Source organism: Carcharhinus amblyrhynchos, chromosome 27, assembly GCF_965287045.1.
Source record: "Carcharhinus amblyrhynchos chromosome 27, sCarAmb.v2.hapA, whole genome shotgun sequence".
NCBI lineage: Eukaryota > Metazoa > Chordata > Chondrichthyes > Carcharhiniformes > Carcharhinidae > Carcharhinus > Carcharhinus amblyrhynchos.
The window spans coordinates 25,034,365-25,106,453 of NC_137350.1; the positions used below are offsets into that span (position 1 = coordinate 25,034,365).

Genomic DNA, 72,089 nt, shown 5'->3' on the forward strand with positions numbered 1-72,089 from the left:
CATGCTAAATTGTCCCTGAGTGTCAGGGGACTAGCTAAGGTAAAGATATGGGGTTATGAGGATAGGGCCTTTGTGGGATTGTCACTGGTCCAGACTTGTTGGGCTGAATGACCTCCTTCTGCACTGTATGATTCCATGATCTATGATATGGAGGGGGCAACGCCATGGAGGGATTTGAAAACAAGAATGAGAGAGTTTTAAAATGCACTTCACCCAATAAATAACAACTCCCATGAGTTGGTACATATTTGAACCTTACCAATAGATTACTGCTTTACCATGCTCAGGCAACCAACACTCTTTTCATAACATGCACAAACATTTTCAGCTTCCAAAGGTCTTTCTTATTTTCACAATGTAGCAGCTGCCAAAGCATTTGCTTCCTTGTTTCCAGTGGTGAATATTACAAATGATACATTCAATCATGTACCAAAACAATAAGGACATTTTTAAATGAATGGCACTCGGTGAATTGACAGGAAATAAAAAAGTTGACTTGTTTTCAGTTTTAATGTCTGTGCTGCGAGTGTTCCTGCAAGTTTGTCAAAGGTTTATGCTCCCCAGGAGCTGGCTAACAGGAGGAGGCCCTGCAAAAACTTAAAATTAAGCTATGAATCGTAGAATCCCGACAGTGCAGAAGGAGGCCATTCAGCCCATCGAATCTGCACCAACCGCAATGCCACCCAGGCCCTATCCACCTAACCCCATTTATTTACCCTAACTAGTCTCCCTGACACGAAGGGGCAATTTAGCATGGCCAATCCACCTAGCCCCCACATCTTTGCACTGTGGGCAGAAACCTGAGCACCCCAGAGGAAACCCGTACAGACACAGGGAGAATGTGCAAACTCCACGCAGCTAATGACCCAAGCCAAGAATCAAACCCAGGTCCCTGGTGCTGTGAGGCAGCAATGCTAACCACTGTGCCACTGCAGAATCCTGAATGATACAGGCCTCTGTTTTAACTAAATCATGGGACAGACAGGGCCGGGGCTTCAGGAGTTGGGATTCATGCATGGGGGCTACAAAAAAAATCATATCCCACCACAGCTGGGACCACCACCATTTTAAAGCTGGTGTTAACTGGTGCTGGAGAGTCTGTGGTTGTGGAGGGGATGGGAGTATCAGTGATATTAAGCCTGGCTTCTCAGTGTAGCGACTTAACTCGAGATGAATGTTAACCTGGGATGTTAATCATAGTCGTGGCACTGTTTATGTAGGAAATAAGTCAACCAATTCTTGTGTGCAATTCTTCACAACACTTATGGAAACTGCTGATATCCACGCGACACTGTCATGAGGTACTTATTTATCAGTATTCACTTAATGAGTTTTCAACATCAAAAAAGGCTTGGGGGAGATTAAATGCAAATAGAAATGTGGCCAAATTAAATGGTCCTGTGTATTATCATCCAGAAAGTTTTAGTTTTCTATTTATAGTGTTAATGCCCAACAGAATGGGACAACATGCAAGCTGTATATGTAACAGTTTCAGCTGTCTTTCGTCAATGCTTCTCATTTCCCTCGAGGTAGCCTACATACCAAATGCACTGGAAATGTTCCCCTTTCTATTGCCATTCAGTTTTTAAAAAAATTACTAATTTAACAAAGAGCTGGATCGTGGGGTGTCGGCATACAGTGACATGCAAGCAATCAAACTTTGCATCCACTATTTGATTGCATTTTGTTTCGGTTTCTGTTGTAAGAAATCCTTGATCATTTATTGCGCAGAAAGGGTTATCAAATCAGGATACCTTTGCAGAATTAATCATACCATTCTACAGATTCCCGTACCTGGGTCCTTGATCAATTATAGTGCACTAAGGGTTATGAAATCAGATCTTTGCAGAATTAATCATACCATTCTATAGATCCCTGTACTTTGGACTTTTAGTATTGCAAATCTGAAAATATTACACACAGTCTGCTGTTTTAAAATTTCTACATTATGTTTTTCCTATAATTAACTTGATATTTAGATTCAAAAGATTGTTAATAAAACTTTAAAAGGAAAATGCCATATTTTAAATTCACAGGGAAATTATGGGGTTTATTCAACCGTTTAAGCCCTTTTTGTAATGTACTTTCCATATGGCTTCTCTAAGTGTATTTATATACTGTAGGAAATGGACCTTGCGTTAGAATATACTTACATTCACTTTTTAGCCCCATAAATACTGAACTTCCTCTACAGCTTTGAAAATATGCACCCTCTCCATCATAATAACACTCGAGAAGATGAAAAGAAGTCTTCTTTACTTGGATATTATAAAACCGAACTAGAGAAATGGTGAAGAAAGCTGCAGAAATCCTGCTCCGCACAACCTCTGAGAAATGGATCACAATTTAATGAGCAGCGCCGTGTCAGTCAAAGCAAGGCCCGCTTATTAAAGAACTACCACAACATTTTTTAAACTTGCTTCAGGTCTTAATAAGTGAATCTGATACTTGAGGGCGTTTTGTCGCAGGTGTCTGAAAAGCACAAATTTCACTACATCAACTAAAAACAAAATTCGGATAAATGTCCCATCAAGTAGCCGGCGGGAATAAATGCCTTTAGCAATCACTACAGTAAAATATTTGAACAAGGGTAGTTTTTGTAATGTACTTTCATAGTTACACGTAGCTACTACAAGCTACACTGCCTTCATACATGTGCAACATTGAGGCGAAGCAAGAAAGTTAGATTATAAACCTGCGAACCTTTCATTTATCTGCAGGGTATTCAGTTAGTGGAAGGCAAAACGGCGCTTGGAATAATTCTTTCTTCGCTTAGTCAAAATCTCCGTGAGCCAATTCCAGAAACCTGCACTCCTACACCGCAATCATTTACAGTCAGAGACAGCTGAGATCAGTTCGAATTCTGTAATCTGATCTCTCCATAGGAGAAATGCCACATTATCAGCCTCAAGACTTCAATACAATTCATTTTTCTCTTTTCCCTTTGCTACATACTCCATATGTAGCAATTGGCTTTAAAAAAAGCCTCGTGAAAGATTTGGGGAAAGTTCCTTTCTAGATTTATTGTCGTTTACGGTGCTGCATTGCAACCAACCAGTTAGGATTCTTGCCCTGTTAAAAGTAAAAAAAAACGAGGGAGGATGTTGGAAAATTACAGCAGATCTGTCAGCATCTGAAAGGTGAGATGATGAGTTAACTTCGAAGGTGCAACTTTTCTCCAGAGTTGGTCGAAAGGGGAGGTAGGAGGAGGGCATCGAAGAAGGATTAACTAAAATAGCCCCTTTGTCCTTGTCTTTATTGTTCAGACTCTCTTCTGTCTTCCTTTTTAAAAGAGTATTCTGACAAACGAGTCTCCAGGTGAATTTATTTTGCGGGGGGAGGGGGGCTAAAAGCATTGTTGCTTGCAGGCTGGACGTACATCTTTGGAACTTGGTGATTTTATTTCAGATTTTGTGCATTTTTCTTTCCTTTCGATCCCGACGTAAATAAATGGTGATCCGCTTCCAAAATATGCATGTCTGTTTCACTCTTGCTAATCGTACCCAGTGGTTGTAAGGAGTCCCACTTAAAGGGCTATCGTTAGCATGCAGAAGAATTAGAGACCGAAGTATTACAGGCAACACAAACAGGATAACCTGCTTTGCATTCTATTAACTCAATCTGATGCAAGATCCTGTCGCAAGCACTTTTCCTCATGTTTGAGTAGTTTAAAATCTGCTCGGTTTAATATAAATCTTCCGTGCAACCACAGCCACCTTTCTGAGATGCGGTAGTAGGTTAGATGTGCTAACTGTACATGGTAAGTGAGTACACTATGTAAAACGGTGTTTAGTTTACTATAATATGCCAAGAGGAATTAATCTGATTTTTGGTGGCTTCAATGTAAGAAGATAGGAGCGATTTGGCTTAACTGAGTCTACATTTTTTCTGGTAACAGAATAGAAATTTACTGTGTTTCCGCTGCTAACAGTATCCTCAGAAATTTATTGTTAATTTGAATAGGTTTAAAGGGCAGTGTCATTATAATTCAAGGCAGGGCTCTAATCTGGAAGTACTCACTCTAAAAATGCACTGTACTATCATTGTGATGGACACCTGGAAATGTTTGCATGCCAACTTTGATATCTCTGTTGCCTTACAGCAGCCTACAAAAATCTTTTTGATATTTACACAGAATCCCTACAGTGCAGAAGGAGGCCATTCAGTCTATCGAGTCTGCACCAACAACAATCCCACCTAGGCCCGAGCCCCAACTCCACGTATTTACCTTGCTAGTTCCCCAGGCACTAAAGGGCAATTTAGCATGGCCAATCAACCTAACCCGTACGTCTTCGGTCTGTGGGAGGAAACCAGAGCGCTCAGAGGAAACCCACGCAGACACGGGGAGAACATGCAAACTCCACACATACTGTCACCCAAGTCGGAATTGAACTCGGGTCCCTGGCGCTGGGAAGCAGCAGTGCTAACCACTGTGCCAACATGCCACCCTATGTAACCTATGATTATACGGAATCAGCTGTTTTTCATAATGCAATGATGTAGTCAGATTTCATTCTGCATTTATCCGTCCTTTCAGTTCAAACATGGCAAAACGTCTTCTTATAAAGGCAAAGTCCCTCCACATATTTTACTCAACAGACAATCCAGTGAATCTCTATACCCATCAGTGGTATAGCACAGAGACAGGCTTGACAATGAGCCCATTGGATCTTCTCTCTAACACTAGGAGAATGAAGTGAAGTATTTCGAGAGGAAATTGTCACGGTATAGTTCAGGCATAGTTTCTTAGATTTACTCAGTTCCAAGAGCCTCGGAATGCCTGAAATAACCAGTGACTCTTAATTTTCAACAATTTTGTTTTACGAGTTTTCAGTGGATATTTCTGAAAATCACATTCTATTTTCTGCTGTTAGCATTCTTTGCACTACTACCATTTCTATCTAGGGCAGCACGGTGACACAGTGGTTAACATTGCTGTCTCACAGTGGCAGGGATCTGGGTTCAATTCTGGCCTTGGGTGACTGTGTGCAGTTTGCACGTTCTCCCCATGTCTGCGTGGGTTTCTTTCAGATGTTCTGGTTTTCTCGCACACTTCAAAGATGTGCAGGTTAGTTGGATTTGGCATATTAAATTGCCTCTTAATATCCCAAGATGTGTAGTTTAGGGCGATTAGTGGGGTAAATTTGTGGGGTTCCTAAAATAGGACCAGGGTGGGATGCTGTATCAGAGAATTGGTGAGACTCAATGGGCTGAATAGCTTCTTTACGCTCTGCAGGGATTTCATTTAAGGCAAGGATAGATAAATTTTTAAACAGTAAAGGAATTAAGGGTTATGGTGAGCAGTGGGGTAAATGGAGCTGAGTCCACAAAAAGAGCAGCCATGATCTTATTGAATGGCGAGGCAGGTTTGAGGACTCCTGCTCCTAATTCTTATGTTTTTATGATTCTACAATCTAAGCTGAACAACTTCATTAGAGGGGTATTATTCTATCAATCAAATCAACAAACCTTTTATTTTAAATTGGAGAATATCATACAGCTATGGATTATTTTTGTGTTAGTGGCCCATAATGCAGGTACGCAATGTTTTTTGATGCAGTTCCTTCATGCCTTCCAGCCAACAATAAAAGATGTGTCAAACACTACCTAATGTATATAATAGCTCCTTAAAATGCAAATGCGATAATTGGCTGTGTGAAATCTTGAAGTGGAGGACTACATCATTGTGATCAATTAAATGCCACTATAAGGTTCTATTAGCTACAGGGGGGGTTATTTTCCACCCAGCACATATTATGAAACAGACACGATCGTCCTCTATTTCTCTTCGACTTGACAAGATCGGAAATTTGCAATCACCTTGCTTTTAAATGCTGATCTGGGTATCGGCCAAAAACACAGTATAGGGTTTTCAAACTTTACTGTAACAGAAAATAGCCCTATGATTTATTATGGAATAAGTCCACCTTTTGATATTCAACAAAACAGTGCCAATCTCTGCATAATGGATCTTGGGAATGAGGAAAGGGCAGTTCCTGCATTGCATACGCTGCAGGATATAGTTATGTAAGTTATAAATATCATATGAGATATGATCCTCTTGCACATGACCATTTCCTAAGTCTTGTTCCCCATCACTCCTGTGCCCACTGGCCTATACTGGCATCTCATCAACCAATAGCTTGATTTTAAAATTCACATCCTTGCATTGCCCCTCCCTAAGTCCAAAGATGTGAGCGTTGATTAGCCATGCTAAATTGACCCTAGTGTCGGGGGATTAGCATGGTAAATTGTCAGGTTATGGGAATAGGGTCCGGGTGGGATTATGGTCAGTGCAGACTCGATGAACCAAATGGCCTCCTTCTGCACTGTAAGGATTCTCATGATTTTAACTATGTAACCTACTCCAACCCTCCAAGAAGTGTACATTCTTCTAATTCTGGCCTGTTATATATCTTTCATTTCCTTGGCTTCACTGTCTGTTTCTGTGTCTTGACCATCTAGACCTTCAGGAATCCCCACGCTAAATCTCTCTGCCTTACTACCTCTCTCACATCCAGTGAGGCCCCTCGAATCCAATCACTTCCATCAAGTTTTTTTTATTCATTCATGGAAAATGGGCGTCACTAGTCAGCATGTACTGCCCTAGTTGACCGAAGCCAGTTGAGAATCAACCACACTGGAGTCACATGCAGGCCAAACTAGGTAAGGACAGCAGATTTCCTTCCCTAAAGGAAATTAGTGAAGCTGAAGGGTTTTTCTACCAATTTACAACAGTTTCATTGTCATCAGTAGATTCTTAATTCCAGACATTTTTTACTGAATTCAAATTCCACCATCTGCCTTGGCGGGATTTGAATCTGGGTCCCCAGAACATTAGCTGAGTTTCTGGATTAATAGTCTAACAATACCACTCAGCGATCACTTCCCCCTGTTGACTTGTATGTCCTTTTGCCTCCTTTTTTGGCTCAGTGACAATTCTTTGTCTGACTATGCTCCTGTAAAATGCCTTGGGATATCATTTTGCATTAAAGACATTATATAAATGCAAATATTTTAACATCATTCTGGTTAAAACGAGGCAACTCCTGAAAACAAAGCCAAAAGATGCTGAACACTTGCTCTCTTACAGATCTGAAGAGTTTTGGGTTTGCAGGTCCTTCACAAACCCACTGAAATGTAGTCAATACATGTGGGGCAACACGGTGGCACAGTAGTTAACACTTCTGCTTCACAGCGCCAGGGAGCTGGGTCTGATTACCGGCTTGGGCCACTTTCTGTGCAGAGTCTGCACGTTCTCCCCATTTATTTATTTTATTAGTGTCACAAATAGGCTTACATTAATACTGCAATAAAGTTACTGTGAAAATCCCCAGTAACCCTGTGTCTGCATGGTTTTACTCCAGCTGCGCTGGTTTCCTCCCACAGTCCGAAAGACGTGCTGATTAAGTTCATTGGCTATGCTAAATTCTTCCTCAGTGTACCTGAAAAGGCGCCGGGCTGTGGCGTCTAGGGGATTTTCACAATAACTCTATTGCAGTGTTAACGTAAGCCGACTTGTGATACTAATAAATTAACTTCAAAACTTTAAACAATGGCATCATCTAAACCTCTAGCCCAAGAGCCGGTTCACGTATTGCCTTACCCCCACTTTTAGCTCAGTTCCATTCTGAAAATGTCTAGCTCCAACATGAATTATCCCATTACCGAAGGTGCAGGATGATGGTGCTGTCCTGGGTTGTTGGGAGAGGCTGGCTACCCATTCATGGGACACGTTAGAAAGTGTTTCTTGTACCCTGAGAAAGCAAGCCAGGGAGGGACAATACCGTCTGGCTTTTCAAAACGTCTGTGATTGCCCTGGGTCTGAAAAAGCCATTAACTTGCGCATATAAAATTTCTGCTCATACAGTAACGCTGGTGATTAATCGCAGCAATGTTTTGCTTGGTTCGAGTAATCCAACATGTGGTGCTGAGCCCCGCCCCTCTCACATTACACACTATAAACTTGTCACTTTTCCCACCAAAGCACTCAGAGGGAGTCAGCCTCATTGACTGCAGGCAATGCCTAAATACATTTAATTCATTATTTTTTAAGAAATCTTTTTTTAAAAAAAATGTTCCAATCGTTGCAAACTTTCAATTGAAGACTGAAAGTGTCAAAAGGGGTGGTTTTTTTTTGCAAAGAGTTTAAAGCACTCCTCTGTACAGAGAGCATCTTCCCAGCTGCTCCATGGATCAGAGCACAGGCAGCTGCATGCGCAATTCGCATTCCGGGGCCGCCGTCTGGGGCTGCATGAGGAATCCACATTCCGGGGCCGGGGTGCCGGGCCTGCACCATTACCCGTCGCCTTTCTCCTTCTACAAGAAGTCGGAGGCCGCCGCCGATTTCTCCGCCGCTGCCGCCTACTCGGAGTTCGCGTCGCCCTGCCTGGTGTCGGCGGCGGCAGCGGCGCACGGTTTCCCCGGGGAGGAGCGGCTGTACGTGGACCATCACCCGGGCCGCTTCCCCCGCTCCGACTGGCACCTCCCACCCCCACCCCCTCCGACGGCGGCCCGGGACAGACAGACCTCCTGCTTGTCCGCCAGCTCCGCCAATTTCGAAACCACCAGCAGCAGCGGCGGCGGCTCGCAGCCGCCCGGGACTGGGGATTACAGCAGCCAGCGGGGCATCGCCGCTTCCCATCCCGACAAGAAAGTGACCAAGAGGAAACGCGACGTTTTAGGTGAGAGAACAGCACTGTCATGCATTGCAAAACATGAAATAAAAGTATTCATTTATTTTGAAAACAGATTTCCAAATAAAACATTCAATCCTTAAATGTAGTTTTGTGTTTTCAAAAGTATTTCATTTGCAGCAAATTCAAAGCTGCTTTTGTCCATTTATTTTAAAATGGTGATAAATATTTTTGCACATTTGTTTTAAGTAATAAATACTTTTACGCACTTATTTTAAAAGTGATATACTTGTGAACACTTTTTTAAATGATATAAATTAAATATACAAAAGTATAAGAGATATATACTTGTACACGCTTATTTTAAAAGTGATATATTTGTGTACATTTAATTTTGCGATATAATTGTATACACTTAATTTATGAGATATATACTTCTACACACTCATTTTAAAAGTGATATACTTTCGCACACATTTTATGTGATAAACACTTTTGTTCACTTAATTTCTAATTGATAAACTCCTTCACGCACATATTAAAAGTGATTTACTTTTGTACACTTAATTTATAAATGATAAATACTTTTACACACTTATTTTATAAGTGATATATAATTTTGCACGTGTATTTTTAAAATGATAAATACTTTTGGACACATTTTAATTTGCATTTGTTGCAATCCCGCAGCAACAAAATGAGTTTCAAATTAAGTTATTTCCCAAGCTATTATATGTTATTTCTATGCCACCGTTTTGATATTGAAGAAAATCACAAGCCATGAATACGAGACACAAACTTTGAAAAGCATTCCGTTTCAGCACCTGCCGGAAAGTCAGCTGCAAAAAAATTGCATTCTCGCCCCATTACTAAACACGAACAGGGGACAGAAAGGAACTCATTTGTTCTTCTGTAGAATGTGAAAATTGATTCCCATGTAATGATCTCTGGTGCTCACCAATTTGAAATTATCTTTTCGTTTCACCGGTACTACGGGTACCGAAAAGTTGGGCTCCAAATCTCCAGCAATCAGAGCAGTGTAATCAATCCACAGCAGGTACAATGACTACTTGCAGCATCCGAGTTCATGTTAGCGCAACAAATCTGTGATCCGTTCAGGAAGCGGGATGAATAAAGCCACACCTGAGAGGGGGATATAACGGGACTGGCTGGTGTCGAAAGAGGACCAAACTGGGTCCGAACTTGCATGAATCAAAATGTTGCAATAATGTGTATGTTTCACAACCTTTTACATGATGTGCATTGCCATAGACACACACACACACACACATATATATATATACTTATATCAGAACCGAATATATGTATATACTATATGCCGTGCGTTGCCAAAATCGTCCAGCCACTGTAGATGGTCATAAGAGAATTTCTGTATCTAGGCAACCTCAACTTTCTTTCACAGTGGCGGCAGTTTTGTGCAGGAATTAAGTTTTAGGTTATTATCGGAAGGGCAGTCATATATTTCTTGACACTTTGTAATGTTTCTTGATACTTCTTAAGACCTTAAAATAATCTTCACCCACACTGCAAAATTTTATCGAAGAGCTATATGCTCGGAAATGTTTAAACAAGCGCCAAATAGTCAGTTCTAGGGACAGTTCAGTTGGTTTAAATAACTTTTTGATGTTTAATATCAGCGGTTAGGTTCAACCTTGCAACTCAGTCCTATGCATTTGCCATTTTTATATATTTTCAGTTCTCAAATTTAATCAAATTATTAAGAAAAATATATGTGCAGGTTTTTTAAACCATAATCCACATCAATACAGAGGCTATTCCTAAAACTGTTCCATACAATCTGCATATGTTTTGCATTATCAAAGTTTAATTTGTGCTTTAAAGAGGACAAGGCGCTAATGTGCTAGAAAACCTAAACCTAAAATTGAGAACAGAGTGACCATAGTAGGGCACACATTAATGTAAAATGATAGTATTAAAGTGAATTTTATAAGCACAGCATTGTTAAATGTGTTCATTTTACACCAGACATGAAACTCAGTGATAACCTCCAGTTTTATATAAACAGGTGTGTAATGCACAGTTTAATATATATATAATAGAACTGCATTTGAAGAAATTGAATGTCGATTGAAACTACAGAGGGGTGAATGTTGGAGCAATATTGTGCTTCCTACAAATTTAATTTCACTTTCAAAATAAGGCACTTGGTGCATATTAAGTAGTGGATCAGGTAAATGATACGTTATTAAAGAACTAGAACAAATCAAAAATGTTTGAACAACCTGTTCAAAATACAAAAAGGCAATCAAAAACAGCAGAGCTGAACACATTGCTAGTGCAGATGGATCTTTCCATCTCAACATCATGTGAGAAAATGTAAATAAAGGACACCCCAAATACTATCCTCATACAAAATAAAATCTTATTGAGCTTTCTGATTTGAAGGAAAGAAGCTTTCCCAAAATCTAAATTAGTTCAAAGTTATTTGTAATTTTAGAAAACTTAAGGTTCACGATTTCATATTGTAACTTGATTCGTGTCCGCTTTTTATTAGCTGGGGTCTTTTTTTTGTTGTTGCTGACGTTAACATTTTTTGTCATTTCACTTTGCGAAATTAGTAATGCCCAAGTTTGACAATTTTATAAAAGTGAGAAAGTTATTTTTGTTAGTGAAAATATTGCAAATGCCCCAGACAATCCTTCAACATTTGCGATAGTTTTATTTTATACAGACTAATTAGTTTGTAAGTGGAGTTAGGAAATGTGTTTGAATAATGTTTTTCATTGTAGTCAATTAAGCTTTAGTGGTTTTACTATTTCTGTGAGCACTTGTAGTTTTAGCGATAATTGTTGATTTTGCATGTGGTTGCCTGCACTGATTTCTTTTTAAAATTGGGACTCAGTAAGAAAACTTAGTTGGTCCCAAACAGTGACTTATTTGAGTCTCCATTCTTCCATTCGAGTATTTTAATTCTTATGTGTTCATAGTTTTCTTCTTCAGTTCAACTCTCTATTTTAACCCATTCTGACTTGCTCTTATTCTTTCCCACATTTTATTCAGCCTTTTTTGTGTCATTTGTTTGTTACCTTTTATGGTTTCATTTTGCTTTGCATTGTTTTTCTGTTCTGAATCTGGTTTTGGATGAACATAATCATTGCTACCTCTAATGTCTGATACAAGTAGCCCAGTCTAGAACCATGCTGTCAAATGATGACATTTCCCATCATGGAATTACAATTTTGCTTCATTTCATTGTGCCAAGTAAGTATGAGGGTTTTGGTGCTACATCATAAAGATACCATCTTTAATAGTAGTTGCAAAAATAAATCATAAACTTGCTCAAAAAAAAAGGAATTGGTGTACCATTTTACTCAAGATATTGGCAAGCGAAAATATTCACAAATATATTTACAAGTTGGCATAAATACTACTAAGCAATGTGAACACTATCCACATTGCTTACCCAAGATTTTTGTCCTGGTGCTTTTCTGCATCGTATAAGACTTGCATATGAAAAGTAACTATAAAAATGGCAAGCAGAGGTAGACTTTACTTTTTTATTGACCAGTCACAGGAAAAACCTGTTCCCTTTATCATGAAACAAAAAATTTTAGAACATGCATCGCCTGAGAGAAACATCCCTTTGAACAACTGGGTGCTTATTAAGTAACACATGACATTGATGCCCTAGTGATTCTTCCATTCTGATACTGAAGCAGCCCCTAAACCCAGTTGTTCCTCAAAACATTCATGTATTTTGTATTTATACATTGCAAGACAGCTACTGAGGTGAGAATTTCCAGCATTTGGCCGCATATCATTGATACCATTGCGCAAATCATATCATAAATCAACGATGCGGTGCATAAATGCAACCAGTGTCATGACAAATAATAACCAAACACAAATTAAGCAAAGTGCATTGAAAGGGGTGTATTATACCAACACGTTCTACCCTAATTTTAGAGTCTAGTTATAAATGGCTTCAACTTGGCTCGAAGTTTATTATATTAATTGTTCCTACTGACTGGATAACATATGCTCGACTAATCTTGTGGTAATCAGTGTGATCCACTTATTATTAATAAAAGGGTTTCATTTTTAAAAAGCAACATCTGGATGAAATTGATTTGACTTCATGCCAGCTTTTTTTTTTGGACCTTTAGTTAGGAGCAAGTTTTGAAAAACTGGTAATGTGTTTGCGTTTTATCTATTTCAAAGTCAGTCAACATTGCATGTGCTGCAGTAGGTATGTGCCCCTTTTATCCAATGATTGAAGTTACAATCCAATACTGATTTGTTTCTGCAGTTCAAATGGTTTATTAGTCTTATTTAAAATGGTAATACAGGCAGGCGGATCACTCAGAAATGAGACAAAGACGTTATAGATTTCACAGCTCATCTTTGATCATGCATTTTAATGAAATTCAGGAGCTGTTAAAACTGAAGGATAAACACAGTATCAGCATGAACCACCAAACGGCATAATTATGAACACAAAAATTGACCAACTATTTCAACGAAGGTTATCGTAAACTCCATGAGTTTATATTTGTTTCTTGTTATGACAGCCCTGTAATAAGATGCCGAGCTTAAAATGTTCAGTTTTAACAGTGATTAGCACTGCTGCCTCACCATGCCAGGCACCGCAGGTTCAATTTTGGCCTTGGGTCGCCATCTGTGTGGAGTTTGCACGTTCTCCCCTTGCCTGCTTGGGGTTCCTCTGGGTGCTCCAAAGGTGTGCAAGTTAGGTTGATTGGCCATGCTAAATTGCCCCTTAATGTCAGGGGATTAGCAGGGTAGATACGTGGGGTTACAGGGATAGGGTCTGGTTGGGATTGTTGTCAGCGCAGACTCAATGGGCCGAATGGCCTCCTTCCGTCAGGATTTTATGGTGAATAATGTAAAGTATCTGCTCCCCGTGTAGCTTTATAGTTAGTAAACCTGCTTAGGCACACTCTCAAATGTTGCGCAACCCAAATTTCACAAGTTACAGGAGTTACAACTTTTGAAAATTCTCGAACGCACGAAAACTTAAAGTAAGAATCTCACCTCAGTATCTGACCCAGATTCCTTTACATCATGCATTCCACAATTGGCTTCTCTGCTAATTGACATCATGCCCATACATTAAATCGTGTCTTTTTAAAAATTGCCCATTAACAATAAATTTACTAGGATTTTGGTTGTTGCATGAAGCCACCCCTGACGTTATGATTTTTAAATTTATTGCAGGGGGATGCAGTTAAATTATGAAGACATCTTGGGTTGTAAAAGTGTAAAGTTTTAACTATGACTTTTTATTGCGTTTGGTCTGACAATATCACAATGATCCAGCGGGGAAGGTTATAATAAATCACAATTGCGTTTTATTTATGGCTCAATTCATTTGAGTCTTTCCTGGTTGAATGTAACTGAGAAAGCCTTTCTGCCAGCATTAGTGAAGTTGTTGCTGATTGAGGAGAGGAAGTGCTATTGTTGCAGGCTGGCCCTTCAATACATCAACACTTTGTCTCCTTTGTTTCCTCAATTATTTTTTTTAAACATGACTTTTTTTCATTAAGGTGAGAAACCTCAGTGCTGTGAATTGGAACCTATTCCCACTTTCTACACCCAGAGTCCACAATGAGTACTCCCAAATCAAATAGAATTATACAGATTTATAGCAGGAACAGACAGTTTGGCCCAAATTGACTGTGCCAGTGCTCAGGCTCTACACAAGCCTAAACAAGCAATGCTGTACAGCCCAGACATAAGTCAATCTCCTCTACTTTGCTTCACTCATAAAATCCATTTTCTTCGTTTGCAAGTGGACAGTGTATGAAGTGCCATTTTTCCACTTCACATTCATCTTGCTCATTTTTGCTAACATTTACTAAATGGGAGAAAATATACCCCAAAATGTCTTGACCCTTAGTGAGAGCACCTCTGTTGTACTGAGTGCAGTTCTTGGTTCCACACCACAGGGAAGATGTTGGGCAGAATCTTGTGCACTTTCCCCAAGGTGAGTTTGGTGGCAGGAGAAGGGTGGAGGGGCATTTAATCAGGTGGCAGGTGGGGACCTGATCACATTCTCACCTCCATGTAAATTAGGTCCATAGTGGAAAGGCCCATGGATGACTGTTCAACCTTGCTGCCTATTGAGGCCCTTAAGTGGACAGTTATTAACCCCCTGTCACTGGTATTAACCCATCGCCAGGCCAGGGGGCTTACCGCTGTTGTGCAGGGAGCACAACAAGCAAACCAATATGGGCTACTTATGGACTCCTGGTCAAAGGCACTCAGTACCTAATTCAGGGAATCAGTATCAAGAGGGGGATCCACTATGAGGCATGACCCTCTGTTCCTCCCACCTTTGCTCTGATCCCTCTTTCCCCGTCTCCCACAACACCCCACCCCACAAATCCCATCATTTATCGGTGGCCTTTGATCCAGCAATGATCCTGGGTGGCATGGTGGCACAGTGGGTTAGCATTGCTGCCTCACAGCACCAGGGACCCGGGTTCGATTTCCAGCTTGGGTCACTGTCTGTGTGGAGTCTGCACATTCTCTTCGTTTCTATGTGTATTTTCTCCAGGAGTTCTGGCTTCTTCCAACAGTCCGAAAGACGTGCTGGTTAAGTGTATTGGCCATGCTAAGTTCTCCCTCAGTACCTGAATAAATACCGGGTGTGGAGACTCGGGTAATTTCACAGTAACTTAGAATCGTAGAATCCCTACAATGCAGAAGGAGGACATTCAGCCCAACCACAATCCCACCTAGGCCATATTCCCATAAACCCACATATTTACCCTACTAATTCCCTGACATTATGGTCAATTTAGTATGGCCACTCAACCTAACCCACACACCTTTGACTATGAGAGGAAACTAGAGCACCCAGAGGAAACCTACACAGACACTGAAAGAATGTGCAAACTCCACAGAGATGGTGATCTGAGGCCGGAATTGAACCCTGGTCCCTGGTGCTGTGAGATAGCAATGCTAACTACTGTGCCACCACACCACCCATTGCACTTCATTGCAGTGTTAATGTAAGCCTGTTTGTGACACTAATAAATAAATTAGAACTCCCTATCGTTGTCCTGGCAGCAGCCACCACTTCCTCGAAGGTGCTGAGGTTGAATAGAGATATTGACCTCTGGTTGGCCAGCAGCTCTTTGCATGTAGGGCTTCCACCCCTGGGGTCCATGATGCTAGAGGAGGACCTATGGCTGGCTTGTTAAGTGCCTGACTGGCGCAATCTGTGATTGGGTCTTCCTAAAAAGAGGCAACTTCCAGCCAGCAACTTGAGATTCCATTGCCTTGAGATTGAGGCAATATAAAGAAGATATCACTGAATTGTGGTGCAAGAAAACTGTGGTGCTTTTGTTAGACAGAGAGGATAATCAGAGTGACCTGATAGAGAGGCCTTTAAAATGATGAAGGGATCTGGAACAGGTCATTTCCAGTGCCTGAGGGATTAAGATGAAAGTGTAAGGTTACATTTGAGATTTAGGATAGGAACCATTTGCACAGAAAATTGAGGCTGGGATGTACCACTTGAGTTATTGATTGAAGTAAAGTCCATGTTAACATTAAAAATAGATTAGGTAGATGGTTGAAGAAATGGGTGTGGTAACAGAATGGGCTCATGTGCAGGTTAAACCTCAGCACAGACCGGTTGAACCAAGCAGGTTGTTTCAGGATTATAATTTCTACAGAAATCCAATTATTCAGGAAGAAGTCCCAACTGCTCCAGTGTGAATTTTCCCAGTTCCAAAACGAGTTGCCCATTGAATAACCTCTCCGTGGCAATGATAATTTCATCTTAATTAGAACCAAACTTTGGCTGAAGACTGCATAATATTACCCTTGGGAGGCCACCTGTTCAAATCATTGGACTTTAGATGATCTTTCAATCTGCAAAAAAGGGAGTTCCAACTTTTCAGCTATTTGTTGAAATCAAACCTCTGACCCAGAGATGAAAGATCTTTGTGCTAAAGCCACTAATACACCCAGTTCCCGGGCAGTGGCAGTACATTTTCACAATTGAGAATGAAAAGTTATCTTGCCCAGATGTATTTTTACAGGAGCTGCTAACCAACTCTTCTGAAATAGGAATAACAAACCTGTGGGCTTAGAAAATCTGTGCATCACCTAGTTAGAATGTGTTCTCATTGTTGAGTTGTAATAATGCAGAAGATTTATTGAATTCATAGGACATGGTCAAAGTTGGCAAGTCCACTATTTACTGTCCTTAACTTCCTTGAGAAGGTCGTGCTGAGGCACCTTCTTGATGTCCATGTGGTGAAGGTACACCCACGTTGCTGACAGTGAGGCATTTCCAGTATTTTGATCCAGCGACAGTGAATTAATCAGAGAATCCTACAGTGCAGAAGGAGGCCATTTGGCACCAACTCTCTGACAGAGCATCTTACCCAGATCCACCCCATGCCCTATCCCTGTAACCCCACTTATTTACCCCAACAATCCCCCTAATGTGCGCATTTTGGGACATTAAGGGGCAATTTACCATGGCCAATCCATCTAACCTGCACATCTTTAGATTGTGGGAGGAAACCAGAGCACCCGGACAAAATCCACGCAGACACGGGGAGAATGTGCAAACTCCACACACATAGTGATCCAAGCTGGGAATTGAACCCGGGTCCTTGGCGCTGTGAGGCAGCAGTGCTAACCACTGTGTCACCCTGCTGCCAAATGATGATTATAATTCCAAGTTAGGATAATTAAGTTGATAAGTTTATTTATTAGTCACAAGTAGACTTACATTAACACTGCAATGAAGTTACTGTGAAAATGCCCTAGTTGCCACACTCCAGCACGTGTTCGGGGATACTGAGGGAGAATTTAGCATGGCCAATCCAACTAATCAGCATGTCTTTTGGGCTGTCGGAGGAAACCGGAGCACCTGGAGGAAACCCACGCAGACATGGGGAGAATGCGCAAACTCTACACAGACAATCACCTAAGACCAGAATTGAACCCGGGTCCTTGGCACTGCGAGGCAGCAGTGCTAATCACTGTGCCACCGTGCTGCCGAATGATGATATACTCCCAAGTTTGGATAATTGGAGGGGAACTTGCAAGTCGTGGTGCCTTATATATGATAGAGGTGCTGAGTTTGGATGGCACTGTTTAAGAAGCCTTGATGAGTTGCTGCAGGCAAAAAATTGGGAAATGGGTTTAGATGTGTGTGTTCTTTTTCAGCATGCAACAACATGAAGGGCCAAATGGTCTCCTTGTATGCGTGAGTTTTTCTATGTTGATGCTGCAGTGTGAACATGAGCTATAGAGAAACAGTGAAATGAAACATTGAGGACCTGTTGGGCAAGAAATTTATTGTCAGCAGAAGCAAAGCAAATTACAAAGTTAAACATATGGAATAAAAACGCATGCATCAGACACATTTAGGGCATATTTTAGAACCAAAACAAATGATAGACAGTCACTTCCAATAAATGACGCTTGGAAGGGCTGCGCCATTTCACAACTCTGAATGTCTTAACTTCTGGTAATCAAGTCTCGGGTAAAATTACTACAATCCAGCATTTTTACTGAGCCTGTGCTGATAGATTGGGGAGTTTATTGACAGGCTACTATCCTGGAATAGCCAAGAATTTCCTGCTTTGAAAATTCCACACTCAATATGCCATGTTAGTCATCAGTGCAGATGTACATCTGCTACATTGCAAACTTTTACTGCACTTTTTTTTAATCCCTTTCATTTTCAAGACACAATTGATACATCATTACACAAATACCTTTTGGTAACATATTGCATTTTCACAAATGTTCTTGAGTGTGCATCTGAAATGGTCTGAAAAACAGCTGAGGAGGTAACGCACATTATAGAAAAGATCTCCCATTTCATAGTCTTGAAATTTCCTGTTGTTTTTGTTACATAAAGCCATAACATGTTTTTGGTCACTTTTCCCTCTGCCATTCTGAAGGGGACATTAACACATTTATTGGTCAAAATTTCTATCGAATGGCAGAGAGAAAACCAAATAGCACAGTGGGTCAGTCAGTTGCCTTTCCACTCTGGGACCCGGGTTCAAATCTTGCCGATTGTAATTGAATGAAAAGAAGCATCTGTTTGCTCACTGAGCCTTCTCTGAAATGGTTTTTGGCACTCTCGCTCCAGTTGCTTTTTCTTCTATTCATTCATGGGACATGGGCGTCGCTGGCTGGGCTAACATTTATTGCCCAACACCTTGTTGCCCTTGAACTGAGTGGCTTCCTCTGCCATTCCAGAGGGCAGTTGAGAGTCAACCACATTGTTGTGGCTCTGGAGTCACATGTAGGCCAGACCAGGTAAGAACAACAGATTTCCTTCCCTAAAGGACATTAGTGAACCAGACGGGTCTTTCTCAAAATCGACAGTCGTTTCATGGTCATCAGTCAATTCTTAATTCCAGATCAATTTTTATTGAATTCAAGGTCCACCACCTGCCATGGTGGGATTCTAACCCAGGTCCCCAGAATGTTAGCTGAGTTCCTGGATTAATAGTCTAGGGATAATACCAATAGCCATCCCACTAGTACATAAGGACACATCCTAATTGGAAACAGCGATTGGAAAGACAACAGGGCAGCTATGTGGAAATGTTTAGCATGCTGGTGCAGGTCTTTTGGAGTTGAAGGTGAGATGGTATGGTTGGCATAGGACCAGGAGCAGAGTAGTCTGAGCTACACATTTATTTCTGGAATCTGGGCAAAGATGGGAAGTGGCATTGATTGCTCATCCCTAGATGTTCTGTAAAGGTGGTGGTGGGACTCCTTCTTGGAGCTACACCAATCTTTGAGCTGGTGGTGCTCTCGCAATGGCTTTTGTTGGTGCTCTGTCTTGTCAGAAAGTGATTGGTGCTGACACTCAGTGGAAAGGGTTCTGTTTCCAAGTGCTGATGTTCTTCGTTTTGATTAGCACAAAACTTAAAAACAAAGCTGAGAGGAATCTGATATGTTTGTATGGTAACACTGCAGCTGGCAATTTACAGGCAAGTAAAACCACAGCCAGTTTTGCAGAATCTTTTTTATTTATAGAGTGGGAGGAACAGACCTAATTGGCTGAGGACCTTTCCCTGCTTAATGCTCGTTTTAGGGCACAAACTTTATTTGCGTTGTATTTAAGTTCTGAAGGAAGCTGCGTATCTTCACTGCTCCAAGGCCAGACTCCTGCCAGCGAGAATGGAGAATTTGGAGCTCAACTAAAACTCCATTCATGCAGCGGGACTGGAGAACCCTCAGCCATGGGCGAGGTCGGAAAATGAAAGAAGACAAAAACTATCGAGAAAGTCCTGTCTATACTTTAATATAAATACTAAGGGAAAGTGTATATATTAAAGTATAGGGAGGACTAAATACTCTCTGCTATACTTTCCCCTATACTAGGGGAATTTCACAGTAACTTCATTGCAATGTTAACGTAAGCCTTACTTGTGACTAATAAATAAACTTTAGTTACTTTAATAAACTAAACATTGAATTGAAAATTCCAGCCTGAAATAAAAACTTTTTTTTTGTCTGAATATGGCAATACTGACACAATTACTAACATTTCACTGCAATAAAATCCTTGTCCCTACCTAGGTAAACCACTGGGCGATTCTGTGGCAACTCCACTTTACAAAGAAATTTAGGTCATCGGAATCCTTTAAAAATTTTGAGTTGCTTTTCTTTAGAAAAGTTTTTCTTTCCCCTTGAGGCTATTTCCCGATTCCATTGGTATTCCTGATCAGTGAACCATCTGTGGCTGACAGGGCAAGCGTCTGGCTGGCTTCCCTCCCTCGGCCAGTAATGTGCAGTGCACATTTGAAGCACACATGAACAAAAGGACAACTCTCCCCAGTTTTCCCTCTTCCATTTTAGGAGGAAGCCTGGCTTTCGCTCAGCGCTGCGCTTGGCAAAGCCATTTGTTGCAATCAGGGCTCCACTGACATATGGGGAGGTTTAGTCAACCCTACAATGAAACCTCCCACAGCATTTTAAGGTACGTTTCCCGTTCAACGTGTCAGTGACTCAGTCTATTGATGGTTCAGTGCATTGGGGCCGTACGGCACCTTTTATTTTTGCTTTAATTTGCACTGGGGAAATTCAACTTGCACAATGGATTCCAAAAAAGGACTTTTGGAAGAAATAGCATGGTCCTTTTAAAAGCAGATGGCATTTGGAAGTCTGTCATGGTTGAACTCATCGCAATTAAGACAAATTACATTCCTGCTAAATTTGACATTGCAGATCTATTGTTTTTACACCTTCTAGACACATATGCCTTGTCTAATCATTGCCATTCTTTCATAAGCTCCATTGCAATGCAGTGCTACAATATGTTTTCTTCCCTCATTATAGACACAGTTTGGCTCATAGTTGTTGCATCAAAGCTATACCTTACAAGGTGTATTGCACAAGAGATTTCAGTATTTAGAATCAAACTTAATTATTTGGCAATGACCAGAGTTCTCGCAATGGTTTTACACAATTTTACTGAGAAAGAAAGACTGGCATTTATGTATTAGTGATCTCAGGGCATCCCAAAGCAGTTTATAATCAATAAAATACTTCTGAAGTGTCTCCACTGTTATAATGTAAGAAATGTGGCAGCCAATTTGCACACAGCAAGGCCACCCAGATAGCAGTGAGATAATCTGTCTGTGATACACTTTGAGAGACAAACGAGTTTTACTGTTCTGCCTGCCACGGGAATTGTAGTGGGCGAGGGGCGGACTATCGGAAGGTCAGTTGACCTTGGGCAGGATGTTCTGGTTTTGGGGTGAGTGCGGCTGGAAAATCCCAGTCTGGGGATAATGCCCACCTCTCCCCCCCTCCCCCACCTCTTCTTCAGATAATCTCATGGGATCTCACACATTAATCTGGAAGGGCAGGCCAAATGCCTTATGTGAAAGACAGCAGCGCATCCAGCAGGGTGGCACTCTCTCAGTCCTGCACTCAAGCTTGAGCCTAGATGTTGTGCTCAACTTTCTGGCATTGTTATTGAATCTACAGACATCTGGATAAGCAGCAAGAGTGCTACTGCTCAACCAAGACTAAACTCCCTCCCCAATTTGACTCTGAGCTTTATAGATCAGAAAGGTTTGATTCCCAGATTCTGCTTATTAGCTACCCTAAGTTGACGCAGTGATTGGTAGGGATATAATGATTTAAGGGAGGCAAGTGCTTAGTGGTATTATCACTAGACTATTAATCGAGAAACTTAGCTAGTGTTCTGGGTCGAATTCCGCCACAGCAGATGATGGAATTTAATTCAAGAAAGAATATTTGGAATTGAGAATCTACTGATGACCATGAAACCAGTGTTAATTCTCGGAAAAACCCATCTGGTTCACTAATGTCCTTTAGGGAAGGAAATCTGCCATCCTTGCCTGGTCTGGCCGACACATGACTCCTGAGCCACAGAAATGTGGTTGACTCTTAACTGCCCTCGAGCAACTAGGAATGAGCAATAAGTGCTGGCCAGTCAGTAATGCCCATGTCCCATGAATGATTTTTAAAAAATAGGCCTCAGCAATCTTGAATTGGGGAAGGGAAAAATCATCCAGCATTCTATTTGTGATCATCTTCTAGCAACTCTATTGGAGGGTGATTGCACGTGGATCTCAACTGTATGAGGGCAACAACTGTAAACAGTCATTGGCCGTTGAATCATGACACTGGTTTCACATGCTATGCCGTATGATGGATACAGTTCCATTCCTACATGTGCTCATGGAACTGCATCCATCATACAGCGTAGCAGCATAGTGCCATAGGAGCGGCACGATGGCACAGTGGTTCACACTGCTGCCTCACAGCTCCAGTAACCCAGGTTCAAATCCCGACCTGGGTCACTGTCTCTGTGGAGATTGCACACATTCTCCCCAAGTTTGTGTGGGTTTCCTCTGGATGCTCAAGTTTCCTCCCACAGTGTAAAGATGTGCAGATTAGGTACATTGGATATGCTAAATTAACCCTGAGTGTCCCGGGATGCGATAGGTTAGGTGTATTAACAGGGTAACTGTGATGATTTTAGGCAGGGTAATAAGGTTGGCTTGTTATTATGAAAAGAAATACCTGATGAGTCTTAATTGATGGTTAAGTCAGGCAGAATCATCCTCCCTATTTAAGTGTGTCAGATTCCCAGCCTGCATTCAGCAGGGAGCAACTTGATAAAATAAATAAAGTAACTTGGACTTTCGCCTCCGTGGAGTTATTATTGTAACTAAACGGGAATAGAGCCTGGGTGGGATTGTTGTCAGTGCAGACCTGATGAACCGAGTGGCCTACTTCTGCAATGGAGGCTTTCTATGATTTATCCAGAAAGGAGAAAGTTAGGAGAGATTGGAAACTTAAACTGCTATCAGCTTTATATTTCAGATGCTGCAGGAACTGGGGCTGGAGTACTGGCCTGATTTCCCAGAGGCCTGGATGAATAATCTGGTAACATAAATTCAAATCCCACCGCAGCAGCTGATGTGGAATTTAAACTCAAATAATTAAATCCAGAATAAACACTGGCAATGTTGATGATACGGGATTGTTGTGAGAAGGACCCATAAATGTTCTTTCGGGATGGAAACGTGCCCGACCTTTATCCAGTCTGGCCAACTGTGCCTCCAAAAATCTTGTTAGCTGTAATGTGCCCTGAGGATGGATTCAAAACACCACCCATCAGAACATTCCCTTTCGGGTTGAAGACCATATACCCACTTTGCCCCAAGCCTCAACATCCCATCAATGATTAAAAAACAGGAGCAGTCCTTGAATCAAGGAATCAGGTTGGAATCATAGAATCCCTATATTGCAGAAGGAGGCCATTCAGCTCATCGAGTCTGCACCGACCATACCCTATCCCCGTGGATTTACCCTGCTAGTCCCCTTGACACAAAGGGGCAATTTAGCATAACCCGCACATCTTTGGACTGTGGGAGGAAACCGAAGGAAACCCATGCAGACATGAGGAGAATGTGCAAACTCCACACAGACATGACCCAAACCAGGAATTGAACCCTTGTCCCTGGTGCTGTGAGGCAGCAGTGCTAACCACTGTGTCACCTTGTTAGGACTTTGAAGCTGGTGGGAAAAGTAAAATGATTTCAAAATCTTCAGTAAATGTCAACTGGGAATGTTCCTCAGATAAATTTTTCAAGAAACAGAAACAGGCTGTGATTTACTTTGGGATGTCCTAAGGATATAAATGCAAGTTCTTTCTAGTTGAATAACAATGCTATTTTGTTCTTGTAGGAGTAGTTGGAACTTTTCCACACTGTTGGTTGTTACCGTTCACTACAACTAGCTGCAAGTGAATAGAAATCACTCAGACCATGGAGGTTTATAGCACGGGAGGTGTCATTTGGTCCATCATGTCTGTGCTAACACTTTGTCAAAACCTAATTGTTCCATAATCCAAACACCATTCCCACCTCATAATGAGCATTACTCAGTCACCGATCAGTGATTGTCACACTTTTAGAGTCTCGATATAGTGTTCGTTGTTCAGTGGGATTTCATAGCAAGAGGGTTCAAATACAGGAGCAGGGCTATCTCGATGCTATTCTATAAGGCCCTGGTAAGGCCACATCGGGAATATTGTGTGCAGTTCTGGTCTACATATCTGATGACGGATGTTCTTGCTTTAGAGGGAGTGCAGGGAAAGTTTACCAGATGGATTTCTGGGATGACAGGATTGACGTATGAGGAGAGATTGAGTCTGTCAGGATTGCATTTGCTGGAGTTCAGAAGAATGGGGTGGGGAGGGTGGGTTGTCATTAGAAACCTCCAAAATACTAACTGGAGTAGACAGGGTGGATGCAAGAGGGATGTTCCCAATGGTGGAAATGTCCAGAACCAGGGGTCACAGTCTGAGGATACGGGCACAGAGATGAGGAGAATTTCTTCAGTCCGAGTGGTCAGCCTGTGGTATTCGCTACCATAGAAAATAATTCGGGCCAAAACATTGAATGTCTTCAAGAAGTAGTTGGATATAACATTTGAGACAAAGGGGATCAAAGGATATGGGAGGGAAGACGGGATTAAGCTATTGAGTTGGATGATCAGCCATGATCATAATGAATGGCAGAGCAGGCTCTTCTTGCTCCTATTTCTACGGCACAAACACTGGTCATTTGTATTCGACATTACAGTCCACGCAATCTATTCGTAAATAGGATAAGCTTTGTGGCCTATATTATAACTAATAATGGGAACAAATTTGATCCCATACATTGGCTTCTTTGTTCAAAATAATGGTTACAAATCTACTCTTGTTGTTTAAGTGGCAGCTTGGTTCACTCTTATCTCTAGTTTTGGACTCAACTTCCATTCCAGAACTTGTGCAAATAACCTCAATGCCAAAGCAGTCCCAGATTGTTAGTAGTGCTGTGTTTTTAGATGGAGCATGAAGCCAGGGCCACGTACAGGAGGACATTTAAAAAAAAATCCATGGAATAGTTTGAAAAGCAAAGAATTCTCCCCACCCCATCCAATATTCAAGCAGTAATACTCAAATGGATCAATCCTTCAGTTATTTCATTGCTGCTTATGTGAGCTTGCTGTGCGTTAGCTATCTGTCCAAATCATTGCCTTTCAGAAATAAGCCATTGTCTACAAAGCACTTCTGGACATTCTGAGGATGTGAAAGGTGCTATATGAACATAACTCCTTCCACTTGTGCTGTTACTCGAATCTCACAATTAGATTACAACTTTCTAACCTCTTCCAATCAATAACTTGATTTGATTTATTCTTGTCACATGTATTAGCATACAGTGAAAAATATTATTTCTTGCACGCTATATAGACAAAGCATACCATTCATAGAGAAGGAAAGGAGAGAGTGCACAATGGAGTGTTACAGTCATAGTTAGGGTGTAGAGAAAGATCAACTTACTGTGAGGTAGGTCCATTCAAAAGTCTGTTGGCAGCAGGGAAAAAGCTGTTCTTGAGTCAGTTGGTACATGTCCTCAGATTTTTGTATCTTTTTCCCGATGGAAGAAGGTGGAAGAGTATACGTCCGCGGTGCATGGGGTCCTTAATTATGCTGGCTGCTTTCCAAGGCAGTGAGAAGTGTAGACTGTGTCACTGGGTGGGAGGCTGGCTTGAGTGATGGACTGGGCTTTGTTCACAACCCTTTGTAGTTTCATGCAGTCTTGGGCAAAGCAGGAGCCATACCAAGCTGTGATACAACCAGAAAGAATGTTTTCTATGGTGCATCTGTAGATGTTGGTGAGAATTGTAGCTGACATGCCAAATTGCCTTGGTCTTCTGAGAAAGTAGAGGCGTTTTTGGGCTTTCTTAACTATAGTGTCAGCATGGGGGGACCAGGACAGGTTGTTGATGATCTGGACACCTAAAAACATGAAGTTCTCGACCATTTCTACTTCATCCCCATTGATGTAGACAAAGGTATCTCCTCCACTATGCTTCCTGAAGTCGATGGCTATCTCCTTTATTTTCTTGACATTGAGGGAGGGATTATTGTCTTCGCACCAGTTCACCAGGTTCTCTATCTCATTCCTGTACTCTGTCTCATCATTGTTTGAGATCTGATCCACTACAGTGATGTCATCAGCAAACTTAAAAATCAAGTTGGAGGGGAATTTGGCTACACAGTCATAGATGTATAAGGAGTCTAGTAAGGGGCTGAGGAGACAGCTGTGTGGGGCACCAGTGTTGAGGATTATTGTGGAGGAGGGGTTGTTGCTTATCCTTATTCTAAATTATGGCCTGAATTCCCTGGCTGTTCACGCCAGCGGGATTCTCCTGTCCTGCTGCTGCAAATGGAGATTTGGTTGAGCGCAGCGGCAGCAGGTATTAAACAGCCAGAAAATTCTGGCCAATAATTCTTGCATTGACTTAGCACCTCATCACATTAAAATATCTCAAAGTATTCTATCCAAATGTATTACCTCTGAAGTATAGGGTGTGTGCTATAAGCATATGTGGCAGGCATTTTGTGCAGCAACTTCCACAAATAGTAATGAGACAAATGACCAATTTATCTGTTTCTTTGGCAATTAGCAATAATTGGAGAAAGAATGGCGAGGACACTGTGAAAACTCCCTGTCCTTCTTTGAATTGTGATGTGGGCTCCTTAGAACAGGCATACAGGATCTAATTTTAACACCAAAAACTCTGTCCTTTCTGGCAATGAGTCACCTCTCAGTGTTGCACTGGAGTGCAGACTTTATGACCTGAAGCATTGACATGGAGCTAAAACCCACAATCTCATGAACCAGATTAATCATAGAGTCATAGAACCCCTACAGTGCAGAAGGAAGCCACTCGGCCCATCGAGTCTGGACCGGCCACAATTCCACCCAGGCCCTATCCCCATAACCTCACTTTGCTAACACCTTGACACTAAGGGGCAATTCGGCATGACCAATTAACCTAATCCACACATCTTTAGAGTGTGGGAGGAAACTGGAGCAGCCGGAGGAAACTCATACAGACACAGGGAGAATGTGCACACAGGCAGTGACCCAGAGGCCGGAATTGATCCTGGGTCCCTGGCACTGTGAGGCAGCAATGCTATTCACAGTGCCACTGTGCCGCCATTAAAACCCATTAATCTCTACACACACACCATGCAACTTAAGGAAACACGGAGCTGCAAGTTGGGGGCTTGCTTGCCTCCCCAGATGGGAAGTGAAGGGGGCGTGGACTTAGCTAGCTAAGAGTGGAACTTTCACCCCTCAGTGACAGGAAGTGTCACCTAAGATTCATTAGTGGGCACTGCTGGGACTACAGAAAGGTGCACGAAAGAGAGTGATGGTTGATCGAAGAAGGTACATCCTGAGTTTTTAGCAAAGGAAGGAGCTCTGAGTCCAGGGAGGGGCCCAGGAGACTGTGTTTTGGAAGGGCAAATGGCATTGAAGGACGGGGGGGGTGGTAAATGGTGCCCCTGATGAACACAGGGCACCCCTGAATGAGGTGCCTCCTCTTCCTTCCCAACATTTTCACCTACGCTACAAAAACCAGCCTGTCCAATCCCATCTAGGTGCCCATGCCAACCATATCATGGCATGAGCAGCGTATTATCCCAGTTATAAGGCTTGCTACCAAGCCTAATCGATCTTTAATTATTCCTTTAAACGGCGGGCTGCCGATTTTAGTGTATTTGGTGGAGGTCAGTGGGCTGCCTACCTGACATATTTTAGATGTGCCGAGAAACAGCTGGCAGGGAGAGGTCGGTCGGATCCAGCCTACGGATGTTGTCTATAATCATATTGTTGTTGTAACTTGTTGCAGAGACTCAAGATTCAAATTACAAGTCGGAGTCTAATAGCAAGGCCAGAAAAGAGAGGACAGCATTCACCAAAGAACAGATTCGAGAACTAGAGGCGGAATTTGCCCATCATAACTACCTGACCAGACTGAGGCGATACGAGATAGCAGTTAATCTGGATCTCACAGAAAGACAGGTGAATACTTTATTAGTTTCAATGTTCTTTAATGGGCACGCATTTCACTTTTAAGGTCTTTTACTACATCTTCCACAACTTTTTATATATTTAATTACCACCCCCACCCCCGCCATGCTTCATTTTTTTTTTAGTTCATTCATGAGACATGGGCGTCGCTGGCTGGCCCGCATTTATTACTCATCCTTAATTTTCCAAGGGCAGTTGAGAGTCAACCACATTGCTGTGACTCTGGAGTCACATGTAACCCAGACTAGGTAAGGATGGCAGATTTCCTTCCCTGAAGGACATTAATGAACCAGATGGGTTTTTCCGACAACCGACAATGGTTTCATGGTCATCAGTAGATTCTTAATTCCAGATTTTTTTTTTACTGAATTCAAAGCCTACTATCTGCCATGACGGGATTTGAACCCTGGTCCTCAGAACATTCGCTGAGTTTCTGGATTAGTCTAATGATAGTTTAGCGATAATATCACTAGGCCATCTCCTCCCTAGGGTCTCACGCTGTTGATGAAATCAATGTTGCCTGCTGCAAAGCAGCTGAGACTCAGGGACCCTTTGCTGAGGAAGGAGCAAGCCTTGACTTTCCATTCCTGTCAGGTTGTCCAGGTAACTGGGATTTTGCCATCTCAGGAACTAAGAGTCCCAGAGTCTGACATTCCCGGAGAATGATGTTGCCTGTGATTGGACACTGTATACACGCAGGGCACTGTTCCCATATTATTTCTGGGACCACTTTTTGATGGCAAAAAAATGAGGAACACTCTGCCAGTGTAACATTTTTCCTTACCTCACACCAGCCACGTTTGTGGATTTTGCCTGAGTAAGACTGCCAGTTAGTGTTGAATTATGAGCCCATACTGCCCAGAAAGAAATTGGTGGAGAATGCCTGAATTGAGTTTTTTTTTAAATATAGGGGCCTTGTAGTCAAGAGCAAAAAGAGATTGGTATCTCTTCTGTTGCGAGCCAGTCCTAATGCTGAAAGGGTACTGTTCTGCATACTTGAGTTACCGTGGCCCTCTCATACAGACATGATGGGTAAGGGAACCGCAGGCAGTGTGGGAGTCTGACCCAGTAATCATGCGGTTTGCCAAATTTTATTATTTTTGGCCTTCGTATTGAAGATTTGCAATGGAAATTTTTGAAGTGCAAAATTGCATTCCTTGGAACAGCACCAGGATTTTCCTGAGTATAACCTGAGAAGTACAGAAATTGGGAATAGTTGGAGACAACTGCTTGATCAAGAAAACAGAGGGTTAAAACAGCTTATCCTCCATTTATACAATCGCAAAGAAAAGGAAAAGGAAAAAGCGTGTTTGCAATGTTGCTGCATTGATAGAATCCCTACAGTGCAGAAGGAGGCCATTCAGCCCATCAACTCTGCACCAACTCACTTACAGAGCATCTTTCCTAGGCTTACCCTCCCCACCCTGCCCAATCCCCATGCATTTACACTGCTAATCCCCCCTAACCTATACATCTTGGGACACTAAGGAGTAATTTAGCATTGCCAGTCCACCTAACCCGCACATCTTTATAGTATGAGAGGAAACCGGAGCACCCAGAGGAAACCCACGCAGACAATCACTCCAGGTTGGAATCGAACCCAGGTCCCTAAGCGCTGTGAGGTAGCAGTGCCAACTGCTCTGTCACTGTGCCTACCACAAACTTTCCCCCTCTCCAGAAGATTTATGAGGAGACACTCAGAAGGAGAGCAATTTTGGACTGATGGAGAGAAAATTGGAAAATGCAAAGGGACTCAGTTACAGTTCTTTAGGCATTCATTCACCCCCTCAAGTTAGCACTGCTGCCTCACAGCTCCAGGGATCTGGGTTCAATTCCTGCCTCATGCCACTGTCTGTGTGGAGTTTGCACGTTCTCCCTGTGTCTGCATGGGTTTCCTCCAGGTGCTTCAGTTTCTTCCCAGACTCCAAAGATGTGCGGGTTAGGTTGATTGGCCATGCTAAATTGATCCTCGTGTCAGGGGAATTAGCGAGGTAAATGTATGGGGTTGTGGGGATACAGCCTGGGTGGGATTATTGTTGGTGCAGACTCCATAGAATTCCATAGAATAGAATCCCTACAGTACAGAAAGAGGCCATTCAGCCCACCAAGTCCACACCGACCACAATCCCACACAGGCCCTACCCCCATATCCCTACATATTTTACCCACTAATCCCGCTAACCTACACATCTCAGGACACTAAGGGACAATTTTAGCATGACCAATCAACCTAACCCGCACATCTTTGGACTGTGGGAGGAAACCGGAGCACCCGAAGGAAACCCACGCAGGCACGAGGAGAATGTGCAGACTCCACACAGACAGCGACCCAAGCCAGGAATCAAACACAAGACCTGATGGGCCGAATGGCCTCCTTCTGCACTGTGGGGTTTCTATGTTTTTTTTTGAGTTTCCCGCCCCACCTCCCCCCCCAGTGCCACCCACCACCAACCCTCCCCTAAGTGCTGTATCCAACTGTCTATTTTTCATGCGTGGACCGAGACAGGGAGAGGCAGCAGCCAATGTGACTGCAGAGGTTGAGTTTCATCTTTGCTGCTCGAACACACTGCTGAGTAAGTGATTATGTCTCCGCCAGAAGAATGGAAACAGGAGCCCCCCTCCCCCCCACCCCCACCAGAAACGGAAAACAGTGCAGGGAGGAGAGAGACGTGCATCCCTATAAATACAAAAAATACTTTCCAGAACACCAGCAATACAGAAAAAAATGCATGCACTGTGCCAAAGTAAATGCAAGACTGTTTTGGTTTGAGGAAGTAGAATGACTGAGACACTTGTTTTTATTGAGTAACGCCATTTGTGAAAAGGGTTTGCATCCAAACATTCAACCGAACGACCACCCCCCCCCCCTCCAAATAACAGCAACAAAAGTGCTAAAACAACACGAGACCTGCCGTGCCTCATTTGTGTGGCATCTGGTTACAATTGATTCCTCCTAAAACAGGCCATAACCTTCTGCCCATTTTAAGAGCAATTGCTCTTTTATTCTAAACACTGTTAAATCGCTTGAGTTGCGACAGCCCTGTGTGGCTGGCTTACAGAACGAGGGAAAGGGAAAAGACCTGACTTCCGAGGTTCAAGTCTTTTCACTCGCGCAGGCAGATACTGTGAGCTGAAAGTCCTGATCGTCAGGTGGAAACCTGATCTAAAGGGGAACTGCCGCTATTCTTGGTGAGTGAAGGTGAAGCCACTCATCTGAGAAATTGCTGGGACAAAACATACCTTTTATTTAACAGGTCTTTGACACGCCACATGTTGTGATTTAACAGGGCTGGTATTATCAATACCTGAGGTACGCATCAGGATTTCTGCCTCTTGCTTGTCTTTCATCGAGTCATAGAATCCTTACAGTGCAGAAAGAGGCCATTTGGCCCATCAAGCCTGCACTATCAACAGTCCCAGAATGTCACTGAAATGTAATCAGTTAAGTATTTTTTCGAAGAACGTTTGCTCCAGTTTTGCCTGGTAGAAGTATCTCTTTTTCAGAGGAATGAAATAAATGAAGAACAAAACTGTGAACAAAACAAAGGGAACTTAATACAGTTCGGGTCTACTATGCACCAGTCCCTGCATTGTCCACTGATCGCAGCAGCCTTTCCTCTGTAACCCTACATATTTACCCTGCTAATCTCCCTGACACAAAGGGGCAATATAGCATGGCCAATCAACCTAACCCGCACAATTTCCCAACAACCTTATATCCGAAGCTTATTAAATTTACCTGACCTGCAAAGCCAAACAAGCCCTGGTCACTGGATCATAGAATCCCTACAGTGCAAGAGGAGACCATTTGGTCCATCAAGTCTGCACTATCCAGGCTCTATCTCTATCTCAGTAACCCCACATATTTATCCCTGCTAACCTCCCTGACATTAAGGGGCAATTGAGCATGGCCAATCAACCTAACCCTCACACCTTTGGACTGTGGGAGGAAACTGGAGCACCCAGAGGAAACCCACGCAGACACGGGGAGAACGTTCAAACTCCACACAGGCTGGAATCGAATCTGGGTCCCTCTTCATGTCAACGTTGACACAGAATCGTTTTGAATGTCTGTTTAAGTATCACCTTCAAATCGCAAGCATTAATACAAAGTGTCCTCCAGGCTTTGCGATTTAATTGTGAGCAAATGACAGCAGTTGGGAATAGTGCAAAAGAAGGGGAGGGTTTGTATTCGATTTCAGGTTAATAATGAGTCTTTAGAAAAACAGCTAAATTAAACAGAAGACAGGAAATCCCTTTTAAAAAAAACCCAGAAATCTAAGCCCCAGTTACAATTTCTAATTTAGCAGCAATGTGATCGGTTGGAAAATTATATTTGTTCTGAAGTCCATACTTCTGTTGAGTGAATTGGAGCTGGTAAGTCAGGACAGTTTCCTGTTTACACTGGCTCTATTTATTTCTGTAGGTGCGAATTCCTGTTATTTGAGACTATTTTTCCTCTCAATTTGCACTGAGCTTACCGTATCACTTTTACTTGGCTGCTGGTGTTATTGTTTGCAAGTACAACAAACTTAAAAAAATGATGCTGTGTATCTCTCCACTGCTCTAACACTCCCCACTGCAGATTGGCCGTGGGAACCTTCAATGGCATGGCTTCCATATGAGTTCCTTGTATTTCTGGTAAGTGAACACGGTTTTGTGGAAAACTAGTTATTCATGGAATAGGAATTTGGTTGTATAAATGCGGTATTGTGCAATTTACAGATTAATCACTGTATTAGCCCTCGAGCTGTTGGTTGTGGCATTTGTTGTTCCAGTGCTATGTAGTCCCTATATATTAGCTAAGGTAAGAATTAACCCGTTAAATTCCTAATTGACTTGAAAGCACAGTTTGAAGGGGTTTATCAATTTGGTACAGTGTGCCCCCTCACAAAAAGAGAAGGTTAACACACCCAGAGAGTGTTGGGAATGCAGGAACACACTGATTTTATTTTCAGAACATGAAGTAATATATGAAATATTCAAATCTGTCAGTAAATTGTTTTTTTTATTCATTCATGGGGCATGGGTGTCACTGCCTGGCCAGTATTTATTGCCCATCCCTAGCTGCCCTTGAACCAAGTGGCTTGCTAGGCCATTTTAGAAGGCAGTTGAGAATCAACTACATTGCTGTGGCTCTGGAGTCACGTGTAGGCCAGACCAGGTAAGGACGGCAGATTTCCTTCCCTAAAGGATGTGAGAGAACGAGATGTGTTTTTTCCGACAATTGACAATGATTTTATGGTCATCATTAGATCCTTAATTCCAGATTCCTTTTTTTTATTGAATTCAAATTCCACCATCTGCTATGGTGGGACTCAAACTCGGGGCCCCAGAACATCAGTTGGATTAATAGTCTAGTGATAATACCACTTGGCCATCACCTCCCCTAAATACAGTTCATATTCTTGTGTCCACACTCCAAAGCATGATGTAGCACTGACAAGCGTAGTAACCGCTTGCCTTTCCAATATTACAACAAGCAGTGGTCTGAAAATATTTGGAATGGCACAGAAATGTATTCAGTTAAGTATCTTTTCAAAGAACTTTTGCTCCACATTTCTCTAGCAGAAGTGTCCCCCTTTTCAGAGGAATGTAATAAATGAAGAACAAAGCTGTGAGCAAAACTAAGGAAACTTAATATTGTTGGTGTCTATTATGCACCCCAGTCCTTGCATTGCTCACTGATCGCAGCAGGCCTCCATGGGTAAAAGGTAATACCACATGCTGCTTCTCCAGGACCATCTAGACATGGACAAGACCACGGAAGAGAAAGGGAAGTGGCCAGAGCAACAGCCCCCTCCTCCCACCCCTCCCAGCAAGGGCAACATGCACCCCTGAACCTGTAGATGGCCACCCTGATTAGGCTCAGAGCAGACATACAAAGACGTCTGCCAATCTGTTTGTCCAACTAGTACAGTGGCACAGTGATCAGCACTGCTGCCTCACAGCACCAGGGACTCCAGGTTCAATTCCAGCCTTGATGACTGCCTATATGGAGTTTGCACATTCTCCCAATGTCTGTGTGGATTTCCTCCGGGTGCTTCAGTTTCCTCGCACAGTCCAAAGATGTGCAAGTTAGGTGGTTTGGCCATGCTAAATTGTCCATTAGCGTCCAAAGATGTGTAGGTTTGGTTGATTAGCTATAGTAAATGTATGAAGTTATGGGCACAGGGCAGGGAGAGGACATGGGTAAGATGCTCTGTCCGACAGTCACTGCAGACTTGATCGGCCAAATGGCCTCTTCCGCACTGTAGGTATTCTATGATTCTACTGAACTAATAATTCTGATCCCCAGGTTAAGGCTCTGCTCATGAGTTCAAATCCCACTACGGTAGCTAGTGGAATTTGATTTCAATTAATAAATGTGGAATTGAAAGCGAATCTCATTAATGATCATGAAACTATCTTCCCTTTAGGGAAAGAAATCAGCCATTCTTACCTGGTCTGGCCTATGTGTGACTCCAGACCCACAGCAATGCGGTTGACTCTTAACTGTCCCCTGAAATGTTCAGTCCAAGGGCAATTAGGGATGGGCCACATGCCAGTGATGCCCACATCCTGTAAAAGGATAATCATAGAAATATACAATGCAAAAGAAGGCCATTCGGCCCATTCAGTCTGCACCCTCCCAGGCCCTATCCCCATAGTCCCATGCATTTACCCCAGCTTTTCCCCCTGACACTAAGGGGCAATTTAGCATGGCCAATACACTTAACCAGCACATCTTTGGATTGTGGAAGGAAACTGAAGCACCTGGAGGAAACCCATGAAGACACGGGGAGAACATGCAAATTCCATACAATGTCGAGCCAGGAATGAAACCCTGATCCCTGGCGCTGTTAGGCAGCAGTGCTAACCACTGCACCACCCAACTAATATTCTGTAAGCCTGTGAAAACTCTTTAAAAAAATGGAGAATGGATGTAATTAACATTTTAAGGAATTGAAATCATGGGGAAATGCTGACTGAATCTCAATTTCTAGCCATTCCATTTCCCGTTCTAATTTGCAAATCAACCCAGCTGTGAGTAACTAATCTCACTGGTTGGCCAGGATACCGAGCAGGCGAATTTCACGTGAAACGACTGTTTTTGGGGAGGGCGAGCACTTACGCAGGAGCTGTAATTTCCCACTCTTTATTCCGTAGGTAAAGGTCTGGTTTCAGAACCGAAGGATGAAGTGGAAACGTGTGAAAGGTGGCCAGCCCATTTCGCCACAGAGCCAAGAACCGGATGATGTGGACTGCGTGACCCCTGACTCTGATCTCAGGAGTGCGGATGGGAAAGGTCACATGGTGAGCTTAGTGGACAATAAAGAAACAATCCAGGACAGTATCAGATAAATCCAGCTGCCTGGCCCAGCAAGTTCAGACTCTCAGTGCCTTAAGTTGGGGGCCATCACATATTTAATATCAGGTGACCATTTGTTCAAGCTTGAATTAAAATTTGAACATTTCCGAACCATCGCTTTGGACTCCATCAGCTTCTAAACCAAACATTCAGCAGTTGTTGACCACGAAGAATTCACTTCTCTATTGGAACCATGAGGGATCAGAATCAGAACTGGAAATCGGTTGTGTCATTACTCATTTCAACAAGATATCATTTATTTTGTATTTGTAAAGAAAAATTAGCTTGCAGGTTTGTTGTATAAATAATGCGAAAACTTGAGTTCATACCACAATAAGTTAAATAACAGCATATTGATTTATGAAGATAAAATCATGAATGGAAGTGGACAGTTCCTCTGTAGTAGCAGTTTTTCCAACATATATTAAGGAGTATGTAAAATAAACTGATACAGTAAAATGCAATATGTTAAATGTTCATTTTATATCATTAAACCTTTGTTAATGATTTATAACACATGCTTTCAAGGGATTTATTTTTGGGCAGCTTTTAAGGACATCAAGATGTGTTATATCAAATCAGGGTCTATAATTTCTCTAATAGAATCATAGAATCCCTACAATTAGAAGGAGGTCATTCAGCCCACTGAGTCTGCGCCAAAAAACAATCCCATAACCCCACATATTTACCCCACCAATCCCTCTAACCTATACATCCGAGGACACTAAGGGGCAATTTATCTTGGCCAATCAACGTAACCCACACATCTTTGGACAAGGGGGGGAAACCCATGTAGACGCAGGGAGAACATACAAACTCCATACAGACAGTGGCCCAAGCAAGGAATTGAACCCGGGTCCCTGGAACTTTGAGGCAGCAGAGCTAACCACCAAATATCTTTATGTTAATTCTTAATTTAGCAAAGAAATAATCTAAGGGCTAATATTTATTGTTCCATTAACGGGCGGAAGATTTTAAAATTACACAATTAATTTAGAACTGTAGGAGATTACAGTGCAGTTGGGGGCTGTTTTACCCATTATGTCTGGGCCAACTCTTTGCCACTGCAATTGTAAACTAATTCTGCTGGCTAGCTTACCCCTGCCAGTCGAGTATCTTCCTCAGCTTCAAATACTTATTCACTTTGCAACCCAGTTCTGAGCACTTTCAAGTCAGATTAGATTTAGGGTGAAACAAATTCACAGTCTTCAACATCGGCCCCCCTCTGCCACTGATGCACAGCAGCAGCAGTGCGTACCATCTAAAATATACACCGGAGCAACTCATCAAGTATCCTTCATCAGTGATATGGTTCAGGTCAGAAACTGCAAAATGTTTTATGAAGCCCACCTGGAGCATAAGTTTTTCACTTTGAACTTGGCCAGGATAAGCATGATATGGTTCACCTCAGGTGTGATTCAAATGACCCACTAGGGAGCTTTTATCAAACAAAGTTTCTTGAAGAATATAGTTATTTTATAAATATATAAAAAGGAAGAGGCTGGCTAGGGTGAACGTTGGTCCTTTAGAGGATGAGAAAGGGGACCTAGTGGTAGGGGATGGGGATATGGCTAAGGTATTGAATAACTTTTTTGTTTCTGTCTTCACGGAGGAGGACGTGAATAATTTGCCGGGTGTTAGTGATGGAAAGGTGGTAGGACTGGAGGGTCTTAATGACATTACTGTTACTAGAGAGGCGGTGCTCGACAGACTGGAGGGGCTGATTGTGGACAAGTCCCCAGGACCGGATGGAATGCATCCAAGGGTTCTGAAAGAAATGGCGGAGGTGATAGTGGATGCCTTGGTGGTTATTTTCCAGACGTCGCCGGATTCCGGGGAAGTGCCGGAGGATTGGAAAACGGCTAATGTTACGCCGTTGTTTAAGAAGGGTGCCAGGCAAAAGGCGGGGAATTATAGGCCGGTTAGTTTAACGTCTGTGGTAGGTAAAATGTTAGAATCTGTCATTAAGGAGGAAATTGCGAGGCATCTTGAAGGGAACTGCTTGATAGAGCAGACGCAGCACGGTTTCATTCAAGGGAAGTCGTGTCTGACAAATTTACTGGAGTTCTATGAGGATGCGTCTAGGGCGGTGGATAGAGGAGAGCCGGTGGATGTGGTCTTTCTGGATTTTCAGAAGGCGTTTGACAAAGTACCTCACAAGAGGTTATTGCAGAAGGTCGAGGGACATGGAGTTGGGGGTAGGGTGTTAGCGTGGATAGAGGATTGGTTGTCAAATAGGAGGCAGAGAGTGGGGGTCAACGGGTGCTATTCGGATTGGCGGTTGGTGACTAGTGGGGTGCCCCAGGGGTCGGTGCTGGGGCCTCAGCTTTTTACCATTTATATAGATGATCTGGAGGAGGGAACCGAGTGTAGGGTGTCGAAATTTGCTGATGACACCAAGATTGGGGGAACGGCAAATTGTGCGGAGGGTGTGGAGAGTCTGCAGAAGGATCTAGATAGGCTGGGCGAATGGGCCAGGAAATGGCAAATGGAATTTAATGTTGGCAAGTGTGAGGTGGTCCACTTTGGTAGGAATAATGGTAGGAAGGACTATTACTTACGGGGCGAAAAACTGCAGCAGGCGACGGTGCAGAGGGACCTCGGGGTCCTTGTGCATGAGTCGCAAAAACCCAGCTTGCAGGTGCAGCAGGTGGTCAGGAAGGCGAATGGGATGCTGACCTTCATCGCGAGGGGGATTGAATATAAAAGTAGGGAGGTCTTGCTGCAGCTATATAGGGCATTGGTGAGGCCGCAGCTGGAGTACTGTGTGCAGTTTTGGGCACCGCACCTGCGCAAAGATATTTTGGCCTTGGAGGGAGTGCAGAGGAGGTTTACTAGGCTGATACCGGAGTTGAGGGGGTTGAGCTATGAGGAGAGGCTGAATAAACTAGGCTTGTACGCGTTAGAGTTCAGAAGAATGAGGGGAGATCTCATTGAGATGTATAAGATGATGAATGGGATGGATAGGATAGAGGTGGAGAGACTCTTCCCGCTCAAAAAAGACAGTAGGACTAGGGGGCACAGCCTCAAGATAAAGGGGGGGCGGTTTAGAACGGAGTTGGAACGGAGGAGGAACTTCTTCACTCAAAGGGTGGTGAATCTCTGGAATTCTCTGCCCGTTGAAGTGGTGGAGGCTGCCTCGCTAAATATTTTTAAGACGCGGGTTGATGGCTTTTTGATAAGAGAGGGGATTAAGGGTTATGGGGAGAGGGCGGGAAAGTGGAGCTGAGCCACGACAGATCAGCCATGATCTTATTGAATGGCGGGGCAGGCTCAAAGGGCTGGATGGCCTACTCCTGCTCCTATTTCTTATGTTCTTATGTTCTTATGTTAACATGGATAGAAAGAAAATTAACAATAACTTTTATCAATTACAAACAAAAACAACCATGATAATGTATAACTCTTAATGAATATATCGAGAATGTTCCAGTTAAATAAAAACTTCCTTCAGACAAAAAAAAGCCTTTCTACAGGTTTAACACAGCAAAGACTAATGCTCACATGACACTGGAACTGAGTCCTTTGGTTGGAGAATTGAAACCCTGACTCCTCAGCCTTGCAGCTGCCAGCAGCCTTCTGGATACACCCAGTATATTTTGAAGTTAGAACAGCTTCCCAGAACATCAAGGGCACTCTCTGGTCAAGTCAACAACAGCAGATTGTCTACTTCAGGGAAGCCTTACTTTCAGCTAAACAGCAGAATTTCAAAAAGAAAAACAGGGAGAGAGAGAGAAACACTTATTTTCCACTTAATGTCCCTTCTAATACTAAACTGCTGCCAACCAAAACAGAAAATGAAGTCTTGAATTTACTATGAAGAAAAAAGACTGTCTAAAACACATGACCTGCCACCAGTCTTCCTCCTAACAATGCAGAGTCGTAAACGAACCCAAAATAATAATAATAAGCAAACCCTATTTAAGCCATTTAAGGAGCAATAAAAGGATTTCTCCAGCCAACTTGGCAATCATGACATCAGCTGAGGCTGGGAGAGCTGCAGAGAACATGATTTTTTAAAAACATTCTTAAAGGTACACTAACGTCACAGTCAATGCCTTCCAAACCTACATCCTCTGCCACTTAGAAGGACAAGAGTAGCAGATGCATGTGAATGACCACCAACAACAAAACCTGAAAGTCACATACTCATCCTGACTTGGAAAGATATTGTTGTTCCTTTAATATCATTGGGTCCCTAACAGTGCTCCCTCCCACACACCACATGGACTGCAGTGGTTCAAGAAGGCAGCTCATCACCACTTTCTCAAGGGCAATTAGGGGCAGATGACAAAAATGCCAGCCTTGTCAATGATATCCACATCCCGTGAAATAATTTTTGGAAAAGATTTGCCTAAACCCCACTTTGCAAACAGCCCCACACATTGCAACATTTTCATTTTCCAAACTTGAGTTTCCTCAGTGAACTGCCAATTTAAGATCAAACCAATAAACTGTTTTGTCAAAGAGGGAAATAGGCTAAATTGGCCCAAGATAATATTGTTGAAGGCTTCTGCCATTCTGACATTATCACAGAAATACACAGCAGAGAAGTAGGCATTTTAATTGGTTCATTGGGCAGGATTAACAGACCCTCCACTGTGGGGGGAGCGGGTGGGGAGGGGGTGGGGGTTTGGGCCAGGGCAGGGAGGAGCTACAGAAAAGGCTGGGCCATTGCCTTCTCATCCATTCTCCATCTGTTTTCCCCACGAAACAGTAGGTGGTCAGCTGTTGAAATCAGCAGCCCAGCCGCCATTTTAAAAAGCAATTAATGGACCAATGAGCTTGTTAAACGAATTGACCCCAACGTTATACTGCTCAGAGTACAGCCGGTGGGGTCAACGGTCAGAAGGCTGTATTTTAAAACTAGTTTGTTGAAAAGGGGAGAATGGAAGAGGAGATGTGCATCATTTTGGGGCCGCGCTGTGCACACTGGATCACCCAATCCCCTCAAGACGTTTCCACCCTTTCATCTTCCCCGATGGCCTCCAAACCCACCTGGTTAACATCATTGCCTCCCCCCTTCTCTAGACTCCCCGATCGCTCCCCGCCCAAAGCCCCAGTCTGGATGCCATGGCTGTCTTCAGCCCAGGGCCTCGTTGCCATCCCAGCAGCACCCACTATTCAGTGATGTTGCTGCTGGGACGTCCCGAGCTTGTTCGGGCTGTGGGATGGCCTCGGTGAACATTAGTTGTTGGCGCACCGCCACCCAGTGGTTTGCCTCTCCTGAATCTTCCCCCTGCCCAGCCCCAGCACCGTTACATTCTGCCCATCGTGTCTGTGCAGACTCTGTGAAAGAGTTTTTGAATTAGACCCACCAAGTATTAGTGGGACTTTAATCAGCTCTGCAAGTTTGTCCTTTTCAAGAATTTATCCACTTCCCTTTTGACAGTTTATATTGAATGTGCTGCCTTCAGGGGGTGCATTCTGGATCAGAACAACTGGCCACATAACAAAAATTCTCCTCTATCTTCCTTCCCCAGTTTCTTCCATCAATACCTTCACTCAACCTTTCTGGGGCTAGATTTAAAGTCAGTTCCCACTGGTGAAAGCATTCATTTACATCATCCCCTTACTTAGAAGAAATCCCATGAAATATTAAATTGATATTGATGACAAATCCGTGATTTTATTTTTTGCAAATCCAAATTCTGGTAAAAGATGTCGCCCCTGTGGCGGTTTTGTGATGGCGGAGGCACCTCCCCCCCCCCCCCCTCCCCATTGGCGGTGGGTGGGATGGTGGGATCTTCTGGTCCCACCTTTGTCAATGGGGATTCGAGTTTTTCACACTCTTTGCTGCTAGAGGAACCCACTGTACTTGTGGAATCTCCCTATCCCCACTTCACAGGGTACCTTCCAACATGGGGAGACAATGGCCCAATGATATCCAACACTGAGACACACACTAGGTGATGGCCTAGTGGTACTATTGCTAGACTATTCATCCAGAAACTCAGCTGATGTTCTGGGGACCTGGATTCGAATCCTGCCACAGCAGGTGGTGGAATTTGAATTCAATAAAAAATATCTGGAATTGAGGATCTACTGATGACCATGAAACCATTGTCAATTGTTGGAAAATTCATCTGGTTCACTCATGTCCTTTCAAGAAAGAAATCTGTTGTCCTTACCTGGTCTGATCTATATGTGACTCCAAAGCCAAAACAGAGTGATTAACTCTAATTACACTCTGAAATGGCCTAGCAAGCCATTCAGTTCAAGGGCTACTGGGGATGGGCAATAAATGTTGACCACCCAGCGCTGCCTGTTCCATGAATGAATAAGTTACACCATCAAAGGTAGAATGTTTAGAATGTTTCCACAGACACGCAAGGAAGTCTGAAGTAAAGTACATACTCAGCACAGCTAGAATCAAATATTGCTATAACTAATCTCTTGTTATATTGGCTACCCAGTGATCAACTTGCTGGATCTGTCTTGCAGCTAATCTGACTGTAAAACTCTTTCATTGTATTTTAACATACACCCTTTGCAGCTGTGGTAAAATACACTTAATAATAATTGGAATAGTGAATTGGTTGCTTGCTGTAATGTAGCAGTCCTTTTTTCGGACTAATTCATCTAGTTAATAAGGTTGCGCATAGTAGGGGGTATTAGGTGGCAGAGTATGTTAGAAACAGTCCTGCTATTCTACTCCTGAGACCCAAGTTAGCATTCAGCCCAGACATGAGGTTTTGAAAGATTGTTCTTATGGTGCGCAGGTTAAATGAGTCTTGGCAGCTTCAGTCTAATTCACATTAGACAGGCATTCGGAACACAACAGTGACCCAGATTTAGGAAATAATTGGTGCTAAATTAGCAGATTTTCTTGGAGAGGCCACATGGATAAAATGTGAGAGTAATGGAAATATCATGTTATTGCTACAGAACCTCTGGTGTCAGGACTGTCAACTCACTGCCAACATTCTACAATATAATTGACCCACGTGGTACTATCTATTACTTTGATTAGTGAATACATTAAGAAACAAAATAAGAGGAAATTAGCGTTTTATCATTCTTGTTTATTTTGAAAACTTTTGACGGTGTCATGAGCAGGTTATAATGTGCCAGTGTTCTGCTTCCACAGATGAAACAGACAGAGCATCATTTGTTCCTTAGCTGAGAAATGATGAAACCCCATCATCAGTGTAATTGGAAAATTACAGTGTTAGCTTCTGCTGTGAACATAGTAACGGCCCCAGTGCTTTTTTAGGTGCACCTAACGTCTCTTCAGAACTATTTCCCCTTCGAACTGTTACAAAATTAGCTGTATACATTCAGAAGTGGGAGACAAATTGATTCCAGAGTTATAGAGCGATTGTAATTATATAAACCGAAGTAGTTAAGGATTTGAAATTATGATATTAGTTTAGTTTACTTATTTGTCGCAAGTAGGCTTACATTAACATTGCAATGAAGTTACTGTGAAAATCCCCTATTTGCCACACTCCAGTGCCTGTTTGGGTACACTGAGGGAGAATTTAGCATGGCCAATTCACCAAACCAGCATGTCTTTCAGACTGTGGGAGGAAACTGGAGCAACTGGAGGAAACCCACATAGACACAGGGAGAACGTGCAGACTCCACACAGTCAGTGACCCAAGCCAGGAACTGAACCTGGGTCCCTGGCACTGTGAAGATGTGATGAGAGATTTTCCTATGAATATTGATCTAATCGGATTCCCCATCAAACACAGGCTCCCACCATAGGATACAAACCTAGACCAGAGTCTACACTGGTTTGCAAAATACTCAGGTTTGTCTGTTGGATCTCCCAGGATCATTTTTGAGTCATAATTCAAATGTATAAAACAGTGGTTCCAATATTTTATATGTCACGTCATACCTCTATATCATCAAAAAATTTTGAGGATGATTCCTATTTTCTCTGTGTCTCCTTCCCTTACTGGGAACTTTGTTCTTAACTTCTCCTTGCCCTCCTTCCTGTTGTTTTTTTAAACCTCTCCCTGTCTCTCTTACTTCTCCCATGATTTTCACATCCCTGTTTTTGCTTTTTGCGTGGGTGCTTCTGCCCTTTGTCTTCAGCTCCAAGTCCCATTAGTCATGCAGATGAGCCACGTAAAAATCTAAACCACGCATGCACGGCTCCTTCCTAGTTGGCGCGTGCGTGGGAGGCCCATGATTCATTGAATCTTGGAAATGCCAAACACAAAGCTGAAGGCCAAGGTTAGTTTTAATTTAATTACATGAATTACCTGATAGAAGTCTACAAGATTATGAGGGGCACATGGGCAGAGTGGATAGTCAGAAGCTTTCTCCCAGGGTGGAAGAGTCAATTACAAGGGGGCATAGGTTTAAGGTGCGAGGGGCAAGGCTTAAAGGAAATGTATGAGGCAAGTTTTTTACACAGAGGGTGGTGGGTGCCTGGAACTTGCTGACAAAGGAGGTAGTGGAAGCAAATAGTGGTCCCCGGAAGTATAGGGGATTTTAGTTCAGTTGGGCAGCACGAGGCTTGGAGGGCTGAAAAGTCTGTTCCCGTGCTGTAATTTTCTTTCTTCTTTGTTCTTTTATTTGAATTTTGAATTGTTTCAAATCCTTTCTCGCGGCATGCTTGGGTGGGGGAAGTGTGGTTCTTCAGAGCATAAGAGTATACCTCATCACACGGGTTGGGAACCATTAGTGTAGAAGTAGACAATCTACCCTTTCCTAAACATTTGCTCTGACTGTCAGGGTTACCAATTTTCCAGGATTGACCTCCAGGAATTAAAGCTCCATCTCCATGACACTGTTGGGTGCAACCCTGGAGAAAAATCATTGGGACATTAAAAAGGGAATATTTTTCATCAGTCTGTTTGATCATTTCATCTTTATCAGACATAATATATTGAAAATGGGGGAAAACATACCTCACTGACAGCAAGCATCATCCAATTGGATAATGAATCCCTTTGCTTTCCAATTGGGGAGACAGAGAGCGTGACCTTACCAGCCATTCACACCACGCTCCACTGCAGCGAGGTTGGAGAGTTTTGGCGGCCAGCCGTTCACTGCAGCGGGGTGGGAAAATCCTAACAGCATGTATGGTGATAAGATTCTAGCCATAAGGATGGACATTTTGACAAAATAATGGCTGGCGCATGGGGGCAAGTCATGTGGTGAAATCTTCAGGAACACATTTAATCATAGTTGACAACCCTACTAATTATTGAGAGAGGAACGTTCCCTTCCAGGCATCTGTCAAACATTCTCCGAAACAATACAGTTAATGTCCGGCCAGGCAACAGTTCAACAGCATAAATAAGAGCGGCTTAGCCGGGACTTGGTCTCAGACAGTCCTGTATAAATTGGCCTTTAGACCCCTGGTCTCCACTGAACCACAAGACCAATATCCTGAATCACTGGAATGCATTTTAACACCTTAAAGTCAAATGTTAGGCCCCAGAATTATGCATCAGGTGTTAATGCACAAATCCTCAACAAGTTCTCTGTAATTCCCCTCTCCATTATTTTGTTATATTCACTTACCCACTTGTTTGGGTAGCATGGTGCTACAGTGGTTGGCACTGCTGCCTCACAGCGCCAGGGACCCAGGTTCGATTCGCGGCTCGGGTCATTGTCTGTGTGGAGACTGCACGCTTCCCCAGGCGCTCTGGTTTCCACCCATATTTCAAACATGTGGTGGTTAGGTGAATTGGATCATAAATCGCCCCTAGTGTCAGGGAGATTAGCAGGGTAAATATGTGGCGTTACGGGGATAGGTCCTGGGTGGGATTGTGGTTAGTGCAGTCTCGATGGGCCGAATGGCCTCCTTCTGCACGGTACAGATTCTATGATTTCAAATGGACTAACTTGGCACTAAAATCGAAGAAAAGGACTTAGATAAACTTGATCAATAACATCTCACATCTTAATTTCAAACCGTTATCAACTTCTGTTTATGTAATTACGACTCAGGTACTTTGCTCTTTAACTGATATATCAGATCACTAATCAGAGACATCTTTAGCCATGTAACTGTGCGCTTACTTGGTGGAAATGTGACATGTGTGGGACATATTTTAATCGGAACCTATCAGTGCAGCAGCTGCAGAATCCTCCCTAAGTACAAGTAGGATACAAGAAGAAAATATATCCTTCAGTATCACAGCCATTTTGCACCACGGGAATTCACGTGGCTATTCTAACTCCCAATTTCAATCAAGGTAGATTAAAAAAAATCTTAAACCCAACTCCAACCCACATCCAACATCTCTGCTTGCAAGTTTATTGGGGAAGTAACAAAGGGTGAGCAGCCCATCCCTTTGAGGTGGATAATCCACACAAGTGATTGGGAACATCACATTTAAGCTATTTTACAGGATTCAGTCTGGCTAGTCCCATTTCCTAGGCTCCTGGAAACCTGGCAGTTCAAAGGAGGCAAGGCCAGTGTGCAGAAAAGAATTGCTTTTGCAGCACGCCCTTGTGGGCAAGGAGGATCAGGAATGCTTCTCAGAAGCCCTACCACCCCCCCCCCTCCCCCACCACCTCACCATGCCCAACAAGCTTGGTTGCTTCTTTGGCATCGGTTCCCAGCACCCCACCCTGTACATCAAAACCCCTTGCCCCATCCAAATCCTGCTCCCCTTTCACCCCTTGTCATTTTGCCATCTGAGGTATGTATCAAGGAAGACCATTCTTGATCTTGATGTGGAAATGCCAGTGTTGGACTGGGGTGGGCGCAGTAAGGAGTCTCGCAACACCAGGTTAAAGTCCAGCCCATTTATTTGGAATCACAAGACTTTGGAGCGTTGCCCTTTCTGCAGTTGAGTAGAGGTTAGTTCATAAACACTTTTCTTCGAGGCTCAGTCTTGGCAGGTTTCTGGTGTGGTACCTCCAATTGAAGTGGGAGCTTGTCACTGTCTGTAAAAAAGTTTAAATTTAAAATTTACATCTTGTAAAATTACACTTAGCACATCAGATGTACAAGTTTCAAGTATCATTTCAAATATTATACAAGTTCAAAGGTATCCCAATGCAGTCTATTTTTTTTATTTAGTGTATTTACAAGCATTCATCACAGTGGATGACTTACTCCACTGTGCCACCGTATCACTTACAGGACTCTCAATCCTGGTCACAGAGAACAGTGTTAATGTCCCTAACTATATTATCCCCTGTTGCAACAATATTCCTCTTCTCTCCCGCCATTTGAATGACTCCCTGTACATTGTCTAATGTAGTTATTTAATGAGCTGTATTATCACTGTGGGGTGTTCAGTACTATCGTTTATTTCCTTATCTCAAAATGGCACTGTTTTGCTGATGCACCACTGATTGACAATCTGTATCACCTTCTGCAAAGTTAGATATTTTTTAGATTGAAGTAGGTCAGAAAGAGTATCGCCAGTTACCCCAATTACCATTGTCAAAGATCCTGAGTACCAGCAATATTAGGCACATTTAGTTGACTCTTGTACAAAAAGCGCTAGACACCATGCATTCAATGTATGTTCTTTAATTACTTGTGCACAAGGAAAACTCCCCTCCAAACCATCAAAATGACTGGAGTGGTTCTGACGTTACAGAAAAACAATTTAGCAGTTATGCTTAATTATAGCAAATCAGAAACTAGCACTTTGTTCACATTCTTCAATGATGTATATATATTTGTCAATTGAATCCTGGTTTTTCGCCCTTTCTCATTCGATGAAAAACTGACTTCTGCTAATCCTTCATTTGCGTATCATATCCCCATATCTCGCCTTTGGTATTTGTTATGGAAAATTCTACTCTTGCTCAGCCTCAGGTGAAGATCTAAAAGCAGAATGTTATGAGGTCTATGCAAGTGAAAATAAGCCTGAAAGTAGACAGACTCCCTTGAAGGTCAGCAACTGATAACATTCTCACAAGTTGTTACAGAGCTATTACCAAAAAGGCATGAATTTTAAAAAAATGTGAGCATTTTAACTTCCACACCATACATTCTCGTATCAGCTCAGACTTAAGATCACCACAGTCACAGCTTTCAGCAAACGGATAGAAATCATTGATGAAGGTGCCCATAGGGTCCCCAGGCTGTAGAAACCTTCTTTTAAACTTTGCTTTTTCCAAAATGTTGTTACTCTGCAGGTTAAAGTAACTGTCAAAGGAGTTAATGATCTCTCTTGAATTTTGTCAGCTGATGCATTAATGCTTTGTCTGGCTATCACATCATCAGCAATTGCACCAATTGAATATAGTAATGTATTAACTTGCTCAACTTTTGATGTATTATTTAATCCTGATGCAATTCTGCATCTTAAATATCTCCTCTTCCATAGTATCCAATTCAATGTCTTCTTTAACCCTTCCTTCTGCTCAAATTCCACTCCGATTCCATTTTCAAGTTTGCTGATGGGACCTCCGTAGTGGATCAGATCTCAAACGATGACGAGATGGAGTACAGGAAAGAGATAGAGAATCTGGTGAACTGGTGCAATGATGACAATCTCTCCCTCAATGTCAATAAAATGAAGGAGATAGTCATCGACTTCCAGAAGCGTAGTGGAGGACATGCCTCTGTCTACATTAAAGGGAATGAAGTGGGAATGGTGGAGGCTTCAAGTTTCTATGTGTCCAGACCACCAACAACCTGTCCTGGTCCCTCCCAACACAGTAGTTAAGAAAGCCCATCAATGTCTCTACTTTTTCAGGAGGCCAAGAAAATTCAGCATGTCCGCTATGACTCATCAATTTTTAAAGATGCACCATAGAAAGCATCCTTTCTGGTTGTATCCACTGTTTTGGTATGACTCCTGCTCTAACCAAGAGCGCAAGGAACTACAAAGGGCTGTGAATGTAGCCCAGTCCATCACGAAAACCAGCCTCCCATCCATTGACACTGTCTACACTTCCCACTGCCTTGGAAAAGCAGGCAGCTTAATCAAAGATCCCATGCACCCCGGAAATACTCTCTTCTACCTTCTTACATCAGGGAAAAGATACAAAAGTCTGAGTTCCTGTACCAACCAACTCAAGTATAGCTTGTTCTCTGCTGCCATCAGTCTTTTGCATGGACCTATCTTATATTAAGCTGATCTTTCTCTACACCCTAGCTATGACTGTAACATTGCATTCTGCACACTCTCCTTTCCTTCTCCCCTATGTACTCTATGCTTTGCCTGTATAGTGCTCAAGAAACAAATCTTTTCACTGTATCCTAATACATGTGACAATAATAAATCAAATCAAAAATCATTCTGGCAAAGTAAATTTTGAACCCACCACTGTTTTCAGCTCAGGGGAAGCTTGCCTTAAATTTTTGCAATGGTGCTGCAGTGATTGAGCTTTCCCGCACTGACTGAGGTTTATCGGATACCTGCCAGGGCTAATGAGTCGGTTCAAAACTTCTCTGAATCTCAGGAAAATTATCAAAACAATTATTAAAGCCAATGAGTTACTTTGGTGTAACCAGAGAATCAAATTTAGTCAACGATTTGTCCTTCCCTTTTTTTTTGTTCTCTTTTCACGGGTTATGGTGCAGACTCTGAGCCTGGGCTGTTGGTATGTTCCAATCTGTACACTGAAAACTGAGCTGTCTCTCAGTGCTGCCTGGTGACTGTGCCTTATTAAGAAGTTATTTCAAGGTTTACTCATCTTTCCTCAATTGTTGCTAGGTCCTTGGAATCTGCTTTTAGGTGGGACTTTTCAAGACATCACCAAACACTATTCTGAAGGGCTTCTTGAGTAGCACAGTCTATCTGTCAGCCTCCAAGGCTGTAGTAGAGTTTTCCTGGTGGTTTCTAACTGTTTTGACTTATTTTTTTCTGTTCAAATCAGACTGCAGATCTTTCAATTTTTATCTTTAGAAGCTTTTATCTTTGATAAAAACATAACTATGTACAAATATACAAGACAGTAGGCTTCTTAAGTCCAAGCCATAAGTTATTTCACTCAGACTACTACAAGACTATTACCAATCATGTGACTCTCTTGAAATCATAACATGAGCACCATTTTTTTCCCAGCCCCACATTAACTCCTTCAGTCCTGAACACCATAATACTACACAGTTCTCCACTGGAATCAAGGACAACACCAGCACCTCCCCCTCTGCTGCAGTGTCTACCTTTCCACACCCAAGCACACACTCCTTCCAAGATGGCAGCAGGTTCCTCACCTCGTATCCTCTGGAATGCCGCCAGTCCAGGCTAAGAAATAACCATCCTAGTCAAGCTGGATTCTGGATGAGGATTCCATTAGATATCAAAAGCTGAATGTTTTGGAGTTAAAGTCCATGGGTGGGATCTTACTGGTTCAGTGCGGTGAGTCACTAAGATAGAGCGAGAGGCAAAAATTGAGATTGCGCCCAGTTTCCTGTCTCTTGTGAGCTTTCCAGCCCTGTTCTACCAGCAAAAATCAGCCTCACACCCTGGTCAATCCTCTCCCTGTGGACATAACCTAAGAAACAAATTCACCACTACACCAGTGTGTAATGAACTCTTCAGGCAAGAAAATATAACAAGATTTCTTCCATCTTATAAATCAGAGATAAAGAAACTTCATTACTCCAATATTTGCGCCCTCACCCTGGGCCTTCCAAGTTCCCACAAACCTCAGCAACTTTTTATTTATACTGAGTCAGCTGATTACCACATTATTTTGTCATTAGTTGCATATCACTGTGTTAGCTGACCCTTACAGCATGTTCACAGAATTCTACAGAGCAAAAGGAGGCCATTTGGCCCATCAAGTCTGCATTGACCACAATCCCACCCAGGCCCTATTCCCATAACTCCATGCATTTATCCTAGCTAATCCCCCTGACACTAAGGGGCAATTTAGCATGGCCAATCCATCTAACTCGCACGCACACTTTTGGACTGTGGGAGGAAACCAGAGCAGCTGAAGGAAACCCACACAGACATGGGGAAAATGTGCAAACTCCATACAGGCAGTGACCCGAGGCCAGAATCAAACCCGGGTCCCTGGCGCTGTGAGGCAGCAGTGGTAACCACTGTGCCACCGTGCTGCACTTATTACCATTGGTCACACTACAACAGATCCAATGTTATCACAGGTCACATTCTGACAAGTGTGAAGCCTATATTTCCCACGTTTGCCATCTTTTGGTGTGAGTTAGACTAGCAGGTTAATGCCAAATTAACCAGCAGTTTTCTGCTGTGGAGTATCTCCAACTTGGAGCTGGCTAAGCCTGCTCAAATTAATACAACATAGGGTTCCAAAGAAGAATCACATTCGTCTCAAAAAACATTGGGCGGGATTTTCCGGCTGCACTCGCCCCTAGACCAGAAAATCCCACCGAGTTCAAAGGATCTTTGCATGGCCCTATCCTGCCTGTTGCAATTCCCGTGGCAGGTTGGATGAGAAAATTCCACCCATTAACTTTATTTCTACACAGACCTGCTGGGTTTTTCCAGAACGTTCTGTTTCTATTTCAGATCTCCAGCATCTGCAGTACTTTGATTTCATACAATATTGGAACTTGGCAGAATTTTCTCCCATCAATCTTCATTGGATTTCAACCCAGGGCTCATGGGAGAAATAATTGTTTTCCATGCCGGACAAGCGCCAATCTCCAGTTCTGTTTATTTTTGGGAGAAGTGACCTTGTGAATTCAGTAGTATGTCACGCCACAATTAAATTAACATTCAATATTTTAAGATTGAAAATAGTCAAACAGATGAAGTGCACAAACCAAACAATCAAAAGGTGTATACGTTATATCAAACTTATTTCCAAACAACAGTGACTGGCCGATTCCTTATTGACAATAATTTGAGGGGAGACGATGGACTAATGGTACTATCGCTAGACTATTAATCCAGAAACTCAGCTAAGGCTTTGGGGACCAGATTTCGAATCCTGCAACGGCAGATGGTGGAATTTGAATTCAATAAAACATATCTGGAATTAAAAATCTACTGATGACCATGAAACCATTGACGGTTGTTGGAAAAACCCATCTGGTTGACAAGAGTCATAGAGATTTACGGCGTGGAAATAGACACTTTGGCTGCCCTTTTTTTATATAACCACTAAGCTAGTCCCAATTGCCAGTGTTTGGCCCACATCCCTCTATACCCATCCTACCCATTTAACTGTCTAAATGCTTTTTAAAAGACAACATTGTATCCACCTCTACTACTACCTTTGGCAGTTTGTTTCCAGATACTCACCACCTTCTGTGTGAAAAGATTGCCTCTCTGAACCCTTTTGTTATCTCTCCCTTCTCATCTTAAACCTATGCCCTCTAGTTTTAGACTCCCCCATCCTTGGGGGCTTTAGGGAAGGAAATCTGCCATTCTTACCTGGTCAGGCCTACATGTGACTCCAGAGCCACAGCAATGTGGTTGATTCTTAACTGCCCTCCGAAATGGCCTATCAAGCCACTCAGTTCAAGGGCAACTAGGGATGGGCAACAAATATGGCCAGCTTGCGACGCCCATGTCCCACAAATGAATAGAAAAGATGCCTACTTTATTTGTATTGACAATATTAACAAGGGATCTACTTTCAGAGCTCTCTGCCCAAAGCCAGGTCCCACTCACAATGGCAATATCTCCATGGAGGCAGGTCCAGAACAGAGAGCGAACCACACACCGTTAGCACCAATCTGGTCCACACTAACAATCTAGCTAGCCGGACCCCTCCGGGAATTCTGAGTTGCTGTGGCAACATGTATTTTACATGCATGTTGTAACTTGGAGCTACAGATATAGCTGAGTCTCTAAATCCTTTTCATCACATGGCTGACCAGGAATTCCTCCTGCCTTTACTGCGTGGCATTGGCATACATTAGAAGGATTTACAAGTTGACACAGACCTTACTTGGTCATGTTACCAACACCAGGTCCCGGAGTGGGACTTGAAGTCAGAACTTCTGAAGCCAGAGGCAGAGGGTGCTACCCACTGCACCACAAGACCATGGGATATTAAAAAAGGATCAAGTCATTCCCAAACAAGCATAAGCTACTGATCTGAACCATAACACACGCTGGAAAAATAATACTCAACTAGGCTGAGCTAAACCAAAATATATCTGGCTGACCCTCAGGTCAGAAAAGAAATTTAAACAATTCAGACTAGAAGCAATCCTCAAGTGTTTTCCTGTATTAAGAAGTTAACAAAGGTTCGAACTGCTCTTGCACTCAGAACCAGGCAGTGGTATCTGAGTTCTAAATTCAGTAATGGATTAACCTGAAAGTTACCACTGACACTATTTTAATGGAGTCATTAACCCTGGTCATTTAAATGGCTTACTCTTCCCATTAATAAGGTGGACGGGGGAAACTTAATGGTTTCACTGCTGATTTCAGCTCACAGTCATTTCTATGCTTTCACTAATGTTGATTTAACCACTTAAAGACTCATTTTAGAACCTACAGATTGAATTCCTGCATAAGCTATGGTTCGGTTTCTGGATCCTCACTTCTGTTCCTCAAGCCCACTTCCCCCTTAGGGCAGGAGTGATCCTGTCCTTCCCTGGCAAACAGTAAGGCTCTCTTCTCCAACTCCATTCACAGTTTCAACTCAGCACCCCTCCATCCTTCTGCTCCCTCTGAGAGGTCGTGGACATTCTTTTCCTGCCAGGGAACAGATGGTGAGAGTGTAAGCAAGCTGTGGGGCTGGTACCTGCCCGCAAGTAGGTGAGCAAATGCTGGTGAGAACAGTGACTTATCCTGGCTGAGTGGAGGAGGTCATTCATCATTTCTCCAAGCCTCTGTGCGGGGAGTTGGTGCTTACCAAAGCCCATGCTGGGTTGGTGATCTTGCTGGAGTGTCTCCACCCCGCCTGAGGATAAAGAATCCGGACACTTGCCTCCACCCCATCCAACAGTCCGGCAAGGCCCTGGCCTGAGAACTTTGGTGTGATCTTTCTGGCAGCTATTCTCTGGTTTGGACTAGGAACAGAAGATGGGAGGTGTTTAAGGGGAGCTCCCCAGTGACTGAAGCAAGAAGCCAGAAGTCAGGCTGGGCAAATCAGATTCCAGCCCCCATCAAAGCGGCATGAAAACCGGAAAGATTGTTTCTGTTCTAACTGACTAAGGACACAGCAGGAAAAACAAGCACCGCTGTCACTGACGGGCAACACCCCAGTTTACCCTCCAGACTTAAACCATTTGTAAAATTTCAGAAAATTCTGACCCTTCTTCTTATACACATATGAGACGTCTTTAAAAACATTCACAAATAATTATTAATTAAGAAGCTGACAGGCAGCATGGTGGCACAGTGGTTAGCACTGCTGTCTCACAGCGCCAGGGACCTGGGTTCGATTCCGACCTCATATGACTGTCTGTGTGGAGTTTGCACATTCTCCCTGTGTCTGCCTGGGTTTCCTCCAGGTGCTCCGGTTTCCTCCCACAGTCCAAAGATGTGCATTTTAAGTAGACTGGCCATGCTAAATTGCTCCTTAATATCCCAAGATGTATAGATTAGGAGGGATATGTCTGTAAATACATGGAATAACAGGGATAGGGCCTGGCTAAGATGCTCTATTGGACAGTTGGTGCAGACTCGATGGGCTGAATGGCCTCCTTCCGAACAGCTGTGATTCTATGATTCTGACCACTCTGCCCTAATGAAACTAGTAAATCTTTGTTTAGGCCTTTAAAAATTACTTTGCTGTGATTTAAAATGGTGTCACTAACGGATACTGGATTAGACGCTCTGACTAAAAATGTTTTTTCTGTGGTAAACCCATACGCAGCTGTGTTGATAAAACTACACCAGGTTACCACTCTTCAATAAACCAAGGAATATTTTTTGAAGCAAATGTTTTTAAGTATTCTAAGATGCGGCCCAATTGCGTTGGTTCAAAGTAGATTTTATATTTGATGACACGCAACAAAGTCTGAGATGAAATCTGAGCAAAAAATCGCTTCTGAAAACTAGTGCCGGACTTTGTACTGGATTGCATCCAAAGGGGAAGACCTCAGTGCCGATTTTAACCATATTGACAGTAAAAGTGCCTCCTTGTGCATTCTGAGAAGTGAATTACAGTTAATTAGTGCCAGATTGTTGCTGCAATCCAGCTGTGCGATCATGATTGGGACAGCCCAGGTTAATTTGACTTAGAACACATACAATCATTAGCTAAAGGTGCTCCCATTGTCTCAGTCTGAGCTGGATGTAAATGCAGGGGCCAAAGGTGAACATACAGTGTTCTAACCTCCTGAGCCACCCAGTCCCTTGAGTTTGCTGGATCTCATTTCTGTGTGATACACCCAGGTCACTAATACAGCTACTGAAATTAAGCTATAAGACATGATTTCTAAATCAATAGGTGTGGATCTTTTCTTTTCTCAGGAAGTGCATTTCATTTCAATGTGCCAATTTTTTTTTTTACTTACATTTTATACAATATGCTAGAAAAATATGGAAGTGCTTATCAGCTATCCCAGTCTTCCTTTGAGATTGGCAAGGCCATGTACTTGAAGAACACTTGCTGACACAGGAGAGAATGCCTACCACACTTTATTTATAATAGCAAATGTTAATTCAAGGCAATTTATATCAACTCAACATTTCATTCAATTGTAAGTACATGAAAGCATGTGCCCAGAGATGTAACCTCACCAAATTGTAATCATGCCATGAGGCTAAAGGCCGTATCCAAGGAAAGGCCTTCTCTATAAGGCCACCTTCGGGACTTATAAAAGCATACTGTACTGAGGATTGCATTATGAAAAGTATGTTTTACATGTGTTCCCTATTAGTTAGGAAGCAATAAACATTATTCTTGATTTTTGTCCTCAGTCCGACATCACGCAGTTTGCCTGATATATTCCGTTCTATTTGCACAGTAACTCCGAACACAATTGTTCCTGCTGACACTCTGCAGTGAGATATGCATCGAGGGCTTTATTTAGTATGTGGCGCACTTAGCTTTCTGTTTGGACAGTGCTGCATGAGTGCAAGTATAAATTGGGATTACTCAGATAGTACTTCGTCACAAGGCACTACCCTTTTTTTATTTAACTGACTAGAAATTTTGCAATTTGAACCGAAACAGGGCAAACTGCTTAAAAATGCAAGTCCAACAGATTTATGTAGCAGCATTAGCTTTCAGAGTCTCAGGCTCTTACATCAGGTGAGTGGGACATATGCTCTGTTTGTGAACAAAACTCCCACTTACCTGATGAAAGAGCCTGAGACTCCAAAAGCTAGTGCTGCCAGTTAAACCTGTTGGACTTTAACCTGGTGTTGTGAGATTTCTTACTGTGCTTACTCCAGTCCAACGTCAGCATCTCCACATCAGAAAGATGCAAGGCCGTATTTCAAGCTGAAGGTGAGAAACTAACAAATCACCTTCAGAGGAGTGAGAAGAGAGAGACATTCCCTATAATCCAGGCACTCGTCAAAACTTGTAACTGTCTAAGGAAGAGACATTAAGAATGCAAAATGCTGGATATTGACTATCACAGACAGACACTCCCAAAATCTCTTGGAAATATACAATGGGAGAAGACCCAGACAATAGAGAGGGATTGCAATTGACACAGTCAAGAAAGTCTCCAGCAGAGGAAACAGGCTGAGGGCTGCCTTTTCTCCCTTGCTCTCTTTTGGAATAAGCCTGTAGTCTAGTTCAAGAAACAAACTCAACCAGAATCCCACCAGCAAACCAAGATTTCACAATAATCACGATACCTTCTTTATCTGACCGCATCCAAGAAACCAGCTAACTGAAATTGGCCGTGTCATTTAAAATCCCTGCCTGAGAGAGGTCTGGTTCTGCTGGGTGATTCCCTCCAGTACTCATCTCCCCGTCTGGATTCTGGCTCAGCTTTGTGGGACTGGATGTAGTTCTAGTGGTGGCCACTATGCCTGGTGGTGCTGATTGGTCAACTAGACTGGCTGGCTGCTCTATGGGATGGGACTTTCTCACTGGTGGGGCAGAAGGCCACTTTCAGCCACTGTGGAGCATCATAAGGCTGCAGGGGAAACTTTAGGATGGTGAATCATTCCCCACTGATGTTTTTGGTATCAGGGCAGGTCACCCCATCATCCAAATAATCTTGTTCTCAGTGTTCAAACCTCCATAGTCGAGCTTGAAAGCATCACCTTCTGTGTCTAAGCTGTGTCTACCAACTGAGTCATGGCCGACACCTGGAATTTTTAAAAAAATTGTACAAGCATAACAAACTGCCAATGACACAGGGGAAGCAATGGCCTAGTGGTATAATCGCTTGACTATTGATCCAGAAACTCAGTGAATGTTCTGGGGACCCGGGTTTGAATCCTGGGTTGAATTTGAATTCAATAAAAAAAATCTGGAATTAAGAATCTATTGATGACCATGAAAACATTGTTGATTGTCGGAAAAACCTAAGTGGTTCAATGGAGTTCTTTAGGGAAGGAAATATGCCATCCTTACCTGGTCTTCCCTACATGTGACTCCAGAGCCACAGCAATGTGGTTGACTCACCACACCAGGTTAAAGTCCAACAGGTTTATTTGGTAGCACGACTTTTCGGAACTTCGAAAGCTTGCACTACCAAATAAACCTGGTATTGTGAGACTACTCACTGTGCCTACCCCAGTCCAACGCTGGCATCTCCACATCTTGACTCTCAAGTAGCAAGCCCATCAGTTGTATCAACTGCTCAAGAAGTCAGCTCACCACTCCCTTCTCAAGCAATTGCCAAGGCTGGGCAACAAGTGTTGGCCAGCCAGTGATGCCCTTGTCCCATGAATGAATAAAGAAAACACACACACAGCGTATTTGACAGTAGCTATTGCTTTATTTTTGTAACATCATTTGTTAAAGTGTTATTTTGGTTTAAATTTCTTGCTTCGATTGTGGTTGAGATATCCATGATTTTCTCCAAAGTTACAGTGAATATTTCATTTGCTTGCATATGTACATAAACATATATATTTATAACATATATATGATATAATTAAGTTTAATTGGCCATGCTCAACTCAGACCTTTTTGACACGCTTTTGCTCTCTAATCACTGCGTATCATAAATCTTTGTGGTGGTATCACCAATGCTGGACTGGGAGATGAGAGAAATTGCAAGGCTGGCACTATTGTGTTTACATCATTGCCAGTGAGAAATAGCATTTGCAATGGTGCAGTCAATGTATCACAGTGTCCCGATGTGTGTCATGTCAGAGGTCATGGCATCAAGTGTTTAGGCAAGAGGCTGTTACACAGAGGGTGACCAAAGGTGTTTCTATGGAAATCCTACCAAGGTGTCAAAAGGTTGTCTTATAGGTTAAAGAATTGGAATTGCCATATCAACAGCTGCTTGCCCTGGTTTTGTACATCGGCACTTGCGTTTGATAAATGGATCCCTTTAACAAGCTACAGATTAAATCCAGGCTGCGCAATGTCTGTTTAAATTAAAGCGTGTCCCAACATGGGCCGCCTGGACCAGCTGTCCATGCTGAAGTTGTATGTTATTGTTTTGTGAAGAAACATTTCGTGCTTGACATCAAAGCAGGGTGACCTCTGAACTTGCAAATGCTGTGGTAACTGTGAAAAAAAAAGGTCGTTACAGCTGAATGTGGGAAACTAGGCAATAAAAGCCCGGCACTGAAACATATGGGTTTTTACCGTACTGTACCATAAATGTCTGTAACTTATCTGTAACAAGTCAGGAAAGAAGGTCACATAATTTATGAAAGTGTTTTTTAATCAGAGATTCACCAAGAAGATGGGACCAAACACAGAAAGCTAACGTTGTAAAAAATGTGCTAATACATTTTTAAAAAATGAATTGCATATCTCCTCTATTGGACAAAATGAAAAGCAAATTTGACGATTATATCTAATGATAAGTATTAGGGACTAGTGGCTGCAGCAGTTACTGGGAGCTTCAATCATCCTGCTTTACGCTTCTGGTTTATGTCAAACAATCAATCATACATTATAGTCACATAGTATTCATGAAACTTTCATTAATTCATTTGTAAATATTTCTCTCCACGTTTGTGCATTATACTTTGATTGAGTGCTTCAAGTAAAGTCATAGGAAAGCCCTGTGTTGGGCTGCTGAGGTTACCCACTTCTTCCTATTTTATGATTGGTGCCATGGGACCGTATCATCCATCAGGACAACTTGACAGAACCTCTGTTTAATATTTCCACCAAGGATGTTGCCCCCACGTTGCAGGGCCCCTTCTTACTTCCACTGCAATAAGATATCTGTGCTACACAAAATCTGAAATCTGGTTCACAGTAAGGGCACCGGCTACACTTCCTATTGTTTTATCTTCGTCAGCTTAATTTGGGAGGAACCCGTGGAAGTTTCCCATTGCGGAGCTTCATTCCTAAAGGTGAGTGAAAGTGGCATCGCAGTTTGAAATGGTCAATTTTTTTTAAAAGCTCTCCAGTAACTTCCGCAACTCCTGTATTATCAAGTTATTCCTATGGAGAATTCTGATTTCAATTGCTTATTTGATCCCAATAAATGGAACTGTTATTCTATTTCATTTTGCTGTAACTTCATTGCACTGTTAATGTAAGCCTTACTTGTGATTAATAAATAAACTTCACTTTTAATGGTAGCCTTTCTTAAAGAGCTTGAGTTTTGGATTCACAGTTTTACATAGATTATAGAACAGTACCTCACAAGAATAGGTCCTTCAGCCCATGATGTTGTACTGAACATGACACCAAATTAAACTAGTTTATTTATTATTTTTTATGATATATTATTAGTCACAAGAGGCTTACATTAACATTGCAATGAAGTTACTATTAAAACTCCCTGGTCGCCACACTCGGCACCTGTTTGGTACACCGAGAGAGAATTTAGCATGGCCAAGGAACCTAACCAGCACATTTTTCAGATTGTGGGAGGGAACTGGAGCACTTGGGGGAAACCCACACAGACACGGGGAGAACATGCAAACTCCACACAGACAGTAACCCAAGCCAGGAATCGAACCTGGGCCTCTAGTGCTGTGAGGCAGCTGTGCTCACCGCTGTGCCACCATGCCACCCCTTCTAATTCCTTCTGCCTTCCCTTGGTCCATATCCCTCTATTCCTTGCACATTCATGTGCTTATCTAAAAGTCTCTTAAATGTCCCTATTGTATCTGCCTCCATTATCACCCCTGGCAGCGCAATACAGAGCACTTTCTGTGTAAAAAACTTGCCCCTCACATCTCCTTTGAACTTTTCCTCTCTCACTTTAAGTGCATGTCCCTTAGTATTAGACATTTCAACTTTGTGGTAAAGATTCTGGTGTGAACCTTATCTATGCCTCTCATAAATTTATAGACTTCTATCAAGTCTCCCCTCATTCTCTGCCACTCCACAGAAAACAACCCTAGTTTGTCCACCCTCCCTGTATAGCTCACAGCTCAGGATGTTGCCTTATCTTGAGGGTGTTGGCTGTGAGGAGAAGTTGAATAAATTAGGATTGTTTTCACTGGAAAGACAGAGGTTGAGGAGAGACCTGATAGAGGTCTACAAAATTATGAGAGGTACAGACAGGGTGGATAGCGGGAGGCTTTTTCTAAGGGCGCAAGTGTCAATTACAAGGGGGCACAGGTTCAAGGGGTCGGGGGGTGGTGGTGGGGGGGTGGGGGGGTGGGGAGGGCACGTTTTTCACGCAGAGAGTGGTGGGGCCTGGAATGCACTGTCAGAAGAGGTGGCACAAGCACATTAGCAACATCTGGATGGGTACATGAATAGGGAGGGATTGAGTAAGGGCAGAAAGTTTATTTTAGTTTACTTTGGGCATCATGATCAGCACAGGTTTGGAGGGCCAAAGGGGCCTGTCCCTGTGCTGTACTTTTCTTTGTCCTTTCTTCTATTTAACCTAAGCAATGAAACACAAGGTAGCAGAAACATTTATGGCAAACAAACACAAAGGGCTGTGATTCTTTGTCATCGCTGAGTGCAGGTAATGTGGATTTGGGAATTTGGTGAGTAAGGGAATTGTAAAGGTTTAGTATAAGACTTAATCACTTTCTAAAATCTTCTCCAGTTTGAATTTAGAATTTAATTATAATGCACCATTAAAGTTAATTTTCTTTCATTCAGTGATAAATAAGTTCCCTACAGAGAGGCAGCTGCAGTTAGTTAATTAGGCAACTGGTTTAAACTAATTCCTCTTGCCAGCAGTACTGACTTATGTCTGGAGAATTCCAGCTAGCATAAATAGAGGTGCTAAGCACACAAAGTAGGCAAGCACAAAGACTGCAGCTCATCACTGAACACTGCTAGGCACAGAGTGTGAACATGGAAATTTGGTGAGCGAGGGAGTTCGGTGCAGTGGGGGAGGCTGGAAGCAAATAAGTGATTAGTTGGTGAGTTTTTTTTCTCGTTTATCTTTCAAAACTTGGGTACTTTATTCGCGATTGTAATCAGTTCAGCTTTGTTAGCAGCAGTCGAGCTCATTGAGAATAGTATGGTTTATTAATTATAAATTAATTACAAAAATAATAATTCATTAATTAAACATAATAAACATGGCTGGGCAGGCCATGTTTCGCAATGGAGGGAATGTAGGAGTTTTGGAACATCATTGTGATCCAAGGTAAACATATGTGGAGTATGTGTCAGCAGTTTGAGGAGCTTTGTCATTGAACTGGAGGCCGAAATGCAGATATTATGACACACCAGGGAGCTGGAAATTTACTTGGATATCTTTGGTCCAGGAGGTAGTCACATCACTGAAATTAGGGGTTTCTTATTTGGCCAGTGGTCAGGAACAGAAGGATGTCACTGTGAGTGAGACAGGTAAGGGGATTGAGAAGGTAGATGTGGAGGAGCCTCAGTCCTTGCAATTGTCCAATAGTTCTGAGGTTCTTGCAGCTGGTGGGGATGAAAGCTATGGTTGCAGAGTGATTTTTTTTTTAAATGTGTGTGTCACTGACAAAGCCAACCCATCCCTAGCTGCCTTTGAACTGAGTGACTTGCTAGGCCTTTGCAGAGGGCAAGTAAGAGTCAGCCACATTGCTGTGGGTCTTGAGTCACATGCCAGCCAAATGAGGTAAGAACTGCAGATGTCCTTCTCTGAAGCACATTAATGAATCAAATGGGTTTTATGACAATCACTGATAGTTTCATGGTTACCATTACTGAAATCAGCTTTCTCCTCCAGATTTATTAACTGAATTCAAGTTTCACCACCTGCCTCGGCGGGACTTGAACCTAAGTCCTTGGAGCTTTAGCCTGGGCATCTGGATTACAAGCAAACTGACCACAGCAGTGTGGTACACGAAGCCATTCAAGTGCAGGGAGTTAATAGGAATTTAGTAGTGGGGACAGTATAGTCAAGGGCATTGATACAGTTCTCTACAGTCAAGAGCATGATCGCAGATGGCTGTGTTGCCTGCCTAATGCTAGGGTTTGGGACATCTGCTCAGGGCTGGAGAGGAACCTACAGTAGGAGGGGGAAGATCCAGTTGCCATGGTCCACAAAAAGATATCTTTACACAGTTAACAGTACTTCAATAAACATTTTCTAAAAGAGTTTGACTTAAGTAAACTCAGAGCTAAACTCCCTTTAGATGGCAACTGTCCTCTCATATAATCTATAGAACATTCCAGTAACATTACCACAGAAAGCATTGCTGCAATCGGGGAAATTTTGCACAGACTTTTCCTCACCTCTCATTCAATGCTCAGAGGCCTCAGCTTCTCTCAAAAGCTTTGTAGACAAAAACACATTTCTCTAAATGTGGCAGCAGTTTGCGTTTGCAGATCTGTCTCCAGCACACTGTCTTGTCAAGACCTCATTACCACACACCAATAGTCTTCAGCTGTTCTTTAAATATTTTTCCTTTGAACTTCCACTCTATTCTTCCGTTAGAAGTTCATTTTCCCAGAATTTACCAATCTTCATGTTACCTTATGGCTACTGTTTTCTTTAAAATAAAAGTAAAGGTACTACTTTGCCTCCTCCCTTTACAATCTCCCAATTGTATATGTTCCTTTTGAAATACGGCAGTGAACTTTAAATCACTTCTCTTATCTGCCCAGTGTAAATCCCTATTCATGTTGCCCAATGGTACTTGATCTGAGCTCTGTTCATTTCCACTTCAACAACTTCACTTCACATATACCCTTTATTAATACTTTTAAACAGGCTTCTGTGTAAATATGGATATGACAGGTTCAATTAAACTGGTTCAGTTAGACTTGCAGCCCAATTGAACCAGTTTAATTGAACCAGTCATATCCATTCTTACACAGAAGCCTGTTTCAAAGTATATAAAGTGATGTTAAAAGAAATAAAAATCTGAATTTTCCTCAGTACATATTAGCATGGATAAAGGATTAGTTAGTTAACAGGAAGCAGAGAGTATGGCTAAATGTACCTTTTTTGGATTGGTAAGCTAGAATTAATGGAGTGCCACAGGGATCAGTGCTGGGATCTCAATTATTTACATTCTATATTAATGATTTGGATGAAGGGGCCAAATATATTGTAGCTGAATTTGCTGGTGATACCAAGATAGGTAAGAAAGTAAGTTGCCGAGAGAAGGTAGGGAGTCAGCAAAGAAATACAGACAAATTAAGTGAGGGAGCAAAAATTACTAAATGGAGGAAAAAAGGTGGACAAATGTGAACATGTGCACTTTGGCAGGGAAGGATGGAAAAACAATATACCATTTAGCAGAGGGAGATAACAATGGTGGATCTAGGTATCCTGGTATATGAGTCACAAAAAGTTATTATGAAGGTACAGCAAGTGATTAGGAAGGCAAATTGCACATTGATTTTATTGCAAGGGGAAATGGAATATAAAAGTAGGGATATATGTGTTTGCACGCCATTGCAATGTAAAGGTACTTGGCACAGCAGGGATTAACATGAGAATAGAGAACAGCACGACCCTTGGTTTGATATATGGAGTTATGTGGTAAGACACTCTGGAGGAAGAATAGTCTACAGCAGCGCTCTGTAAGTAAACAGCCTACTCTGAATGGCAGTAGCAGCACCATGCATGACCATATCGTGGATCTGTGAATAGTTAATGACTAGTGATAAATGGTTCATATGCAACTCTGCAAGACCTTATCAAGACATCACTGGACACAACATTAGAACACAAGTGTTTCTGGAGCTGTACAGATCACATCATGAATACTGTGTGCAGTTTTAGTCTCTTTATTTGAAAAAAGTGTATAATTACATTAGAAGCAGTACAGAGAAGGTTCACTCCACTCACTTCTGGGACAAATGGCTTCTCTTATGAAGAAAGGTTGAACAGGTTGGGCCTATACCAATAGGAATTTAGAAGAATGAGAGATGATCTTATTGAAATAATTAAGATCCTGAGGGGACTTGATAGGCAGATGCTGGAAGGTTGTTTCCACTCATGGGGGACGCTGGAACAATCTAAGAATAAGAAGCCTTTCTTTTAAGATTGAGATGAGAAGAATTTCTTTCTCTTCCATGGAATTATCTTCCTCAGAGAACAGAGAAGCCTGGATCAGTGAATTTATTCAAGGCTGAGTAAGTAAGACTTATTGATAGACAAGGGACTCAAGGTTTATGGAGAGTAGACCACAACCAAATGGTAGACCACAATGGAGCTGAGATCACAACCAAATCCACCATGATTTTATCGAAAGTCAGGGCAGGCTCAAAGAGCCAAATGGTCTACTCCTGCTCCGAAGTCACACATTCTTGTTTTTCCAAGATCGGAAAAGTATAGATGAGAAGTAACTAATTGTGGTGGGCTTGAACGATAAAGACTAATTTAAGCAAATACAGGAAATGTCCTGGCCTGTCCCAGGTTGGATATGAAGCTGGCCTGAAACTCTTTCATCCAAGCAGGACTTTCCAAAGAGTCTTTTATCCAATTATCCCAACTTGAACATTATAGCTGACCTATCATCCTGACTCAAAACATTGGCTCTATTCTCTCTCCACAGATGCTGTCAGACCTGCTGTGATCTTCCAGCATTTTCTGTTTTTGTTTCAGATTCCAGCATCCGCATTATTTTGCCTTTAACCTAATAAAAGTCTTTTTTCCAACATCAAAATGTCACTTTTGATTGATGTTATAGATTAATTTTATAGCAGCAAGCTGAAGAAATGAGGCCAAAGTGAAAGATGTACCACTTAAGTTGACTTTTAAAGTTCAAACTTGTTTATTTGCCTTCCTTAGATCGGACTTTTGGGATGACAGAATGTTAAAAGAATCAAGAGGAAACCTAGTCCAGTGATCACAGCTGGCCAGGCTGTGCTGTACGGTTTGATTAAGCGATTAGAAGGATTGCTCGGCAAGCCTGCATCTGTACAAATTTTATGCTTGAAATGTTATTGTTTTTACCTCATAGATTACTATTTCCAGCTTTAAAATGTTTGAAGGCGAATAGCTGTTAAACAAAATGAGTTCCATATAATAGGCTTTGGACAAGAGCACTTTTTCAAGGTCAATTTGTTTTAAGCAGGCTTTGCTCCTATAGCTATGATGAATTAGATTTGTATCTTATTACTGTGTGGAAAAATTTCTAAGATGTTTCAATTCACTGCCTTCAGTCCTCTTCAACTTTTGACTGGATTTCAATAAAACTGTCAGAATCTGAATCTACTTGGAACATGAATCCAACAGTTACATAATAACGCAGTAACATTAGGAACAGGGGTAGGCCTTGCAGTCCCTTGGGCCTGCTATGCCGTTTAATTAGATCATGGCTAACCAGCCCCGCAATTTCATTTTTCCACCTTTGCTCCATATCCCTTGACACCCTTACACTAGGCAGCATGGTGACACAATGGTTAGCACTGCTGCCTCACAGCGCCAGGGACCCGTGTTCAATTCCGGCCTTGGGTGACTATGTGGAGTTCGCACGTCGTCCCCGTGCTTGCGTGGGTTTCCTCCCACAGTACAAACATGTGCAGGTTAGGTTGATTGGACAAGCTAAATTGCCCCTTAGTGTCAGGAGCACAAGGTGGGGTTGCGGGGATACGGCCAGGGTGGGATTATTATCGGTGCAGCTCAATGAGGGATTCTATGATTCCAGGTGATGGCTGAGTGGCATTGTCGCTAGATTATTAATTCAGAATCTCAGCTAATATTCTGGGGACCCAGATTCGAATCTCATCACGGCAGATGGTGGAATATGAATTCAATAAAAAATATCTGGAATTAAGAATCTACTGATGACCACAAAACCATTGTTGGAAAAACTCATCTGGTTCATTAATATCCTTTAGGGAAGGAAATCTGCCGTCCTTACCAGGTCTGACCTACATGTGACTCCATAGCCACAGCAATGTGGTTGACTCCCAACTGCCCTCAGACAGCTAGGGATGGGCAATGAATGCTCACAGTCTCTCAAATGAATTTTTAAAAAAATCTGTCTATCTAAACCTTGAAAGGTCCAACTGTCCCAACATCCACAGCCTTTTGGGGAGAGAGTTCCAAATATTGACCGCTCTTTGTGTGTGGAATGAGAAAGTTCTGCCGGTGCTTAGTAAAAAGCTGATCAGGGCAAAATCAAAATCCATTCTGGAAGAACTTTCACATTATGTCGAAGAAGGCACAATAACAGTTCATGGATGTCTAATTCTCGCCGAAGCAAGAAACCCTCTTTCAACAAATAAATGTGAAGTTTACACACATTCAGAGCTGCACACACATATGGAAGCACGTCAACCTTCTCCTGGCGTGGATTCCTCAGCAGAATCTGGACTGGAGACATCCAGCTGGCGTTCCTCATCCCGAACGCTGGCTGACTGCTCCCATGGATTTTCAGGACCAGCCCTCTTTGGTTAATGCTAGTGGACGAATGCGAGACTGATCCAAATATTCATGACTTGATTTTCAGTCATTCAGCTGGAGCCCTTGAACGTTAAGTTATCATCGAGTATAGTGATAGCCTTTGATCTGGAGAAGTTGCAGACCTCATAGAATTACAGGTTTTGCTTATCTGTAACTTTCCTTTGATTGGGAAATGGGGGAGGCACAGCGTGGGAAGAGTGGGAAAGCATAGGAGGTCTGGAAGTGGGAGGAATAGGGATGGGATGGAATGTCAGGGATGAAATAGGGAACGGTTTGGCACAGGAAGGAGGGGTGGGCTGGGCCACAGGGTGGGCTTGATAGGGCGATGAAAGGAAAGGAATGGGGCCAAAAAGAAGTACTGTTGCAATCAAGAAAATAAGTTCACCACAAACATTTTGCTAGCTGTTACTGGATAGATTTCACAGTGTAAGGAACATAAATTATTCTCCTCACAGAAGAATTTCTGAATGGTCGAATCAGTCAGTGTTGGGCAACTTGTTCGCTGATAAATCCAAAAATCTGATGATAGACCTCACTATCATGCGACCAACTAAATACCCCTCGATGTGGCAGTCATCCGTGTTAGGGACTGCAGACAGTAGTAACCTTGACTGGTTGAAAACATGTACCTTATGGCATAAAGTATAAAGCACAATAATGATAATGTGAAAAACAGCAGGAGAAAAAAAACAGATGAGCTATAAATGCAGCTCAAACACTAAGCTACACACAAAGGCTGAGGCCAACTATTTCCGGATGACCTTGCTCCACATCAATTCCCAAGCCTTTCATGTACATACCAGTTGATTTCTATAGAAGACCTTCTGAGTAAATACAGCTTAACTGTTTATATGGTTTGACCTGAATTAATTCAAGTTCAACTCAGAGTAAATCCAACACCATGGATGCAGCAGTAGCACACATTGATTCAATTTAGGTCAACTGATCAGGCATGCTTAGTTATTCCATCTGATTTGGCTGTGAAATGAGAATCAATTGAAAGTGACAATATTAAATATGTTGACGCAGAGAAGATTAATGTTTCACAACATAGGTTGGCTCCAGTAAGATCAATATGGTCCTAATCCAACTCAACTGGTGTAAAACGGCAGGCATTGCAGTACACGTTCACGAGTGATAGTTTCATGTCACCCCATTAATGCTGATTCTTTTTTAAATATTCATTCACAGGACATGGGGGTGTCACTGGCTGGCCAGCATTCATTGCCCATCCTGAATTCTCGAAGGGCTAGATGGCCTACTCCTGCTCCTATTTCTTATGTTCTTATGTTCTTAATTGCCCGAGAACAGCTGAGAGCTGTGGCTCTGGAGTCACATGTAGGCCAGACCAGGTAAGGACAGCAGATGTAATGAGGAGCACAGATCAGCTAGATAGTCAATATCTTTTCCCAAAGGTAGGGGAATCTAAAACTGGAGGGAATTGGTTTAAGGTGAGAGGGGAGAGATACAAAAGTGTCCAGAGGGGCAACTTTTTCACACAGGGGGTGGTGAGTGTCTGGAACAAGCTGCCAGAGAAGTAGTAGAGGTGGGTACAATTTTGTCTTTTAGAAAGCATTGAGATAGTTACACGGGTACGATGGGTATAGAGGGATATGGGCCAAATGCGGGCAATTGGGATTAGCTTAGGGTTTTTTTTAAAAAAAGGGTGGCATGGACAAGTTGGGCCAAAGGGCCTGTTTCCATGCTGTAAACCTCTATGACTCTAAGTACTTTCCCATATGACATTGATGAATTGGAATGGCGCTCGCGACAGTCTGATGCATAAATTAAATCAAAGGCTTAATCAAAACGGTACCTATCTAGATCAGGAAAGTAGGCAACATTTAAAATTAAGAGTATTTCTTACATAGAATAGAATACCCACGGTGCAGAAGGAGGCCATTGAACCCATTGAGTCTGCATCGACCACAATCCCACCCAAGCCCTATTCCCACAACCCCACATATTTACCCTGCCAATTCCCTGACACTAGGGTCAATTTAGCATGACCAATCCACTTAACCCACACATCTTTGGAATGTGGGAGGAAACCGGAGCACCCAGAGGAAACCCACACAAACACAGGGAGAACGTGCAAACTCCACACAGATAGTGACCCAAGGCCGGAATTGAACCTGGGTCTCCGGCCCTGTGAGGCAGCAGTGCTAACTCCTGTGCTGCCATGCTGCCACTGTCACTATGTCATACTAGCATGATAACGGTATGATAGGGGTTGCAGATCAGGCTGACAAGTTTACTGCATTGTCCTTGATGGAACCAGTTTGAAAACAATAGACAGGACTACAGGAAAGAGGCAGCTTCGTGAAAAGAGATGCAGATGTGATCACTGCCACACAGACTCTTCCGGGTGATGTCATTCAATATTTCTGGCCCTATTTAAAAGTATTATACTCCAATTATTTACAGCTGTGATAATAAATGCTGGGTCTTAGTTGGATGATTTAAAGTTGCAATTATCTTTTCAGAAATGTTCAACATTACTATAATGGCAAGCCCCCATTCTTTTCTTCTTCAGTCATCCACTGTCACGTCAATTCTACCCAGTTTCAATGATTTCCTCCAATGGGAAATGTCATCCAACTTCCCTGTCACAATCAGTCAGAAAATTGCTTTTGTGGAAGCTGCAAACTGAATTTTACGATTATCGAGCAATTTCAATATCAAACACCGAATGATTCATTTCCAATGCACTGTAAGTTGGTTACAAACATATAACAAGGGCGGCACAGTGGTTGGCACTGCTGCCTCACTGTGCCAGGGATTTGATTCCAGCCTCGGGTCACTGTCTGCATGGAGTTTGCATGTTCTCATCGTGTCTGCGTGGGTTTCCTCCAGGTGCTCTGCACTCCTAAAATGTGCAGGTTAGGTTGATTGATCGTGCTAAATTGCTCCTTATTGTCAGGGAGACTAGCAGTTTAAATACTTAGGATTACAGGCGTAGGGCTGGGTGGGATTGTTAGTGCAGGCTTGTTGAGCCGAATGGCCATCTCTAATTCCCTAAATTTGCACCTCCTTTATTGTGGAGTTCCACTAGAGGTAGACAAAAATGTCGACGAAAGACTTGAATAAGGCACTCACTGAGCGATAAAATGGGCAGCGCGGGCTTGTAGGGCCAAAGGGCCTGTTTCCTGTGCTGTACAGTTCTTTGTTCTTGCGTGACAGGGATTCCATATTACTTGTATATTAATGCTTTACTTACTTGTTAAGCCTGAGACCACCGGGTAGGTAGCTCCAAAGAGGTCACACCAAAGGCAAACCACAGGAAGAATAGGGTGGGTTGCAGAACTGTGCTCCTTGCGCACCAGCTCTCAAGTGGCTGTAGGGGCGGGTACCAAGGCAGGTCCACTTCACCCTCTGGGTCACTTGACCCATCCTCTTAAACAGGCTACATTCCACATACGTAACAGAAGTGTCTGCTATTGTATTATTTATATTTAGTGGGAAAACAGAAAGGCACATCCTGGATTCATCTGTCCCTTTCTTGTGCCAACATTGACTGACGTTTGGGAACAGTATGCAAGACTACCGGGAAGAAGTCTGTCTTTTGCTACATGCAGATCAATATAGGTTACATGTGCTACCTCTGCACTTTGCAGATAAATGCACTTAGAAATACTGCCAAACATTCTGCTTGCTGCCGGAAACAATGACAAATTATTAAATTTGGATACAATGAACTCTGTCGAATTTTACAAATTGGAGCCACAATGCTATCAAGAATGTGTCAAAACATTAGAGTGAGGATCTGAAATTAAATGCAATTCAAATGCCATTTAAACAGCTCTACTGCAAATGTCAACTTTAAATTGAGACCGACTTGCTTCATTATGAAGTTGAGATTAACAGGCATCTGAAAACGAAACATCAACAGCAGCCCAAAGTTGATTCCTCACAAACACACGTCCTTACTAACACAAAAGGTTAGCAGCTTTCTGGCCAAGCCCAAAGGCCCCATTGGCCCGCAAAAAACACGTGAGAGCTGGGAATTCATTTTGTCTTTTAGAAGGCCTTAAAGTTCTGTGTGCGAGAGCCTCATTAACAAATGGAAGTGACCCCTTGTGCAATTTCCTGTTGCTTAGGGCAGGATCATGTTGTGTGCTCTTGCCCATCTGGAGTGGGTGTGAAGGAAAACTCCATTCATGACGGCAGTCTTAAAGGGGAAAAGAGCAAAGGGCTGTTGTTGTGCCTTTTCTCCCTTTATTGCAACTTTCATTTCTTCACAGCCTTTTTGTTGTTGGTTTCCTCAAGTATTTTTAAGGATTGGCATTAAGAATGTAGGGGATAGTTATATGAAAACAGGAGCAGCTGAATATTGTCAGCAGGATTGGAGAGCTGACCATAATTGAGACGGAGAAGTGCTGGAAATCCCAGCAGGTCTGACAATATCTGTGGAGAGAAAGAAATAGAGTAAGCTTTAATGTTTACAGCACGGTGGCACAGTGGTTAGTTGCTGTCTCACAGCGCCAGAGACTCAGGTTTAATTCTGGCCTTTGTTGACTGTCTGTGTGGAGTTTGCACATTCTCCTCATGTCTGCGTGGGTTTCCTCTGGGTGCTCTGGTTTCCTCCCACACTCCAAAGATGTGCGGGTTAGGTTGATGGGCCATGTTAAATTGCCCCTCAGTGTCCCAAGATGTGTAGGTTAGGGGGATTAATGGGGGTAAGTGAGTGGTGTGACAGGGACAGGGCCTGGATGGGATTGTTGGTGGAGAGTTGGTGCAGGCTTGATGGGCCAAATGGCCTCCTACTGTATTGTATGGATTCTATGATTCTTCTATTGTGGGCAAGCCTATCCACAATTATGGCTTGTTGTCTTAAAGGGACACAGTTCCATGTAAGCAAAAGAATTGTACTTTGTGCATTACATGATGTAATATACAAATGACACATGCTGCAACAGCAACATCATGGTATGCGCACTTTCATTTTATTAATAATGACGAGCTCCAACATGGTTTCATTGCAGGACAACACAAGCTGATGGATAAATGCACATACTGGGTGCATGTAAATCACAGAATCCCTAAAGTGCAGAAGGAGGCCATTCAGCCCATTGAGCCTGCACTGACAACAATCCCACACAGGCCCTATCCCTGTCACCACATGCATAATCCCCTAAATGGATGACTTCAATCCCTCCAGGACTGGCATGGAGTCTCCAGGAATTAAAGATTAAATTTCCAGGCACAGCTGTGAACAGTCCCAATAGGGAAATCGTAGGAGGATTTTCTTCAAAAAAAAAGTATTTTATTTCCTTGAAATTGATTTATTTTTTAAAAATGGAGAACGGTCAAGAAATTAATCATGAGGTCATGTGGTCAAACCTCCAGAAATAGGCTCCAGCAGCGTTGGCAACACTAAGGATTACCCAATGTGAAACCTTGAAGCAGATGTTCTGCAATGTAATTTTTATGCATTCATTTTTATTTACAACAGTGAGCAAAATATCATCTCTTTTACAAATAAGACAATTGACAAATTGTTGACAATGGTCTGAGTGGGGAGATTGGTGCAGAATTTTCTTCTTTTCTGGGACAGAACTGGTTCAGTCTTGAATCCGATCCACTAACCACACTGCCCCCCCAGTTCTCCATTCAGTGCCTTGTCACATAAGGCAGCCTGTGCACCAAGATGGCTCAATCATTATCCATCCAGGGAATGGAAGATATTTGAGACAGCTACTCCCAGCCTATGCTGCAGCAACACTGGGAAGGTTGAATTGAAAAGCTTTCCACAAAGAGGAAAGCAAATGGGGAGGCTAGTTTTGCTATTGCTAGACTATTAATCCAGAAACACAGCTAACATTCTGGGGACCCGGGTTTGAATCCCGCCATGCCAGATCATGCAATTTGAATTCATTAAAAATATCTGGTATTAATTACCATAAAACCATTGTCAGTTGTCGGAAAAATCCATCTGGTTCACTAATGCCCTTTAGGGAAGGAAATCTATATCCTTACCTGGTCTGGCTTGTGCGTAACTTCAGAGCCACAGCAATGAGGTTGACTCTCAACTG

General features: G+C 42.6%; 1 protein-coding gene across 2 annotated transcripts; it reads left to right on the top strand.

Annotated features, from left to right (window-relative positions):
• The first annotated feature begins 7,968 nt into the window (after window positions 1-7,968).
• Window positions 7,969-35,916, top strand: meox1 (mesenchyme homeobox 1). Of its 2 annotated transcripts, XM_080213704.1 has the most exons (4): window positions 7,969-8,684; window positions 27,870-28,042; window positions 32,637-32,692; window positions 35,201-35,315. In XM_080213704.1, the coding sequence occupies exons 1-4, from the start codon at window positions 8,192-8,194 to the stop codon at window positions 35,202-35,204; spliced, it is 726 nt and encodes a 241-aa protein (XP_080069830.1). In that variant the 5' UTR covers window positions 7,969-8,191; the 3' UTR covers window positions 35,205-35,315. The 2 variants fall into 2 exon arrangements, with proteins under 2 accessions (XP_080069830.1, XP_080069829.1); XM_080213703.1 differs by lacking the exon at window positions 32,637-32,692 and having other exon boundaries at window positions 7,973-8,684; window positions 35,201-35,916.
• The last annotated feature ends 36,173 nt before the right edge of the window (window positions 35,917-72,089 follow it).

Coding starts and splice junctions, on each gene's coding strand:
- meox1 (XM_080213703.1), top strand. CDS start 8,192: ATGGATCAGAGCACAGGCAGCTGCATGCGCAATTCGCATTCCGGGGCC. Junction 8,685..27,869: donor GAGGAAACGCGACGTTTTAG/GTGAGAGAACAG, acceptor AACTTGTTGCAG/AGACTCAAGATTCAAATTAC. Junction 28,043..35,200: donor TGGATCTCACAGAAAGACAG/GTGAATACTTTA, acceptor TTTATTCCGTAG/GTAAAGGTCTGGTTTCAGAA.